Source organism: Coturnix japonica, chromosome 25, assembly GCF_054131305.1.
Source record: "Coturnix japonica strain WE chromosome 25, WE-NBRP24, whole genome shotgun sequence".
Lineage (NCBI taxonomy): Eukaryota > Metazoa > Chordata > Aves > Galliformes > Phasianidae > Coturnix > Coturnix japonica.
The window spans coordinates 6,323,243-6,393,222 of record NC_140687.1 but is presented as its reverse complement, the minus strand read 5'-3'; the positions used below and the strand labels follow the sequence as shown (position 1 = coordinate 6,393,222).

The 69,980-nt window shown below is 47.4% G+C and overlaps 2 protein-coding genes and 2 long non-coding RNA genes across 14 annotated transcripts in view; 1 reads left to right on the top strand and 3 right to left on the bottom strand.

The window, feature by feature from the left end:
- Positions 1-776, bottom strand: part of LOC146756845 (uncharacterized) — a 5,359-nt gene extending 4,583 nt beyond the window's left edge. Inside the window, exon 1 of the long non-coding RNA XR_014937161.1 lies at positions 142-776. This is a non-coding gene — a long non-coding RNA (uncharacterized LOC146756845). The remainder of the gene's footprint in view (positions 1-141) is intronic.
- Positions 777-19,082: 18,306 nt separating this feature from the next.
- Positions 19,083-29,255, top strand: LOC146756844 (man(5)GlcNAc(2)-PP-dolichol translocation protein RFT1-like). Of its 11 annotated transcripts, none has more exons than XM_085523938.1 (13): positions 19,083-19,181; positions 19,300-19,385; positions 19,495-19,611; positions 19,999-20,188; positions 20,814-20,915; positions 21,360-21,494; positions 22,188-22,266; positions 22,537-22,587; positions 23,325-23,455; positions 24,578-24,722; positions 25,335-25,440; positions 26,516-26,765; positions 28,464-29,255. In XM_085523938.1, exons 1-13 carry the CDS (start codon positions 19,119-19,121, stop codon positions 28,494-28,496), a joined length of 1,488 nt encoding a protein of 495 aa, XP_085380064.1. In that variant the 5' UTR covers positions 19,083-19,118; the 3' UTR covers positions 28,497-29,255. The 11 variants fall into 11 exon arrangements, with proteins under 11 accessions (XP_085380064.1, XP_085380062.1, XP_085380061.1 ...); XM_085523936.1 differs by lacking the exon at positions 28,464-29,255 and adding an exon at positions 27,217-28,462; XM_085523935.1 differs by having other exon boundaries at positions 22,188-22,587.
- Positions 29,256-29,539: 284 nt separating this feature from the next.
- Positions 29,540-35,910, bottom strand: LOC146756843 (maestro heat-like repeat-containing protein family member 7). Its single transcript, XM_085523822.1, has 20 exons — positions 35,246-35,910; positions 35,021-35,143; positions 34,720-34,799; positions 34,476-34,593; positions 34,274-34,360; positions 33,586-34,144; positions 33,403-33,509; positions 33,033-33,182; positions 32,733-32,887; positions 32,483-32,630; positions 32,085-32,263; positions 31,864-32,001; positions 31,588-31,702; positions 31,307-31,444; positions 30,916-31,092; positions 30,455-30,610; positions 30,173-30,274; positions 29,976-30,084; positions 29,824-29,883; positions 29,540-29,709 (listed from the first exon to the last, which is right to left on the bottom strand). Exons 1-20 carry the CDS (start codon positions 35,462-35,464, stop codon positions 29,540-29,542), a joined length of 3,090 nt encoding a protein of 1,029 aa, XP_085379948.1. The 5' UTR covers positions 35,465-35,910.
- Positions 35,911-57,110: 21,200 nt separating this feature from the next.
- Positions 57,111-60,774, bottom strand: LOC146756842 (uncharacterized). The gene is made up of 3 exons (XR_014937218.1): positions 60,676-60,774; positions 59,183-59,270; positions 57,111-57,519 (listed from the first exon to the last, which is right to left on the bottom strand). It is a non-coding gene; the product is annotated as an uncharacterized LOC146756842 (long non-coding RNA).
- Between the last annotated feature and the right edge of the window lie 9,206 nt (positions 60,775-69,980).

The following is a 69,980-nucleotide window of genomic DNA, read 5'->3' as shown; positions in this document are numbered from 1 at the left end:
GGATTCTGAAATAACCCTTTAGCATACCCATACACTAATAACTTAGGGAGTTCCTTTCCCAAGTCTATCCCCTTAAACTGTCTCCGCTTAAGAAAAGCGGAAAATAAATTATATGCTGCTTGCCTGTCCATTTTTACTCACGTCGGTACCGTTGCAGCCCTCCAGGCTTCGGCAGCACGTGTCGGTCGAGCCCACCTGTGTGGTCACTCGAGACGCGGAGCTCCAATTTTAGCTCTTTCGTCGTCCGTCGGGCTGTGAAATCCGGACCCGAACCCAACGCAGTTCTTCACCCGTGGCACCCTTTTTTCCTTATCACGTCGAGGGTCACCATTTGTTGGAAGTAACCGCGGGAGACAAGTCTCATGCTATCATGGTCAACAAGCCTCGTTTATTAGGTGTTACAGCATCTCATTTATACAATCAGTAATAAGTTCATGCATATTGCAAAAGTTAAGCTCAGGATTGGTGAATTAGGCATTACTTCATCTGACCTTTGTGGTTAGTCTTATGGATACTTTTTCTTTGCAGCTTTGTCTACACCTTGCTACACATCTTGCTTTTCCCTTAGGCCGTCCTTGCTTCTAGATACATATTTCATCTTTAGCTACATACCCTGTCTTTTCACATACTGATTTCTTCTCAGCTGCCTAGCCCGTGATCGTCCCTAGGATAGACCGTCTTTGTCTTTAATCACGTTCATTCTTTTACAATTTAACTAGTGGAATCTCTTCATGTCCTTTCTCATGAAGCCATTCTGCATAAACACTCTCCACAATAAGGGGGAAAGAAGAAGTAGAATGTATGACTGAATAATGTAGGCAGTGGCACAGAGTAGGTGGCTTATTACTGTAATTTCTTAAATGTTGGTTGTGAGCTTATTTTGGGAGAGGCTTACGTAAATCAAAAGGGAAGGATGGTCTTTGATCAATCAACAGGTGAGCAACTGTGGGTGAGGGATGCTGGTGAGGAGTCAAGCTGATTGAAGAGATTGATGAGGGTGTAGGAGGTATTTAGCATAAAGAAATCTTTGGACTAGGACAGAAAGTCCAGCCCAAGTTAGAATGATCGCAGTCTGTAAGTTCCTTCCTTAGTGGATTTTGCTGGCTAGAGATTTCAGATGTTTTCTTCCTGGCAATAAAATAGTTTCCTTCTAGGGGAAAAAAAAAACCAAAACATAACTGTAAACCCCACATGATTATGATATCACAGATGTGAGAACTACTGACAGAGACTGCTGGATCTCCTTCATGGAATGGCTTTTAAACAGAACCAGGTGCAACCTTTTGTTTCTTTACGCTGCCCGTGGTTTGTCCTTTTACTCTGGGCTCCTTAGTACTGAATGTGCAGCTCCAGGGTTCTTCAGGAATGAATCAAGTGAAATGATGGATAATTCTCATGTTCTCTTTAAACGGCGAATAACAGAATTTTCATTTCTCCTAAATATTTCTGAGACAAAATAGTTAAGGACAGTGGAAGTGGTATTTCAAGTTACTGTCACAGTTTGAACGAAAAATCCACCTGCGTCCGTGACAGGGGCCGTGGGCCCCGGAGGGGCCCTAGGCCGAAAGGAAAAAGTTAATTAGGAAAAGAAAACAGCGGCAACGATCTAAGGAGGCACACTTATTTACTAAACACTATATCGAAATACAGTATAACACAATATAATACAATATAATTGAAAATTGAGCTAACGAATCAAGCAAAATAGGAGAGAGAATGAGTCCCGTAACTGAGAGGCCTACTGTAAATCTAGGCGAACGGCTGAAGGCTCCCACACACTGCCCTGAACGCCAGAACTCAAAAGACGTCAGTCTGTTCTGCGACAGAGTTAATATAGAGTCCAGGTCCCGTGACCTATCGTGTTGTTCCCTGGGAGATGTAGTCTTCTTCTGTAAGTTGCAGATTCAGTAAAATTATTCATGCTTAATATGATGTTATGATGTGGAATACTGATAGCAAAAATTACAAAATTATTAAACCATGACATTCCACCCCTTATTCTACATCATTACATTATGTTTATACATACATACACACTCATATGTATAATTGTGAATAATCAGCAACCTTATTTTCCTCCACAATTTATATTTATTCCATACAAATCCCTAAGTTGAGAACAAAACTCACAAAGGGTTTCCTGTCCCCTTTGCCATATACTAATGCAAGTGCACTGGCATGCTTTTCTGGAGCTGCTTTTGTAAAGTCACGCCACATTTGTCGTGGAACGCAGACTGCTTCAGGATCATGTAATTGGTCTGGATCATTACGATTGAACTCGCGGCTGTATAGCATTTCCACCAGAGCATTTTCTCTCAAAAATTGGATACCTTTCTCAATATCAGTCCATTTCTTTCTCTCAGGCTCCAAGTCCCGTTTAAAGGGGAATCTATCTCTTACCGCTATCAACATCCGCTTCCAAAGGGTGTAGGACCGATTTTGGCATGTGCCAATACCTCTGTCCACACGTGGGTCCCTGGAAATGCTACCCAGTTGGCGAGCTTCACTGCCATCGAGCCACGCACTGTTGGCGCCATTGTCCCAGCAGCGAAGTAACCAAGTGACCATATTTTCTTTTGGCTGACGTGTGTAATCCTTTCTTAGATCTCGAATTTCACTCAGTTTAAAAGATCGATCAATAATGGTCGTAATACTTTGCTCACCTTTTGCTCTATCAAGAGTCCCAGGTGTTGATGGTGGCAACTGTGTTGATGAGGCTGCCCCATCTACAAGTTTGGACTTGAGAAATTCTCGTAAAGAAAAAGTAGCTTTTGGCTCCTCTTCTGACTCTGACCCTGACGCCTGTGTAATTTCCTCCAGGTAACCCTCCTTCTTTTTCCTCTCTCCTAACTTCCTCTGCTCCTCTAACTTCTTCTGCTCCTCTAACATCTTCTGCTCCTCTATCATCTTCTTATACCCCTCTAACATCCTCTGCTCCTCCAACTTCTTCTGGTCTTCTGACTCCCCCTGCTCTCCTGAGTCCCCTGAGTCTCCTGAGTCCTGCTCTCCTAACTCCCTCCGCCCTTCTAACTCCTTCTGCATTTTCTCTAACTGAGTTGAAACTTGTTTTGTCTTTCGCCCTCTTACAGGGGCAACCAACATTGTATCTGGTGTCCCGGATGGTTGGTCCAATTGGACTACATGTGCCCCCGGTGGCTGGTCAAATTGGACTACATGTGCCCCTGGTAGTTGGTTAAATACATTCAACTCACCCTGGAGGGCACATAGCTGGTCTCGGAGAGCGTTCCGCTCAAACTGGACGGCACCAAGCTCAGTCTGGAGGCTGTTGTAGTTGGACTGGAGAGTGTTGTACCCGAACCGGAGGACGTTATGCTCGGCCTGGAGGGCAGTGTGCTCAGTCTGGAGAGTGTTGAGCTTGGTCTGGAGGGCATTGTGCTCGGTCTGAAGAGCGTTATGCTCGGACTGGAGGGCATTATGCTCGGACTGAAGAGTGTTGTGCTCGGTCTGGAGGGTGTCACAATTGGGTTGAAGGGCATCGTGCTTAGGCTGGAGGGTGCCGCACTCAGACTGGAGGGCGTCATACTTGGACTGGAGAGTATTGTACCCGGACCGGAGAGCGTTGTGCTCAGTCTGGAGAGTATTGTGCTCCGTCCGGAGGGCATTGTATTCAGTTTGAAGAGCGTTATGCTCGGACCGGAGGGCGTTATGCGCAGACTGAAGAGTGTTGTGCTCGGACTGGAGGGTGTCGCAGTTGGGTTGGAAGGCATCGTGCTTGGCCTGGAGGATGCCGCACTCAGACTGGACGGCGTCATACTTGGACTGGAGAGTGTTGTGCTCGGTCTGGAGGGCATTGTGCTCGGTCCGGAGGGCATCGCGCTCAGTCTGGAGAGTGTTGTACTCGGACCGGAGGACGCTGTGCTCGGACTGGAGAGTGTCGTGCTCGGACCGGAGGGCGCTGTGCTCGGACTGGAGAGTGTCGTTCTCGGACCGGAGGGCGCTGTGCTCAGACTGGAGAGTGTCGTGCTCGGACCGGAGGGCACTGTGCTCGGACTGGAGAGTGTTGAGTTGGGATTGCAGGGAGCTTTTCTCATCCCAAAGTTTTTCTGCGTCAGCTCTAAGATTCTCTTTCTCGTACCAGATTGAGTCTTGTTGGTACAGGAGATCTTTTCTCTCAGCTTCAAAAGCTTTTTCTCTCTCTACCTTCTCAGTCCAAAGTTTTTCTGCCTCAGCTCTAAGACTCTCCTTCTCGGCCCTGAGACTCTCTCTCTCAGCTTCAAAAACTTCCCTCTCAGGAATGGTATTGACTAAGGCCCGATAAGCATTAGCTAGGCCCAAAATCATTTGTGCCTCCTGAGATCTGCCTGAGCCACAACATTCCTGCCTCAAATATGCAATCAAACTCTCAGGATTCTTCAAGTGTTCAGGAGTGAAGCTCCATAACACTGAAGATGTCTGTCCTTTGAGAATCTCTTCAAAGCCTCTCCACACTCCCTGCCACTCAGTATTCTCTGGTTCTAGGGAAGACTTCCTCCGGATGTTATAAATCCAGATACTGAGTGAGATTATTACAATAATCAACAATAAGATCAGGGAGATTAAGAGTGTGGCCCACTGATCATTCAAAAACTGCATAAAGGATTCATAGAAAGAAAGAGGAGCACGCTTAAAAATCACCATTTCTGTATAATTAGTTGCATTAGTTGCTCCCTCTGGAGCTGTATACAGATACGAAGTGAGCATTGCTAACCATGCTTTCAATCCATTATACAATTGTATAGCTCCATAAGAAGTGGCCAGCTTAAACATGACCCAATATGTTCGGAGTGTCTCAAAAAAGGAACCAATGGCACACAGTCCCTGGTAAAACAAATTTAGTAGAGAAAACATTTTTATTTATCTATTTATTTATTTATTTATTTATTTATTTATTTATTTTAATTTATTTTTTATTTTATTTTATTTTATTTTATTTTTTTTTTTTTTTTTTTTTTTTTTTCCTCCAATAGAGAGAAAAAAGTAAAAGAAAACAAAGCTCAGCAGTGTTTATAAAATATACCGGAGTATTGGCAGTCCGCCTGGACTTTCAAGGTCAAGTTCGCAGGTGCAGAACCGCAAACACGAGATAGCTCCTTAACAGGGAAAAAAACTCGTAGCTCTGTTAAAAGCTAAAAGAGCAACAGAAGAAAACACAGAAAAACAGCAACTCAATATGCCCGCATTCTCCACCAAAATCTGTCACGGTTTGAACGAAAAATCCACCTGCGTCCGTGACAGGGGCCGTGGGCCCCGGAGGGGCCCTAGGCCGTAAGGAAAAAGTTAATTAGGAAAAGAAAACAGCGGCAACGATCTAAGGAGGCACACTTATTTACTAAATACTATATCGAAATACAGGATAACACAATATAATACAATATAATTGAAAATTGGGCTAACGAATCAAGCAAAATAGGAGAGAGAATGAGTCCCGTAACCGAGAGGCCTACTGTAAATCTAGGCGAACGGCTGAAGGCTCCCACACACTCCCCTGAACGCCAGAACTCGAAAGACGTCAGTCTGTTCTGCGACAGAGTTAATATAGAGTCCAGGTCCCGTGACCTATCGTGTTGTTCCCTGGGAGATGTAGTCTTCTTCTGTAAGTTGCAGATTCAGTAAAATTATTCATGCTTAATATGATGTTATGATGTGGAATACTGATAGCAAAAATTACAAAATTATTAAACCATGACAGTTACACTGCCAAAACATATCTCAGTACAGTGCTACTGGCCTGGTTTTTCCATTCTGGTCACCATTCCAATCACCAACATGCTGATCCTGTCTCCAGTGTCAGTCTTTGTGCAGTGCTGTTTTGCGCACTAAACAGGCAGTGTGCTGCCCTCCACACCACCCACGAAGGAGCTATGTGTGTGCATCAATGTGCTTCTGACACATTCTGTGATGGAAGTCACTATGCCTTAGGCCATTAAATAGATATGGTCTGAATTTGATTTTTTGTACTGATAAAGTTAGTGTTTCTGTCACTCTATGCCAGTAGTCTGGTGACTGGACTTAGAAAGCATGTCAGTTTGCTCCTGTAATTGCACCTAACTTTGAAGAATAATTGATTTTCAATACCATTGTTCCATAGTGCTCCTCAAATATTTCACAGATTAAATTCCATTTGAAATGCTTCAGGCAATCTGAAAGAGGAAACTCCCCTTAAAAATACCTGTTATGCAGAGTTTTCTAACTTCCTTGTTTGTCTGGCAGTGATTCAGCCTGGTTGATGCTGACTCAGTTATAACTCTTGTATGTGACTCTTTATGTTCCTGTTTTCATGCTTTTGTTTTATTGAGGGACTGGTTCTTCTGGTCATGGGTTTACATACTGTGACTCAGGTGCAATGCAGACAACACGGCAGTTACAGGAGAAAGCCTGTTAATATCAGGTATGTTAGTACTTACGTTTTCCTTGTGCCTTTAGCTGAGAAATTCATACAGTCATAGAATGCTTTGGGTTGAAAGGGGCCTTAAATTTCCAACTCCCTCCAACAGCTGGTTGTCTCCCACAAGGACAGGCTGCCCTCATCCAGCCTGGCCTTGGCCATCTCTAGGGTTGGGCACCCACAGCTTCTCCAGACAACAGTGCCAGGGCCTCACTGCCCTCTGAATAAAAAGACACACGAGGGTTGAGCAGGTGATCCAAGACAGCTGGCACAGCTTCACCAAGGGTAGATTGTGCCTGACCAACCTGGTGACCTGGTGACCTATGATGGAGTGTTGGCATCACTGCACAAAGGGACAGCAACTAATGGCATCTACCTGGGATCCTGCAAAGCCTTTGGCACGGCCCCTTATGCTCTGCTCTTGTATGGCCCCAGCTGGGGTAGTGCGTCCAGGTTTGGGGTCTTTAACGCAGGAAAACTGTGAACTTCTAGCGATGGTCCAGAGGAAGCCATGAGGATGCTCGAGGGCTGGAGTGCTGCTGCTATGATGACAGGCTGAGGGAGCTGGGCTTTTCAGTCCGGCTTCAAGGAGACCTCGCTATGGCTTTACAATACTTAAACATAAGTAGGAGGGGAATAACATTTTTACACAAGTGATAGGACAAGGAGGAACTTCCTTTGTATGCCCAGCAGAGGCAACACTTCGCCCGCCCGGTGCCAGCCCTTGGTGCTCCTTGTGCCCCACTCCGCTCGCTCAGAGCTGCGTGCCGCTGCCGACTTGGAGCGGTGTCAGACGCGCCGCGGATGCTTTGTAATTTTAATGCTAAAACGGAGCTGTGCCCGAGGGCTTGCACGCACGTGCCAGGAGGTGGAAAAACAGCAAGCAAACAAACGCGGCCTTTCCAGCGGTGTCGGGGCTCCCTCAACTCTGCCGCAGGCAGGAGCCGCCTTCTTTGTTTTACTCCGTGTTTGGCTTTTCAGATGTTGGAGCGCTCTGCCTTTCATTAGTCTTGGATATGGTGAGGACAGGCCGTATCTGTTGGCTCCCAAGGGCTAAAAACCAAATGTTTAGCTGCTCTGGATAAACCTGGCATTGAAAGTATGTTTGTACAGCTGTCACCTTTGTCCCTATGGCTATTTATTGTCTCCTGTGGTCAGTGGGTGTTTCTCGTGCATCTTTCGGAGGACAGCCCGGGAAGGGACACACCTTGTGGGAAAGGTTCTTGAAGTCTGTGCCCTTTTGACACTGTCCCGAGTGGAGCAATGTCCTGAAAACCTGCATTTTCCTCAGCCAGCATCTAAAGTTCAAAAGTACAGTTGAAAGTTAAGGACAGAGAAGTCGGGTTTTTTGAATTCCTTCTTATAAATGCATCAGTGTAGGTGTGTGCTGGAAGGGATTCAGAACGAATGCTGTCTTTCTCAGAGCTCTGTGCACAGCACAGATTCAGTGCAGCCGCCTCAGGTACCTTCCAGCATTCTGTCAGTCCTGCTTTCTTTCTGAACAGCAGCTGTTTAACACTGACCTGTTTGCCTTGGGGATTTCTGCAGAGGTGCTTTTCACATCCAGTGAGTTCACTTTTGCTTTGAAGACTGCAAAGCCATGTTTTGCTGTTGACGCTGGGTGAGTGTACAGTAAGAATGAAGTGACACAAAAGGCTCAGCTGACCTCACCTCTGCCTTATAAGAACGTGTTCTGCTCGTTGGGGGTGCCAGGAAAGCAGTTCTGTCAAGTGCATTTGTCAGCAAGAGTTACCAGCCTTCGTTTAGAATCAAGGGTTGCGCAGATTAATTGCGTAGTAGTTTAGCTGTGCTCAGTGCAAGGAGTGCAGGAGTTGAATATCACTGAGTAACCGCAGGGGAACCCCGAGTTAATCAGTGTTCCTGCTGATGGTGAGCAGTACTGCATCACTCAGCAGAGCTGCTGCAGGAGTCCTTTGCAGCCTCCTATTTTTAGACCTTGGAGGAGGGCTGTGTCCATCGTCACACACAGTGACTAACCCTCCTGGAGTGTTCTGTGGGTCTATAAATACTGGGTGTGCTATTTCAGTCTCAGTACCTGTGAGGCAGATCGGTGCGTGAGGGCAGCTCTGTGCTGCTGAGGGCAATGTTCCGTCCCACACCTGCCCTCAGGTTACAGCTGGGCTGTGCTGCTGGGCTGTGCTCACACACAGAACCAACCCAGGCGGCTCTCGTTTCTGAGCCCTTGTAAGACAAATCTTGGCCAGTGAGAGTTTCTAAGGGAGATCTGCCCAGTCTGGAGGCGGAATGCTTCCAGCTGTTCATTGCAAACAGCAGACCTGCACTGAAGGATGTTACTGTTCTTAGCACTGTATATTGTGTGCGGTCTCATTGCTGTAAAATAACATATATGTACATATGTTTTAAGATATTGGAGTATCCCTACTGTTGTGGAAGTGTGTACTTAGGCAAGCATTATAAGTGCGAATGCAGCTATTTAACATGCACATGTAGCACTTCATCACTATTGTGATCCTATAATACAGCTGGCTGGTCTTTTTAATTCAGCTGGAGTACTTATCAGGAAAAGAGCTGAACTGGACTTGTATCTCACTTGCTGCTGTCTTGTAATATTGGCCCTTCTGCTTAAATTTAGCCCATCTGTATTCATATTCTCAACCAGTGACCAGCCTCTTCCTTTTGCTGTGTATGCGGCAGTGCCCAGCTACAGGCAAGGTAAGTGAACTTATAGGGCTGCTCTGTCTTTCTGTTCTTCTTAAAGTACAAGCTGGATGAAGATTTCAGGGCTGTTTTGTGAGCTCTGACAACTTAAATGTGCTTAATGTTGCCAGGGAGAGCAAAGGAAAACTGTTCTTTTTATGTAGGTGTTGAGATGAAGATTTGCTGTGATGCTCTCAGCTTTGCGGAGGAACTTCTAAAAGTTCCTAATGTAGATTGCACCAGGTGAGCAACCTGGAAATTAAAAAGCCTTTGTTCCCATCTGCAGCTTTGGACAGATCACGTGCACTGCAGCAACTTACAGATCCTGAAACAGGCAAAGAAATAGAAAAAAAAAAAAAGTTCAGTCTTTTGCTGTAGTCACTGAGCTGCATTGGATTCCTTCTGGCAATGCTGTATAGCAGCTGCTCTGTCAACTGCAAGACAGCAAAGTTGTGTCTTTTTAAAGATGGGGCTGTGTCTGTATGTCGGGTCTGCACGACGAGGGTTTGATGGCAGCTGCAGCAGTGACCTCTGGTGGTCTCCAGCAGCTGCCCCAGCTCAGCTCAGAGCCAGATCCACCCAGGACTAGAAGGGTGGTGCTGGTGGCCTGAGCTGAGCCTGAGCAGTGCTGTCTATGCTCTGGGGATGTGGGGAAGGTGTTTGCATTTGCTTTAGCTCTCACTGCTCTGATTTGTTACCAGCCGGTAATAAATTACAGCAATCAGTCTATGCTGAGTGTTTTGACGGTGACAGTAACTGGTGATTGACCTCCCTGTCCTTACCTCAACCTGTGAGATTCCTTTTCCTCCATCCTATTTCCCCCCTGTTCTGTTGAGGAGTGGAGCATGGTGCGGTGGAGCTGAGCTACCTGTTGCTGGATCACAACAGTGTGTGTGTGCTGCTGGGAACCTGTGTGAGGATTCCACCATCATTTTAAAAGAAATCTGAGCAGTGGGAGGACGTTTAAGGAGGGAGCTGAGGGGCTGCTGGGAGCGGCATTCTGACCAGCACAGCTGCAAAAACATGAAACTTTTTCCCTGAAGATTTGGAGGAAAATGTTGGTGTTTCCTGTTGCAGCAAGTCCTGGGAATGTGTAAATGGAGCAGAGAAAGAGAAGGGAGCCTTCATCCTGCCCAGCCGTATTTCTGAAGGTGGTTTGCAAAGCCTCTGAGTCATACAGTATTATCACAGAGTCCCCCCTCCTCCTTTTTTTCCCCTCCATTCTGACAGCTTAGATTTGGGTGGGAGAATTTTGCCCTCTTGCTCTCACCCTTCTTAATATTCTGCAGTAACTGGAATAAAAACATATAAAACTCATCATGCTCTTCTAATACAGAACAATGTGGCCTACAGCCTGCTGGAAGGAAAACTTGCATCGGCTTAGAGTATAAATGAAGAAGCTTGAGGCAGAAATTAAGAAGTAACACAAATCATCGGCATTTCTGATGGTACAGAAATGTGAATAGAAGGGCCGTGTTTCACTTGGAGATCATAAGCTCAGTCAGTGTGTCAGCGGGGTGACACGTTAGTGTGCAAGGTGTGCTCAGGACAAACGGGGGCTTCCATGTGCTTTCTTTTGTTGCATCTTTTGAGCGAGCTTTCTGCTTCAGGAGCTCTGTGAGGGGGCTTAATGGCTTTCTGCTGGTTCTCTGTTATATAGTCATGTAGCTCTTCCCTTTCTATCTTTTCCCTTGGCATTTGGGAGCAGCTTCTTGCTGTTTGCAGAGGTAATAACCAGCGGGTTACTTAGCACAGCACTTTCTATATAGTGAGAACATTCCACAGTGGGTAGGTGTTCTGCTTCACCAGGCAGAGTGCATCACAGAGCATCTGTTTAACGTGCGATTAAGAACCTATGAAGCTTGATAGATCAACTGCCCGGGGAAATAAAGTTCACTTTGTTTGGAAGCAAAGACAGAAGTGGAGCACTGTGTTCACAGTAAGGTTTGTACTTCTTTCCCCTTTTTAAGAAGAATAAGAAAAACAACTGAGCACCTGCCTGGCAGAATAGTTGTTCTCAGTCATATGAATGGTAGTAACTACTTTTGGGATGTTGTCTTAGATCTTCAGCACTTCAGTAGTGTTTAGCATCTGATTTAGGCCTTAAAAGGTATGCAAATCAGTATTGGTACTCCCCAGAACCTCTTCTCTAGGCTGAACAAGCCCAGCATCCTCAGCCTGTCTTTACCCGGGAGGTGCTCCAGCCCCCTGAGCATCCCAATGGCCCTGCTCTGGGCCGGCCCCATCAGCTCAGGGTGCAGAAAATGAAATCCTTCTGGGCAAACGTAAGCCGTGGTATTACTGCACTGATTTCATTTGCCCTACATGTTTGCTTTGGATTTTATGCGGGGTCTCATACGGGTTTTATGCTAATCATGCTAATGGTTTTGCAGAAGAAAACGTCTTAGAAGCACAATTTCCTTGTAGTATCTAAATCTCCGTCATGTACAACAGTCCCAGGTTGTACATTACCTACAGACAAGGCCGCATTTAAATGCAGAATAACTGGGGGAAGAACCTGTCTTTACAGTGGGGTTGGGAGCACGTGATTAATGAGCTGGAAGACTTGCTGGAGCTGAGCCCTGACAGTGACCGTTCTTATTCCTGCTCCAGATAACATTATGCTTGCTCCATTTTATTGGCACACATGAAACACCTAAGCATGGTGCCGTTGCATCCCTCCTACTATACTAGGATAGTTGCCACCACAAATTACTGGGTCATGACTGACCGAGAAGGGCAGGGCTTGGTCTCTTGTACCTTTTTATGGTATTGCAAATAGCTATGCAGTCATCCTGGAGGAACAGTGCAAGAAAACAAATTACAGGCTAAGCCAGTCTGCCGGTGTCTCGGTGCAAGAGTTTGTTTATGTTAGTTTCACTCTGCCAGTTCTTCCAGGAAAAGGAAATACAGGGAATGCTGCCGTATCAACAAGATCTTCAGCAGGTGTAAGGTTACCAGTGAAATAAGCCACCTGGGAGTGCGCCCTGGGTGCTGCACTGGGGTAGAACAGTTAAAGACACTCGATGGTTCCTTCCTTGGATAGGAACGGGGAAGTGGACTAAATGAATGTGAAGTTCAGTTGGGACAAACACGCTTCTCCAGAAAATCATAGAATGACCCAGGTTGGAAAAGACCTTGAAGACCATCAAGTCCAACCGCAGCCTAACCAGTACCCTAACTCTAAAAACCCTCCGCTAAATCATATCCCTGAGCACCACATCCAGACGGCTCTTAAACACATCCAGGTGCAAACAAAGAATCCTCTATAGAAACGCAGTCCAGCAGAGAGAGATTTGAGAGATGCAGTGACTTATAGCCTTACTAAAACAGAACCATGTGAGCTGTGATCCTCAGGAGCAGCACAAGTGCTGTCCTGGCCTGCAGCGTCACTGTCCTTTATGTCTCATGGTACCCGTTTTCTCTGTAAAATGTGTGTATTGTCAGCAGTTCTTAGTCTGTTCTTGTTACAGTTAATAAAAGATAGGATAGAATATTTTAGCTAACCATTGCCATTGGGTGTGGTTTATTTTAGCTCTCTGCTGAGTTATTTCTGAGAATGGCCATCCTTCTTTCAAACATGTTTTACGTTTTGTTCCTATTCTCAGATACCGGCTTCTGCTGAAGTCTTTGCAGGGCTATGCAAATGCTAGTTTTAGCTCTAAATAGCTTCTCTATTTATTCAGAACTAAAGATTTGTGGCAAGACAAGCTTTTTTAAGAGCAAGTCTGTATCTTAGAACCAGTGATTTGGCTGCTGTGCAAGAGTTGAACTGACCCTAACCGATGCAGGTGAGGATTGGCCTCTGCACGTCCCACATCTATGCCTCATCTCTGGAGGCGAATGGTGCCTTCAAGGCCAGGTTGGATAGGCAGCCTGAACTAAGGGGTGGAGACCAACCCAGCCCATGGCAGGAGGTTTGGAGCGAGATGATCTTTAAGGTCCTTTCCAATCCAAGCCTTTCTATGTGTCTGGGACAAATAGGCACAAATAAGCAGTTAGATGAATGATTACAGTCAAAACCGTGGTCATTCCTGAACAGGCTGTTTGCTCTGGGAAAAAAAGGGGTGATGAAAAATATATGGTATGAAGTTCCATGACTGCTGACGTTCTCAAGCCCCATAAATAGTCCGTGACTGCAAACACAAATTCAGATTTGTTAATCAGCCCAATCCCTGGAGAGAAATGGGAGAAAACTGTATCGCAGATACTGCATCCATCATTGGTGTCATTACTGTCGCTTCCTATTTGCTCTAATAAAGAGACAGAGACCTAGAAAAGGAGTCTAAGGCTGTGATTGGCAGCACAGGGAGGAACCTTTGCAAAATGGAGCCAGCTTGTTTCCAAGTCACTTCAAAACTAACAAGCTTTCTGCTACTTTTAGACTGCAAAATATGTAATGTCTCCTGTGCTCACCCTGATACACGGGGTGCTTTTATCATCATTCTCATCACAGTCATGCTTTAAGAAACCTCAGAAATATTGTCTTATCTGTCATAAAATCTAACCTTTTATAATAGCTACCAAAACTCTTAATTCGTGGCTGCTCTGCTTCATAGCAGGATTATGGTTTCCATTTAAGAGGAAAGAAAAAAAAAGCAGTTTGCCCAAGATTAGTGACAAGAGGCAGCAGTTTCAGTAGCAGCTATAGCCATTAAGAGTGCTTTCTTGCTAAGCCCTGTCACCTTTCTTTTAAGACAAGTGTTTCTGCATCTTTTTGATCCTGTAGTCTATAAAACAGTACCATATTTATTTGGCACACTTGTGTTTTTCTTGTTAGTCAGATTTTTCTCCTTTCTAACTTGAAGGCTGTAAACTGTTTCCAGTCAGTCTGATGCTTAAGGGCCAGGAGCCTAATGAGAACAAACGAGAGGCTAAATTTTGCTTTTGCTTACAGTGGGTTTGTGCCAGAAAAACTCAGCTGAAGTTACTGGAGTAGAGTTACCCTTGTGCAAAGCCAGAGTAATAGAGTGACCTGGATTAATTCCACTCCATTAATTACAACTTTCCCTCTAGTCTGATTTTCTCATTTCAGCAGTAATAAAGGCTGGTAGTGAGAGGGACTATCAGAATGAAGACTATGGTTTTTCATTTCCACCTTACAAACGATGCTGACTTTCTGTGTGCTTTAGTGACCCGTTACCTTTCCTGTTCACAGCTGACTGTAACGTTCAGTCACCTTCAAATCACAAAACAGACACTGGACACTCAGCAGTGGAAAGGAATCAGAACAGATGGACATTTACATAGGTTAATAGCTGCTAAAAACAATTCACTGCAGCAGTTCTGGAATTAACTTTCCAGTAATTGTAGAGCTGCTTGAGAACCTGCATAATTTCAGAGTGCCACGTTTGGACCAGCAGCTGAGTGTCCATGTAGTAGAGCTATAGAACAGGGACTTCTCATTGTCAAGATTTAGTTGGACTGTGGATGGATTTGGAAGTCGAAAGCTGCTTGATTTCGGTCATCCTAGCACAGAAAACAGGCAGCTTTCCCAAAGACATCCAACCCAAGAACGTCAGTAAGGAAGAGTACAGAGCACTTTCTGCAGGCGGTGCTGCACAGACTTGGAGTAGTTGCTGGCACTCACTTGGCAGTTCTCTTCTGCAGGGATGAACCTGTCCACTGCCACGGACTGAGCCTGTTTATTAATACTGGGTGTGGGCACAGATTTTAACCATATTCAACCCAAACAACAAAAGCTAACTGTCATTAACCTTCTTGGCCTGTATCCCTAAAACAGTTCTATCTAAAGCTGGAATACTCACGCCAGTAGGCAAGAGCAGCAAGGCAGGAGCAAGACTGTGGGTGGTGAGAACAGATGCAGCACGCAGAAATATTTTAATGCTGCAGTTTTACTTTAGCATGGAGGCGGGCTGTGTGTGTTTGGGCAATGCTGTGAGCCAGGAGAAGAGCCCCAGGCTGCCACCCACATTTGTCAGTATTCTCACAAGGGGAAAAAAGAGAATATTTTCTGTGGGGGGTGGGCTGAGGCCAAACACCCCATGGTGAGGCTGGGAGGAGTCTTTATAAAGTCTCAAATAGGTTGTGGATTTTTGGAGGGTTTCCTCCCCTGCCCCAAGTTTTTATGTGCATGTTTGTTTCACGGTTTGTGGTGGGTTGGCTTTTGTCAGATCTGCAGCATGGCTATTTCTGTACAAGTTATTAAACAGTAAAAAGGGAGAGAAAAGGAAGGCTGTTTGCAGTCTTGGAGGACTTTGTTACAAAAGCAAACATTAGAGTTTAATAGATTTTCACGGATGTGAAAACAGCTCCAGCAGGGGAGCTGAAGAGAGGATGGTGGATAAGATTCTGAAAGAGTTTTTGACTGCTCAGCCTCTGATCAAACCTGGCTGCTAACAGCATCAGTGGGGCCAAGCAATCACAGGTGTGTGTCTGTACACCACTTCCTTGTCTTCGAAGTACACAGTGCTTTGTGGGTATGTAAAAGGACCAGGAATCTCTGAATGCTGCGTGCATCCTGGATGACTTCAATGAACGTTGGGTACTTTCCACTGTGCAGGTGTACGTGTGAGCTCTGATGCTCATCGTTTTATAATGCAACAGGAAAGATCTCAAGAACCCCTCTGTGAGTGAAGATCAGTCAGTCAAGACTGCTGTGATCTTTGTGACCTGACTGTCCTGGCTGCTTTCAAAAAGCACCGTAAGGATACTGGCTGTTAAACCCCTGTGCTGTATGACATGTGTGTGCTCCCTGCTTCTATACACAAGTCACTAAGCAGCGCATCCCTCATTCCAGTGAGTGGCCATGTGAATTACTAGCAAAACTGCTCGTAGTTGTGGACAGCTCATCCTTGCTGTTTAGCTGAGAAGTTAAAGCAGTAAACTGAAAACATCATTTGTCCTTTCAGCCTCAGCTTTTTCAGTCTGTTTCCCAGAGAGGTGAAAGTAGCTGTGTTGGCTGCCTCAGTACATGTCTTCCCATGCATCTCCTGGGAGCACTGTGCAGAGTTCTACTTGTGCTTACTCTTTGCTTGGAGGGGGGAGCAGCCTTAATGAGTCCTGTGAGAGTCATTCTTAGGTTTTTGCCTTGGAAAACAAGAGGATCAGAGGCATGCTATGAAGGAGCTGGCGTGCTCCTTCAGTGACAGAAAGGGAGACAGATGGTGAGCTTTGGTTCTTGAAACCTCCATCCATTTCTGCAAGGAGAGGACATTCATTCTTTTAGGCTTTCTGCATTATTTCAGTCTCTAAATGCAGTTAACAGTTTCACTTAGTGAAGTGTGCTTTAATTCCTGTCCTGTGCCTTCCAGCTGTAATGCTTGAGCAGTGGAAATGCTGTGTTTTCCCCAGGGGGGGAAGACGGTCTTGTGAAGGACAAAGTGTTTGGGAACCATTGGGATGAAAAGGAAGTTCAGGAACCGCATGGCATAAGTTTCAAAGAAAATCCCCAGGATGGTTTTTTAATCTTATAAAGGAATGATCTGCTCCACTTCTCCCTTATTTGTGACTTGTGTTTAGTTATGTCGGTGTGTGCTGTAAGGTGTGCTGCTTCAGTTGACGTTACCCAGGCTGAAAACACCAGAGGAGAGCAACAAGGATGAGACAGTATCGTGGAATACAGTGCAGTTTATAGCATGCATGTGCTGTACAAGCATTCTGACTATCAATATGCTTTCCTTGTTGTCCATAAAATTCCTCTCATTCACTTCCAGGAGAAGACTGGGAAGTCCTTCTTTTCCACGTGTTGTCTGTTCACCTTACAGACTGCATTGGAATAGTTAGACTGACATTTCCTATTTATGCACAGCTGGGTACAGGATGGGCAGTAACACACGAAGCTGTCTCGGATTTGCCCACCTGGCTCTGGTGATGTCAGCACATTTCGGTCCCTGTAGCAGTTCAGTGCTGCTGGTTTTTGCACTCTGCTGGTCAAACACTTCAGAAATAGTTGCAGAGGAGAGTTCTGTGTTTTTTTGTTTTGAATCCACCTCGGTGTGTGTGGGGGAGGCAGCTCTCGGCCCTACACTGACTGCTTTGGCAGACCCATCCAGTTTCCTCTGTAGTGTTCTCCACATGTGGTTGTGAAATCCAGTGGCTGACCTCTTTTCTAAATACTGAGTCACCATTCTTTTAAAATAAGTGATGCCAGAATTCTCCCTTGTTTTCAGGACCTTTCTTTCTTCTTCTGCAAGTATTGAGCATTTCTCCCTTGTCCATTCTGCACAATCACTTTTCAAGTAACTTTATTATTCTTTTTGCTTTACTGTGTTCTGGTGTAAGTAACTGTTTGGTTTGTCTTCCAAGCAAAAGATCTGCTAACAAAGACTGCTTTCCTTCAGCAATGCAGGAGCAGTCACCGAGGAGTGTGCTGTGCCCCACAGTTAGCACAGAGCGTGTTCTTCACGTGGGCACACCTTCTGTGTGTAGAACACGGACAGTAACGATGGTGTTAGCAAAGATGAAGTGTTCTGTTTTCTCAGTTCAGTTCTGAGCAAATAGCTGATATGTCTTCACTGCACTACCCAGCTGGAACCACCTGATGTCCTGCATTATTAACATGGTTAAATGGTATTGCGTGTAAGTAAATGTCTTAGCTTGGCCTCTTGCTAACGATGCTAGACTTTGGCTCAGAGGTAAAAAGGGACCAAATGTAAGCCTGGGCTGCAAAACAGCCAGCAGACTGAATGAGTTCACTTTTTATTGGTGAGTCGTCATGTGCTTCAAGAAAATGACACGCAAAGCTCATAGCAGCCTCACATGGATTTGGTTGAAAAACCCAGTGTTGCACAGTGAAAAGGGCTGCTCACCCTTTTATCTGTATGGTTTAACAAGGCAAGTCTGATTTTGGGCCTCCCCTGTTGCAAATTACACATTCCACTCTCTGTACCGCTGATCTGATCTCATTGTTAAGCACCACAGTTCTCTCTTTTGTTTTAATAATCACACAAAGGTCTGGAAAACTGCCATAATTCAATAAAAAAGCAAGGCTGACTTCATGGTTTCCTGGCTAGCTCTCTCCTAGGCTGCAGTGAACCTGCATATACCCTTCGGAAACGTTACTGACAACATTACGGGGTTTCGTTCTGTACAATGTAATGTTTGTGAGAGGATGAAGTGATTCAAGTCACAGGCTCGGGGTATGGTGTCACTGCAGTAGTCAGAAGTGGCATTTGTGCCTTGCTGCTCCCATAGGGATGCTGTGGGGCTCTGTTTCTGTTGGAAAGATTTCAGGTTCGCCACAGACAGAGAACAGGTTTTTGCTTTCTGTATTGTGCTTTCAGCATAATTGATCGCATCAGGTTTTGTGTGCGGATGGACAGGAGTTTGCTCCACATCAGACATGGAATGTTAGGAGTATGGTGTGCACGGAGGATGTCAGTGCTGGTTTAGCCTCAGACGTGGGGTCAGAGCCTCTTCTTTGAACCTCTCCACATTCCTCAGGATGCGATGGGAGTGTTCTACCGCTTAGAACAGCCTGAGGTGACTCCTGAAGTGTCTCTTACGATGAACCTTCGGTACTATTGGATTCTCAGAAAAGAGTCTTACATTTTAGGTAGGATGATAAGGCACAGATAAAATGAGGTGGTGAAGTTGTATTGTACGGGCTGCTCCAAAAGTAATGCCTGCGGTTTATTTCCATGGGAACTGCACCGGGTGCAAAGAGCACAACAGCACAGTTGTGTGGAGCAGTGTCAGCTACAAAGCGCCGTGTCTCAGCACTGTCACTACCAGCAGCTCCGTGTTTTGGCCAGCAAAGAACAAGAGCCGAATGCGGCGCTGCTAAAAGCTGCATGGCCAGATCTGGGGCTTTTCTTTCCTGTCCGTGCCCCCAGTGCTGCAATGCACCACATCACTGCGCTCACACGCGCTGCTTGTGCTCCATCCACATTCACAAGTGGAGCTGCACGCCTCTGGCTGCCATTTCCCCGCACACTGAGGCCGTACATTGTATCGCTGCACACCCCGCTGTGTCACCCCGCCGCCACCTGCTGACAGGCACCACACGGGTCGGGTTCAACTCTGCTGCCGTCCGCCCCCTCGTGACGTCATCGCGGCGCGACGCCGTCCTTCCGGCCGGTCGCTCGGTGTCATGGCGGCCGTCGGTGCTCTCCGTCAGACCGCCCGCCTGGCCTCGTCCAGCGCCCTGCTGCAGGTGCGGGCCGACCTGGGACCCCCGGCCCTGCCTCCTCCCGCTCCTCGCCCTCCTGGGCGGTGCCCGCGGGAGCCAGCCCGGCCCCCCGGCAGCGCTTTCCTCCCCCGTTCCCCCGCAGGTGCTGTTCCGGGCGGTCACCTTCGGGCTGAACGCGCTGACGCTGCGCTACCTGTCCAGGGAGCTCCTCGGCGTCGTCAGCGTGAGGTGACGCCGCGCTGCCCCGGCAATGGGAGCCGCCGGGAACCGCCTCTGGTGGCCGGGTTTCCTTGGCACGGAGCGGGGCCGACCCCGTGTCCCGTCGTGTCTCCCGCAGGCTGACGCTGCTCTATTCCACCGCGGTGTTCCTGGCCAGGGAGGCGTTCCGCAGGGCCTGCTTGAGCGGCGGCGCGGAGCGGAGCTGGGCCGCGACCATCAACCTGCTGTGGCTGACGTGAGAGCGGCTCCGCTTTGCTTTAGAGCTCACTCCTGGTTCCGGCTGGAGGAGGCGGCGGGTCCTGCAGTGGGACCTGCACGAGGCGGCCCGTGTCTGCAGCCCGTGTCTGCACTGCATGCCGTGCATGTTTTCTTCTGCTGACTCCACTGCCGTTGCCTGGAAGGCTCACTGTAACAGTTACATTGGGGCTATCAGACTCATAGCTGCAAGTAGTAGCTCGCACTGACAGGTTTTACACCAAAACTTGTAGCTACAATAGCAATGAGTTTGTCTGATCTCTTTCGACATACGTAAAGTACAGCAGCGTGGGAAATTTGAATCAGATTTTCTCTTGTTCTTTTTTCTGCTGAAGGAAACCTGACTGTTTTTACATTAACTTTTTAGAGTCCCTCTTGGTGTCTTCTGGTCTGTTTTCCTGGGCTTCGTCTGGCTGCACGTACTTGAAGTTCCGGATCCATCCGTGGTTCCTCACTATCAGGCTGGCGTGGTGGCGTTTGGCCTCTCTGCAGTTGTTGAGCTTCTAGGGGAGCCATTCTGGGTTTTAGCCCAGGCTCACCTGTTTGTAAGGCTTAAGGTTAGTAGGGAAGCTGTGAGCATAGGGCTGTGTGGGACGGAGAAACTTCGTGCTGAAAAAGTGACGTAATGGAAATGAAGACCAGATTCCTGAACTGGATCTGTGCATGTTCAGGGGTGCTTAAAAAACAAATGAAGCTGTGGGTTGCTTCGTGCTGTACGATGTAGTCATAATGTATTTGTAACGTTAATTTGCTCCTGTTTAAAAAAGGAAGTTAATTTGTTTAGAAGTTACCTCCCTAATGCTCATTAAATGTATAATCACAAGTGTTGCTCAGAGGGAGGCACAGACGCCTTCCACACTTCTGCTTTTCACTGTCGGTGTGAGGCTGTGAAATGCAGCAGCTGGGGTCACGATTGTGCCAAGCAGGATTTACTCCCATGTGGGTCCCACACAAGGGAGCGGGGCAGTGTGATGGGGGAAAAGTGCCCTATAAGACTTGAGAATGTGCAGAGATGCTGCAGCGTGAGGTGGTCAATGCAGCAGCAGAACTGTGGTAGCCACACTGACTGTGAATGCCTTACAGGTCCTTTGTGGGTTGTGTGTGTGAAACTGGAGTGCTTTGCCTTCCTGTAGGTGGTTAAGCTGGCAAAAATGAGCGTTGTCTATTTTCTCTTTCTTGAAGGTAATTGCTGAAAGCCTTTCGATAGTGTCAAAATGCACTTTGACAGTTATCTTAGTCATCCTTTATCCGCAATGGGGCCTTCACATTTTTTCCTTGGCTCAGGTAAGTTTCCTGTATTCTGTATATAAATTCTTGCTCTGAAATGTTCTTTGCTGCTGTCTGTGACATTTAACCTGCTAGATAACACTGAGGAGGTGAGAGAATGTTCCTCCGAGGTGAGGGTTTAAATGTGAAGGATTTTGGTGATAGACGTTACTTGGCGCGTTGAGCCCAGTCAGTTTAATGGGCACCTTTGTTGTGTGCCTAAAGGTACATTTTGTGAATAAGGTTGTTACGTTGTGTGTGCTTTAGCTGTTCTTGAGGGCAGAGGGCTGTGATGCTGATCTGCTGATTAAAATGAATTTAAATCAACAGTACTCTGTGTGTGGGGAGGGGAGTTACAGTAACGCCTTCAGCTAGGTTCAGAGTTGACAGGAGGAAGAACTGCCTTCACTTCTCACTGAGTTCTCACTCATTCTTTGTTTTTTTCCTTCCTTGTCTTTCCAGCTTTTGTACACCAGTGTTCTGGTGCTGTGCTATGTGGTTTGTTTTGCAAAGTTCTTGGGGTCTCCTGAAGCAACAAAGAAGTCATTTCCGATTACAAGAATGAAAGGCCTGTTACCTAACTGGATGGCGGATAAGGTGGGTCACACAGTTCATTCTTAAGTCTTTGACGAGAGCGCTTTGAAAACTGGAGTTGATGGAGTGACTGAGAGATTATTTCTGCTCCTGGACACCATGGCTGGTTAGGAAGCATGGTTGCATAAAATTCCATTCACAGTTGTTGCATTCAAATCCTTGTCAGAAAACCACAGTGAACCTGGAGCTCTTTGTTTCTGGGCCTCGTTGGCTGCCTCATCTGTTGATTGGAGATGGAACATTTACAGTGTTAAAGGGAGTGAGCTGGTATCAGGTAGAAGAGAATCCAGGGTTGTCTTACAGAGCTGGTACTTCAACTTCTCCTCAGACAGAACGTGGTGGTGCACAGCGTCCTGCAGATACTCAGATCTTTGATGTCCTCCAAAAAGGAAATGGGGCAAAGAAAGAAATGAAAAGGCAAAGATGAGGAAGAGACTGAGAGATTGAGGACATGAAGGCAGTTCTGTCTTGTGAGGCTTGCAGGAGTGCTTTGAAGAGCACTGAAAGATGTACAGTACTGTGAGGGGCAGAGTTATATTGGTCTGCTAAACAACTTTTCCCCCTCTCTGGTTACTGTTGAGTGATTTACTCTGTAGAAAGCTTATGCAGTTCCTTTGTGTATCTGCAAAGATGGTGATTTTCCACAAGGGAGAAAGTCAGTCAGACCAGGGTGACGCTGCTTCTTTGATTTTGCAGGCTTTCCTTAACTGGAAGGAAGCATGGCTGACTTGGAGCTTCTTCAAACAGTCCTTCCTGAAGCAGATTTTGACAGAGGGTGAGGCTCGATGTGTGGGAATGCTGGGGGAAGGAAAGTGGATACAGGTCACAAAATGGACAAGGAGCCTGGGAAGGCTGGGAGGGGATGGTGGTCAGAGCGGCACCAGCAGGTGTTGGCAACCCAGGTGCAGTTACGGAAGGTTTGTGGAGGATCAGAACTGTACCGTCCTGCTGGACATGTCTCTGGAATGCGTCCTGTTAGCAGGGCCTGGACACACACGGGGAGAGATGTGGGGGTTTGTCCTTACTTCTGTGTTTTCAACTTCAGGTGAGCGATACGTGATGACTTTTCTGAATGTGATAAACTTTGGCGATCAGGGTGAGTGTGGCGATGCTGTGCAACAATGACATCATTTTCTAGTTGCTCCTTTTTGTCTGCTTCTGAAAATACTGAAAATATTAGAAACCATTTGAAAATAACATGAAAATGTTGGAGGATTTCAGTGGCGCTGGGACGTTGAGGTGCATTTCAGAGAATGATGGGTAAATGGTTATTAAATATAACACACACCAAAAAACAAGAAACAAAACCAGAGCAACTTGTTTGAGGGTCGTGGATTTAAGGAATGCTTCTCCCTTGGATCAAAACTTGGCAGTTGTGCCTCTTCTGCTGTGCGTCTTGTTTCTGTTTTAAAAACTTGGAAGGAGGCAGCATAGTATCTGATACATTGCAGTTCCTTCTCTTCATTTTCTTGGCCCTGTTGTCTTCCTTTGCAGTCTGTTAGCTGTTACAGCAGGAACACTGTTGTTTGTAGCATCACATCTCCAACTGAATGTGCTCCATAAAAGCAGTGTCCTTACAGAGTAATGAATGGCAGCAGCAGTTCAGGTGACAGCACTGGCTGCGCCACAGGCTGATTCTCTTGCATCTGGATCTTTTATCTTCCTCTGTAGTAAGAACTGAAGGGGCTGCCTGGGGGTGTCTGGGGCTATTGCTAGATTTGCTCTAATGCTGCATTAAGTTCCACTGGTTCTCTCTTTGTTTATCAGAAATGTGGAATAGGAATTTGTGCCAGAAAAAAAGTGACAGCTTGTTGGTGTGTTTTGTTTGTGAAGGTGTGTATGATATCGTGAATAATCTCGGGTCGCTGGTGGCCAGGTTCATCTTTTTGCCTATTGAAGAGAGTTTTTATGTCTTTTTCGCTCAAGTATTGGAAAGAGGGAAGAATGTAAAGGATCAGAAGCAGGTACGTTTGTTAGTATTGGTTCCACATGAAATGCTTACCTTCTGTTGGAGATCAATTGTATCAGGAGTGTGACTGACGTGTGTTTAAATTACTGAGTGTAAAGATATTTGGAAAGAAACTTGAAGTGGAGACCATGCCGAAGGAGTCTGGACAAAAAGCAAATGGATAAAAAGGTAGCGAAGTAGGAGTTACGAGGTGCAATGACATAATGCTGCATTGTCTGGTAATTGAAGTTAAAATCCTCTACTCCAACAGCATGGTGCTTGTGCACCATGTCTGTGCAGCTGTGCTGAGGCAATTACTGTAGGTTCAATCTCTTTCCAGCAAATAAGTGGCACTTGACAATATTTGACTGACTTGAAAATACAACAGGCTGGTAAGCATTGAGCGCTTCAGAGGGTGCCCTTTCCAGAGGAAGACAGCTGTGTTTTGGCTGAGCTTTGGGATTGTTTGCGCAGTAACGATGGTTACATGAAGGAGAGGTTTCTGTATGCTCTAGAAGAAATTCTTGGTCAGATAGGAAGGTCCCAGTCAGCCAAGTGTCATGTCTCACGTTAATGGTAGGCTGACAGAGGTGTACCTGTGTGTGTGTTTGACGTGGAGTGTTCATGGTGTGTTTGTGTGTGGGCTTATCCCGTGCACCTGGCAGGAGGTTTGACTCCTCATGAGGGGTGTGGGCAGCTGCATCTTACCATGTACAGAACTCACAAGTGGCTCCTTATGCTGTGGCGAAACTTGTAGTCCAGTGTAACAATGAAGACGTGGCCCTTTTGGTGATTCAGGCTGTGGCCCTGGGCAAATGCTGTGCTTTTCTTTGCTATTTACTGGCTGCTGTTTGCCCCTTTCCTTAAGCCCTGAAACAGAGCTGTCAATGGCTGATCTTTGTTGAGAGTTCTGCATATAATACGGAAGAGAATAAGAATACCTGAGCACAGCTGGAAGCCAGGACCAAGTGTGTAGGTGTGTCAATACCAAAAAATAGTCTTGGCTGTGCCTTGCATTGTGCCAGTGGACTTTTTCCCCCTGGAACAGTTTCTCTTGGTGACAGCAGCAGTTGTGCTGGTTCTAGTTCGTGTAATTGACTGCTGGGTTTTGCTGTTTTGTTTCTGTTTTTTTCTCCAGGATGATGTTGCTATGGCTTCGAATGTGTTAGAACTGCTGTTGAAGCTGGTGCTTCTGATTGGCCTTACCATTGCTGTTTTTGGATGTGCCTTTTCTCAGCTGGCTCTGGATATTTATGGAGGTTCAATGCTCAGTTCTGGAACAGGTAAAAAGCTTTAGCTGTGTTTTTTGTTTCTCAGCTCTGTTCTGAGCTCTTGGCTCGGTCAGCTTTCTGTCTGAAAAAAATCAGCTCAGGTTAAAAGGAGCTTCAAGTAGCCTCATTCTGGTAGAATTATTTGATTGCTTTGCCCTCCTGTAGATGCATGCATTTAGAATATTCCAACTGTAGCACCACAGCTCCCAAAGTTACCTGCAGGGATGCTTGCAGAGGCTGGAATGTAGCCCAGCAGTAGTTTTAACAATATTAGGAGGTTTACAAGGAAGGAAGGATAAAGCATTGGCTTTTCCTGACTTGTGTCACGTGTACCAGCTTATGGCCCAATAAATACAACCACCACTTTTGTGGAGGAGATCTTGTCTGTTACATTAATAGCTGCTGCCGCCTTGTACTTTGTGTTTGGGTTCCCCTTGCTTTGTTTATTCTGTTTGTCATCTTGTCAAGATGTCCAGACCAGAAGCTTCTCAAAGGGACACAGAAGTTGCTGTTATCATCGGTGATAATGTTACAGCTTCTGTTGTGGAGTATGAAACTGTGGCTTTATAAAAGAAATAATGATCTCTTTATCCTTGTAATGCTGTTGTCTCTATTTTGTTGTAGGTCCCGATCTTCTCCGGTGCTACTCGTTGTATGTCCTATTTCTTGCTGTCAATGGAGTAACAGAATGTTTCACGTTTGCTTCGATGTGCAAAGAAGAAGTGGACAGGTGAGGAGTACCCCCAGTGCATCTGTGTGTGATTTGCATGGAGTTAAGCATGCAAATGGGGAACAATTGTTCTGCTTGGATATTCGCTTGGAAATGCTTTTCTGTTACTGAGAAGGCAGTTTCTTTTTGCAGTCGTTTTAAGGACTGTGTGCAGACCTCGATGTAAAAGCTTTAGTTTAAACCTTTGGGTAAAAAGGATCCGAACTGACAAGGTTATTAGCTTTTAATACACAGCAAACTGGGAAAGTAATTTAATGTGAAGTCTTATTTTCTGTACATGTACGTGAATAGAAGCTTCAGTTTTTAAGGTGGACTGTTATGTTAAACTCCTTAAAGTCTTGCAGCTATTAAAACTTCTCAGTCACAGTTTCTATAGATCACATTTGGGATGACATGAGTTCAGTGGTTTATCGGCCTTGAGGAGAGCTCTGGACAAGATGACTTCCTGTGATGTTTTGCAGCCTGGATGTTTTCTTGGTTCTCTGTTGTGGTGTGTTGGCACTGCAACCTGATGGCTGCCATCGGACTTGTTTCACTTCTGTGGCTGTTGTCTATTACAGCTCTGTTCCAAATTAATTAGGCCTTTATTTTTTTTAGGTCATTAATTAAAAGAGATCCTCTTTTAGCAGTTTAGCAATTGAGCAATTCTTTTTAGATGTGCAAGGACTGCTTTTGTCCCCCTTTCCAAGTGTGATCTTCTCTTTAAAGCCACTGTTTGGAGCAGGACTAAGTGTCACCCTATTGAGCGTTATTGTTCTTCAGTACCGAATAGAGAAGGAAAAAGTCCTCAGTGTTTGATACTGCTAATTATTGTTAGTAGGTTTTCTGAAGTGAATGCACAGGTGAATAGTAGGATAGAATTTCCTTCACTTAAAGTAGTTGTTGGTTTAGTTTACTCAACGTATTTTTCATTCTTGTGCTGCATTTCTTTTCTCAGCCTTGCCGGCTGTTAGCAGATGACAGGAGTTGTTGCTCCCATGTTTTAGAAAGCGAATGGATTTTTATCTTCTGAAAATGAGTTTAGTAATTAAATAGTGCAACTGCATATGTTGTTTATATTGTTTCTTCTTCCTAGGTACAATTTTGTTATGCTGGCCTTGTCCTTCGTGTTCCTGTGCATCTCTTATTTCTTGACCCGCTGGCACGGAAGTGTTGGCTTCATCCTTGCCAACTGCTTTAATATGGGTATTCGCATTGCTCACAGCATCCAGTACATCTATGAGTACTTCAAGGAAAGCTCCTACAGACCTTTGACAGGCTTGCTTCCCTCACCGTTTTTAATACTCGCTTATGTCATAAGTGGAGGAATTACTGTTTATTCAGAGGTAAGTATCTGCCTCGGGATGTTCCTTTCACTGCGGAGGTTTGTCAGATGGCTTCATTACCAGAAGGAAAGAAATATTATCAACAGGAAAGGCTTACAACCATAGCCTTGGAGATTTCCATTACATCTTTCAAGGCTGCGTATAGATCTATTAAAAATGAAACAAAGACATGCAATTATATTGATCTTCAGATGTGTGCCTGCTTGCCTTCTCCAGGTGGCAGAGAACTGTGTACCTAATGAGTCAGACAGTTCTGCTGGCCATCTGTATATCCACATTCTTAGTTCTTGGTAATTGATGGTGATAGTGCAAAGAAATGGTCACTAAAGATTCGGTTAAAAAAATAAAAAAGCAGTGCAGGGGGAATAAAACAACAACATCTATCATGTATGTAGCTGGCCTACCTTGTGCCAACTGGTTTTCCTTCAGTTGCTGGTTTCCTTTGTTTTAGGCATTCTTCTGCTGCGATAAGGGTTGGATGTCAAGGCTGATTCACATCAGCATTGGGGCGCTGTGCTTTGCAGCTACCACCATTACCATGTTCTGCACAGAGACCAAGCTGGTCCACTTTGTCAGAAGCCAGTTCCTCTCCCAGTATATGAAGAAAGGAACATGAAATGCTCGTGGGCAGAATAATTCTTGTTCGTGGCTGCAATTATGGAGGGTTGTATTCTTTGCACGGGCCTGCCTGGATAAAGGTTTCCACATGAGTTTGTTGGAAGTATTGATAGTGACAGTATAAGTGGTTGCTGACTAAACTACTCTGTACAGTGAAAGAGAGCCGAGTAATTTTCTCTTCATGCATCATTCGTTCTTAGCTTTTCTTCCAACAGCCTCGTTGGTGATGAAGGTCTGTAGTGCACCTGCCTGACATGAACTGATGGCCAGAATTAATGTGGGGAGCTCCCATTCTTACTGGTAGGGAGACATATATGAAGGCATTGTATGGCTTACGTCTTAATTAACATGTAATTAAGAATACCCTTATTGAGGATGGTGGGCTGTTGAAAAAGTTAGCAAAGAAATGGTTTGATGTTGAAAAACAAAAACCAGAACCAAAACCTGAAGCAAACACTGGAGCGAGGACCAAGCACGAAACCAGTACCAAAGTGGAACGTAATGCAGCGCAGAAAAACCTGAGTTATCGGTGCCCTGAAGTGAGAAGCATTAAACAGACAGTTCTGGTACTTGCAGGGAAGCTACTGAAATATGCAGCGTGTCCAAGTCCAAGCTGGCTGTGTGAGTTTACTTCTGTCAGCATCATTCATGTAAGGAGAGAATCGATTAGCTTGTCAGAAATGCTCTGAAGCTTTTCTCTAGACAGAAGTGTGGTGGGTTTTTGAGCAGTGCCGAACAACAGCTGTGAATTACAGTCACGTCCAAGTTCCAGAAGGTAGAGTTAAATATCATTGACTTCACTGCTGTTCTGTTCCTACCTGAGGTGATCAGTGCAGTTATGAGCAGATTTGTCTCGCCTTTCTGCAAAGTGGAACGTTGTGTATGTTGAATGAGATTTCCTTCTGGGTTTGTGCGTGTTGGATCTCTTGCTTTTGGATTAAAAAAATGCTGCTTTTTCTTACAACGAGGTTTTTCATCTGGTTGCTCCTTTTTGTGTTTGTTATAAACCTTTGTGTTGATTTAATTTATTGAAAATGTCAATGCTCAGAAGCAATAAAGCATTGAATTTTGTTTCCTAAGGGCGCCATGTCGTATTGCTGGTCTAAGATGTGACTTCAGAGCATACGAGCAGCACGTTGTAACAACCAGCATTCCCTTCACATGGTTTGAGTGGAGCAGGAAATGCCGAGTGTGCTGAGACGTACAGCATGAAGACTTCACTGTCATCACATAGCAAACTCCACAGGTCCTGAGACAGCTCTAGAAGCATCTTCACTTCCAATGGCAGTGAGGAGTTGGTACCAATGGACAGAGCTGACGGGGTGAAATGCTTTCTGGTATCACTGTGGTACCGTTAGAAATGTTTGGTTCTGTTAGAAATGTTTTCTTAACTGTCGCCTCCAAATCCGGCGACAAGTCAAGGCTGCGTGTGAAAGTACCGTGCCTCCGCACATGGGGAACAGATGAGACTCACACACAGTGCGTAATGCCAAAAGAACGAATTTAATGCCTTGCAACAAATAGTATATACCGGTACATGTGACCGCCCCCATCAGGTACTTGTGACCTCCCTGACTCCAGCCCAGGTGCACCCAACAGCTTTGTCTCAAGTGATGCACGGTCATAGTTTACAAATCCTGATGAGCGGGCTGAAAGGAAGTGATCACACTATGATACAGGAACATCCCCTTCACCCGAGATTTCTGTCCAGGTTTTGTCTTCTCCAATTTAGAAAAGGCTCATTGGTAGGCTAACAGCATTGTAACCAGCATTACTAACACATCAAATGCCTATTCCCATAGATTCCAGCATTGGTAACATTAGATCCTATTTGATTCACATCCAATTTATTAATAAAATAGAAGCACACTGGATAATAACCTGGATAATGCCTAATAATTGCAGTTCCTGAGACTGCATTGGAAATGCTAGAAATTCTCCCATTATGTCGCTCCGCTGTTATCTGCAGTATAACAGGTTACAAAGCAGCACACGGGCCCAGTCACTATGAAAACTGGATACTAGGGCCAGTCCTAACGACTCCCATTTACTTTCCAAAAGCACAATTTGTGCGGGCGATGGGGCAAAGGGAAGTGATGTGCCCGAGGAGTGGGGCTGAGCAGCAGGTAGGAGATGCTGGGAGCTTTGCAGGGTGCTCAGCTGTCTGCCCGGGAGGAGCGCCACCTCCTCCATGTGCCACGGAGCCTGGTGGAGAGCTGCCCAATGGCTCCTTGTGGATGTGGCCTCGTTTCCTTCAGGATCTTCAGCGTCTGAAGGGCCAAGGAAGCGACAGCTGGACTGGGGTCATGCTTCATTCCCTGAAGGCCTGCGATAAGAGGAACAGAGAGGCATGATGACCCAGCTCTCCCCTCTGGCAGGAGGGAGCGAGGGACAGGCATGTCACCTGCTGGCTGCCCCAACATCCCACTCCCTGGCTTACTTTGGTAGATGTGCTCTCTGTCAGCCCGCTGCTCATCCCTCATGTGCCGCCCTAAGAGCCCTGCGAACACAAAGCCCCGTCAGCGACCCCCGCTGTTCCGTGGGTGCAGCATGGAGGGCCGGGGCTAGGGAAAGCTCAGCCTCGTGGCTCACCGATGAACCTCACGGCCTCCAGTCGCAGGGTTTCCTGCAGGCTCTGCAGGTAGAGCAGGCAGTCGCCCAGGTAGTCCTGCGCTGCACTCTGTCTCCTCCTCTTGGTCAGCTGAAGAGGGAAGAATGTGAGGTCAGTGCAGGCTGGTCCCGACCCTGTCCTGGGGTGTGGGAATGGGCATACTGTTGCGCATACACACCATGCAGTCGCTGATCTGCCAGAACTGCTCTGTCTGCACCAGGTGCTCCAGCTTCCTCCAGCGCAGGAACCGTGCAGCACCAAGGAGGGCTTTCTGGGAGGCCTGCCAAAGAGCTGAGATAGCACCGCAGCCCGAGCAGCCGCAGAGCCCGTGTCCCCAGAGCCCCTCTGCAGGGAGGATGCAGCAGCAGGGGCTGATGCTGCTGTGGGCTGCAGTACTCTTGATGTATGGGGGGCACCACGGGAGCAGCATCACCCTCCCCCAGATGAACCTGATTCCCACCTTGGACACGTTCTCTTCCTCATCGTGCAGGTGTAGATACAGCAGGACCAGGTTCCTGCACACCGTCTTCTGCATCTTCCTCTTTTCTTGGCCCTCCACAAAGCTCAGCGTTTTGAGGAAGAAGTCGATGGAGAGCTGACGCACCGTGCCGGACTCCTGTGGAGGAGGAAGGAAGGACATCTGTGTCAGCAGCTCCAAGTCCATGGCAAGCAGGGACAGCACCACCAGTGAAGTGGGGGCAAAATCTCCGAGCTGAGAGGATGCAGATCTTGAGGATGCCCTCAGAACTGCTCCAAAGTGTGCAAGCTCTGCCCAGCGGAAAGTCTGCCCAGGACCACGCAGTGCCTGAACCTGGTGAGCGGCCAGGAAAGTCCCCTGGTGCGCTGTCACAAGGCAGCAGGCATGGGCACGCTGGGCTGGCAGCCACATCCCTCGTGTGCTGGACTCCCTATCATCCTTACATCGTTAAGCAGAGCTGGGAGCTTGCCGGCCAGCTCCAGAGCCATGACACTGAGCTTAACCTCCTTCAGGAGGTGCAGCAGGTTGCTGAATATTGGTAGGGCCGTGGCACGGATGTCACTATCTGCATCCTGCAGCTGCTCCATGATGCACGGCAGGAAGATGATCATTGTCCTTGCCTGTGGGGAAAAACACCCCATCCTTTAGGTACGGCAGCAAGCGTAATGAGGGCAAGGCTACTCCAGTACCAGCCCTGAATAGCAGGCAGTGATGGGGTGGGCAGAGCGCACCAGCTCCTCACTGCCTGAAGAGTTGCCGAGTTGTACATGGCCCCGCTACAGCCCCATGGCAGGCCCAGCCCAACCTGTGGCATTCCTGGCCACCCCTGCTCACCGTGTCCTGCCTCTTGCTGAGCTGCAGGATGCCCCTGAGCACCAGCTGCTGCATGCCCACCCTCTTGCTCTGCAGATAGTGGGCAAAGATTCCTATGATGCGGTGCAGCTCTTTGCTGAGGTCCATGCATTCCAGCATCTGCAACAACACACATGGCTCTTAGTGCTGGATCTAACAGTCAGCTTGGGGAAAGACAGCAGGCCCCGAGGGAGGCAGCAGGGCTCGTGCTGCCAGTGGCCTTGCAGCCTCCAGTGTTCTCTGCTTCTGCAGCTGTTGCTCACCTCAACGAGGAAGACCATGGCCACCATATCCCAGGAGTAGAAGTTGGTGCTGAGCAGCTCAACCAGCTGCTGGAAGATGGGGTCACGCAGAGCAGCAGGCAGTTCCCTCATCACCCTGCAGGGATAAGAAGGCACCGTGAGCCCTGAACCAGGCAGACGCAGCTCTGGCTGTGCAGCCCTCTTGCCACTGCTGCAGGGGCCACAGGCTCTGGTGCTGTGGCTGCAGTTTGGCTGAGAACTGGGGACCCCCGTGACACCACAAGGAAGGGCTCCCACCTGGCCACCACCTGCACACCCTGGAGGTGGGTCACAGTGCTGAGAAGCGCGTCCCAGCCCCCCTGCTCCTGGATGGCCTCCATCTGCTTCTGGAGGCCCACGCTGCAGAGCAGCACCTTCAAGGACTGCACCGCGGACCTGCAGGTGGAGAAGGGTGCGAGTCACATCAGGAGCCCCAGCACCGGGTCCCTGGGTGCAGCAGGGGGACGGGGATGTGGCACCTGATGGGAGTGAGCTGGTGCTGCTGTTGCCCCTCCCAGAAGATTTCCACCTCCTGCAGCGTCAGCTCCGTGGTGAAGGACACTTGCAGGAGAAGGGCTGGGAAGAGCTGGGGGAAGATGGCTTCAGCCTCCTTGAGGACCAGAGGCAGCTGGAGTATCTCTGGTAGGATCCTTGCTGCCTGCAGAAAGCACCCGGATATGATTCTTGCCCTGTCCCCTGGGTTTCCACCCCGTCTCTAGAAGTGTAGGGATGGAGAAAGGGAGGGGGGGGGAGGGAGACCCCCAGAGCCCCAGGCAGGTCTATGGATGCATCCCAGGGCAGGAAGAAGGCTCGGGGGTGGACAGGGAAGGGGAGTGGGGACTCAGCTGGGGTTCAGCTGGGTGAATGAGGAACTCACGGCCAGGGCAAGGACACGTGGCCTCTCCTTGATGAATGGGGAGGTGTGCTGCAGAGTGTGGTTTATGAGCACTTGGAACACCTCCTGCAGCACCGTCTTCACGGTTGAAGACTCCGAGAGCATTTCCCTCCACATGGTGACAGCAACTCTGCAGGTCCCCAGGGCTGTCAGCGTGGCTGCTCCTGCCTGGCTGACGGCCATGGGGTGAGGAGGGGGGGGGAGAGGAGCCCTGAGGGCTGTGGTCCCATACCTGGAGCAGGTGAGAGAGCAGACCAGCAGGCTGCTGACCATCTCCTTTGGGAATTTGCTGGCCAGCACAAGCAAGGCCCTGCTCAGGCTTTCAAGAGCTGGCTTGGCTTTGATGGAAGGCAGGCTGCTGTGGATCGCCTTCACAGTCTTTTGCACCTGGAGGGGGGGAGCATGGGTGAGAATGGGATGGCACCAGAGCAGGGCCCTGCTGCCATCCCCACTGCTGCCTGCTGGCCAAGCGCAGTGCCAGGGATGGAGCAGAGCCCCCAGGGCTGGAGCGGAGGCAGCAGCAGGTTCCCACCTGCTGTGGAGGGAAGCGAGCCTCTCCTGCGAGCACATCCACCATGTGGGCAGCCAGCTGGGTGCTGTGGAGGCTCGGTGCTTTCATGCTCTCAATGGCTGTGAGTAAAATGTTGACCTTTTCAGGGTACAGGAGGTATTTCAGAAGGACCTGTGGGAGGGAGGAGAGGAGGGATGACTTATCCTCTGCTTGGCTGCTCAGCTGTGCAGGTGTCCCAGGAGAACTGGGAGCAGAGGCTGTGCTGGGTGATGCCAGGGATATGAAGCGTGAGGGCCCCAAAGGCACAAGGGCTGCTCGGGGACAGTGCGTGCACTCTTCCTGACACTGCAGGCCTGGGTTCTCCTGTGGGCTCAGGGTTTGCTCTTTGTACCTCGAAGATATTTCTGGCTCTGTCCTCACGGGAAACCTCCTGGTGGAGCGAAGTTTGGCTGTCCCAGAGCTGTGGTACTGTGCGCTCCTCCGGTTGCCATGGCAGTCCTGGACAGGAGCACACACGGTGTCAGTGAGGGGTCTGGGCATCTGGAGGGACCTAGCCCAACACAACTCCTCTCACTTGGGGCAGCGATGAAGATGAAAAGCTGATGAACAGCATTAATCGCCTCATCTCTGGTCCTGTCATCCGTGGAAGTGCAGGACAGGATGAGGTGTCCGACCAGCTTTCCCAGCACGGGGAAGCGTTGGTTCTCCTGGCACTTGTGCTGGAACACCGCGGTTCCAACGAAGCAGGTGCACAGCTGGGGAGAGAGGCAGCACGGCTGAGTGGGCAGCAGGGCCCAGCCCAGGCTCTGTGCAAGCCTGGACACAGGTGGGCTCTGGCTGGGGAGCCAGGATGTGGTCCCAGAGCTGAGCGCGCCGGGACTCCCTACCTCAGGCAAGACGCAGGTGTTGCTGAAGGCGAGCAGCCTGGCAATGCACACCACAGCCCTCTCCTCCACGGCCGCCAGCTGGCACGTGGTGAAGGGCAGCAGGAGCTGTGGAGAGAAAAGTTGCTGTTGTGCCCACAGCACGGGGCACTCGTCCTTCCCCTTGCTCCCCAGCTGCAGCGGGGTGGGTGGTTGCGTCCCTGTCCTGCTGCAGCCCTGCCATCTTCCCGCTGCTCCCCACCCATCCCTCTAACACCACACGGGCTAGTTTTGGGCCAGCACCCCCTGCCCGCAGCAGGCCCTGGGGGGACCTCGTGTGGATCCCTCCTTTGTGGCCTTGAACCATCCCCGCAAACCCCAGTGTTGCCACATCCAAACCTCCATGATGTTCTGCAGCTCCACGAGGACAAAGCGGCCAGCGCTGCTCACCAGCACCTGCAGCAGGTGGTGCAGGGCTTCCATGGTCTGCAAAGGAGGACAGGGGTCAGGGCGGCCTGCCCTGCTGCATCCTGCTGGCAGCAGAGGGGCATCCCGGGTGCTGGTGCCCAGGAAGCGTCCCCAGGGCTCAGCTGATGCGCACCTCCACGTAGAGTGCCGCATCCAGGTCCGCGTCGTCCTCGTAGCAAGGGAGGTGGAGGACGCTGCCGAGGCAGGCACGCAGGAGACCGTTCTTCTCCTCTGGAAGCAGCCATGCTCCACTGCGAGGGGAGAGAGGGCAGAGGTGTGATGCTCCGCTCAGCACCCTGTGCCCTGCAGCCTGTCCCGCTCAGGGCCCCGGCTGGGACCGATGCCTCCACGCTGGCAAAGCCGTGCTGGGGCGGTACCTCATGGCGGCGATGGTGCTCATGGCCTGCTGCCAGAGCTCCGTGTCCAGGTGCTCGGCGGGCTCCTCCTGCAGCAGCGCCTGTGGGCACAGCGGGATGGGATGGGATGGGATGGGATGGGATGGGATGGGATGGGATGGGATGGGATGGGATGGGATGGGATGGTGCAGTGTGCCCTGCTTGGTGTGCAGAGCCCAAGCACCCCATCCAGGCCCCCAGTCCTGGCCCTCGTTCAGGGCTCCCCAGTGATCCTGCAGTGGAAGGGCTGTGCCCTCAGCCCAGCCCTGCAGTGCTCCATTACCTCAATGCACAGCACCACCTTCAGCACGTAGTCACACAGCTGGCTGTGGACCACGCTGTCCGTGATGGCAGCTGTGCAGGCAGTGCGGACGCAGGCCAGAAAGCGCAGCTTCTGTTCCTGTGTCTGAGACAGGAGGGGAGTTACAGGGGTTGGCATCGGGGGACCCCGGCACCCTCTGGGCACAGCCGGGCAGGGGCAGCCATGGAAGCACAGAGTGCACACTACCTGCGGTCTGCATGCACAGCAGGCGTCGATGTAGCTCAGGGGATCCTCGTCCTGAGGTGACACGACGGAGGCAAAAGGATCCTCAGCTGAGCCCACGGGCCCCTGCTGGGGCTGCACCCCATGCACCTCGCCGGGCCCCTGCGGGGCCGTGGGGGTGCGGGATGCTCCGCGCCTCTCTGGCCAAGCCTCTCGAACTCGGAGTGGGGGTCTCTGCTCCATCTCGCAGCGAGGAACAGCGGCGAATGAGCCTCGTGTTCCAGCTCTGCCTCCTGGTGGTCAAAGCCCATTGTAACGGGGCTGTGATCTCACCCCGTTCCATCCGGCTCCACATAGAACCCCTCCTCTTGCCCTGGGCTCGCCCCAGAGCCCCACAGCCGTCCCTGTCCTTGGGCAGGTTCGGTCTGGAAGGAGCCCTTGTATTCACTGTGTGTGTTTGCCACAGCTGCAGTGTTGGGATCCGGGAGTCCTTCTTCAGTCCATCCCCGCATCCCCCCCTGTCAAATTAAACCATGTTCTGGTCTCCATTGGGACGGAGTTGATTTTCCCTTCTTGGCATCTGGTGCTCTGTTTCGGCTTTAGGAGAAAAACAGTGTTGGTAACGCAGCAGTGTTTCTAGCTGTTGCTGAGCTAGATGGGATGGGATGGGATGGGATGGGATGGGATGGGATGGGATGGGATGGGATGGGATGGGATGGGATGGGATGGGATGGGATGAGATGGGATGGGATGGGATGGGATGGGATGGGATGGGATGGGATGGGATGGGATGGGATGGGATGGGATGGGATGGGATGGGATGGGATGGGATGGGATGGGATGGTGCAGTGTGCCCTGCTTGGTGTGCAGAGCCCAAGCACCCCATCCAGGCCCCCAGTCCTAGCCCTCGTTCAGGGCTCCCCAGTGACCCTGCAGTGGAAGGGCTGTGCCCTCAGCCCAGCCCTGCAGTGCTCCATCCCTGCAGGCATTCAAAGGCAGGCTGGATGTGGCTCTGGGCAGCCTGGTCTGGTGGTTGGCGACCCTGCACATAGCAGGGGGTTGGAACTGGATGATCTTTGAGATGCTTTTCAACCCAGGCCATTCTATGACTGTACAGTTCCATACTGGAACAAAGATAAAATGCTAACTATGTAAAACATGGAGTCAAACCTGTGTGATTTGTCCACACCAGGAGGTGATTAGAAAACAATTTGTAAGCTACAAAGCTGCTTGCATGAAAGGAAAAGAAAATGTATAAAAATGTATGAGGGAAAATTGTATCGCATTGAGATTTCCAGTTTTTACTCTTTGCAGATCTAACTCGCTGCTGGAAGAATCCTGTACGCCATGTTCACACCATTTTCAATGAGCTGGATGAGTCTGTTGTTGGCATTTTAATACCACTGACCAGGCAGGCAATATGTATGGAGTATTTGGCTCTCTCTACAGTCATGAATGTTTGAGTATCTTCAACATGTGGCTCATTGCTTCCATTTCAGGCTGCCCAGAGAAGCTGTGGATGCCTGTCCTTGGTGTTGAAGGCGAGGTTGGATGGGTGATGGGCAGCCTGAGCTGGTTAGTGGGCAGCAAGCCCATGGCAGGGTGTTTAGAACTGGATGATCTTGAAGGTTTCTTCCAACCCAAGCCCTCCCGTGATCCTATGATTCTGTGATTTCATTCAGGTTTATTAAGATGAGATGAGTTCTCCTAAATGCGCTGTTCTCCATATGATTATAATTGGAGTCTAGATGGATGACTTAAAGCAGACACCAAACTTTCTGATGGCCAAAATGAAATGAACTCAATCCTTTACTGTGTCAGTAGTCTGTAACTAGAGCCCATCAGGTAATTCCCAGCCTCCTGCCTGTATCATTAGCTGCACACAGTGAAAAAGTCTGATGGGATTTTAACCTCTAAAATGTTCAGAATCAGCCAGAGGGTGAATATACTCACTATGCAAATACCTGCAGGAATAAGTTTGTCATGTATGTCCTCAGGTACCACAGTAGTTAATGGTGGGACTCAGTAGGTCATGCTGAAAGTTGAGTCTGCTGATCTTGAAGGCCTTTTCCAGCCTAAATGACCTTATGCTAATATTTCTGTATTTATTTCTGTTCAGCTCCCAGAAAACCTCCCACCCAGCCCCCAGCTGACCCCGTGGTGAAAAATAAAACAGAAACCTCAGTGACGCTGGCATGGTCCCCTCCGAAGATGCAACGCCCCATTCCAATCGATGGCTACATTGTGGAACGCAAGAAACTAACTGGCTTCACGTGGGTGAGGTGCCACGAGTCTCATGTCCCCGTCCCAGAGTTCACGGTGAGCAATCTGTCTGAAGAGGCTGATGATCAGTTCCGAGTGTCTGCAGTCAATGCGCATGGACAGAGCCCGTCTCTGGAATTCCCAGGGAGCGTGCACCTTGGTAAGCACAAAAACACCAATGGAAATGGGTCAGTGTGTGCTGAGCAGCTGTGTTGGTTCCCTAAAGATGCTTCCTTTGACTTTAAGGACAGTAGTGCATTAACACACCAAAGGATTTCCTTTATTCCCAGTTCTCCTATCTCCTATCAACCTCCAGATACCACTAAAGTGATACGAGTTATGTTTCTGTGACAGAGAGATGAATATCCTTATCTTTTGATATGTCACATGTGCAAGAGGCAGAACTTTCTGTAGCAGATCTTAAGCATAGAAGTGCTTCTTCTAGCACTCATGCAAAGGGAGAAGTAGAAATGTACCTATGATTTAATCTTCCATCTCTAAATGAGATACCAGACTTGCATCTAAAGAGCATTAAGACAAACGTTGTTCTTCCTCAGACCCAGTCCTGGCTGTGAAATCCCCCCTAACAACTGGTGAAGCTGTAGCTGGAGGGGATGCCATGTTTACTATTGACCTTACAACAACGTGTTGCGGCACTTGATGCCTCAATGGTAAAGTCTTACAGGAAAGCGAGACCTGCATCATCAAGAGAACCCAAACTACTCACAGCCTAATGATAAAGAACGTCACCAAGAATGATGATGGAGCAGAAGTGAAATTTGTTGCCAAAAATGTTGATGTCAGCACCAAGATGAGAGTGAGAGGTATTTGCTTTGATCCTTCTCCTTTCCTCTTACAGTCAAGGCATAGTTGCTGTGATCTGCTGATTAGAACTGGGGCTGCAGGCATTCACTGACTGTACCAAATACCTGAAATTGCATCCCATGGACTGACGTGAGTCCTGGTAATGACCTAAACATGATAGCACTGAGTGTAGGGTAAGCCAGTCTACCCAGCTGCTTGGTATCTGAACCAGATTGCTTCATGCCAGCTGATGAATGTCTGCAGTTCACAGGTATTGGCCAGTGCATTCAGTCAGCAGGTTTACCACTGCATCACCATAGAGCAGTACTTTCAGCTCCAGGTTCAGACAGCCTTTCTGATTGCACTGGAATAGTTTAGAAGTAGGGGAGCAATCATTCCAATAATATCTGTATCAATCAGCTTTGCATGACCAAATAGAACAAATAAAGATTCATTATGGGAGGAGCTGTTTGTCATTGGGTGGAAACCTCTGCAGAAGCATGTTTAGAGCATTCTTAATCAGTAGAAGGAGATGTTTGGTTGATTTTTACTTAGTAAATCCGGCAAGAAGACCAAATGAAATATCTTGAATTGCTCAGCACTGACACAATGATGAGTGCAGGAACAGAAGGTGATACTTTTTCAGAGATGTTGCAGCAAACATTGACCACATTAGCCTGATCTAAATTGAAATAACGAGGTCTTTGCTCCTGACAGGTGCTGCAGTGAGATTTACCAATAAGAGCAAAGATGTAGAAAAGATCTCCGCTCGGCTGCGTGAGGAAGCCAAATTGCAGGCTGAGCTTTCAGACACAGGCGCTACTGTGGAGTGGATGAAGGATGGGAAGGAGCTCAAGGCCAGTGAAAATTATGAACTGCAAATTGTGGGGAAGAAACACACCCTGAAAATTCACAGCGTCTCAATGGATGATGCTGGAAGATGTCAGTGCATCTGTGAGGGGGATAAAATGCTCTATCAGCTTTCAGTGAAAGGTATGTGACAGTCTGGGCTGTCCTCTTCCTGCCCAGGGCCAGCAGACTGCATTCACCTGACTCCCCAACAGTCCAGCTGTTGTCAGACAGCATCTGGGGTGTTTTCAGTGTCTGTTTTGACTTGAACTGGCCAATCTGCTTTGTAGAGCCATTTGATTTCTGTGTTCTGTCCTGTGATTCGTCCCTAAGATATAGAGGAAATCAAGGGAAAGATAGGAAAAAGAGCATCTCAGCCTTCCTGCTCTTCTCTCAGGTTGGCCACGAGAGATGATGTCAACATCTCTTTTTGTAGCAGTGATCCCAAGTGTAGAAGAGACCTGTGAAGAGTCACAGGGATGTTTCCTTAGCTGTCATTCCATGGTGGGCTTTTTCTGACACAGATGTAGAGAGAAACTGAACTTTCCCACGCAGGTCTCTGTTTTGCTGCAGGGTGTAGGTCTGATCTCTGAGATCCACACGCTGGGCCTTGATTGCAATAAATGAGAACCCTTTGTTTGCTCCAGTGGAAGACTTTCCATTTCTGCAGTACCCTCTGCAGATGACACAAATGCAAATGCACCTTCTTCCCAGCAACAATTGCCTTTTTTTTTTTTTTTACACTGAGTATGCATGAGGCTCTTCATCATATTCTGCTGGCTTGTCACCCTTGTTGATCCATGGAGAGACGAGAAAGCCTTAGAGTAGTGTATGCACTTTGGCATTGGAGAGCTTACTTAATTGCTTCTTCTCAAAGAACAAACTCCAGAGAGGCATGGAGACAGCTCCAAAGAGAACTGAATAATGGGTATAAATTTAAGGAGAGCAGAACACCCTGCCAAGGCTTGTCAGCTAGTCTTAATTTTGCTTTTCTTCTCTTTCTTTTTCACGATAGCATAATATTTCATACTGGCAGTTCTGCCCACAGAATTAACTGGCACAGGCTGCCCGGGGAGGTGGTGGGATCCCTGGAGGTGTTCAGGACCAGTTCTTGGGACCAGTGCTTTTTTACATGCTTATCAGTGACACCAATGATGCAATGGAGTGCACCCTCTGCTGTTTGCTGAGTGGTGCGGCTGATGCAGTGGAAGGAAGGGATGCCATTCAGAGGGAGCTCAACTGAGAGGTTGGCCTAGGTGAATCTAATGAGGTGGAACACAGCAAAGTGCAAGTTTTGCACTTGGGCTGGAGGAATCCCAGGCATCTGTACAGCCTGGGAGGAGCAGTCCTTAAGAGAAGCCCCGCAGAGAAGGACCTGGGGGTCCTGGTGGATGAAAAACAGAACGTGAGCCATCAGCGTGCTCTTGCAGCTCAGAGAGCAAATGGTCCCCTGGGCTCCATCAGAAGAGGGGATGGCCAGCAGGGACAGGGAGGTGATTGATCTTCATGATCCTTGAGGTCCCTTCCAACCCGGGCCATTCTATGATTCTGTGATTACACTCACTGTCAGAAATAACGGCAGCTGTACAGAAGCTGGATATATTGTGGGACAGTTCTTGTAACCAGCTGATTTTAAGACCCTGCCAGAGTTGAGAGTCTAAATTGCATGTCAGAAGAAAACTGGGAAAGTGGTTATTGCTCATTCTTTTTCATTTGCTGATTCTTTCTTTAGGGATCCTTTTCCAAAGGAGATTCTGGTGCTGGAAGCAGTTGAAGAAAGAACCAAAGCAGCTCTTGCCAAGAGTGCTTGAAGTCCCTGTGGAGAGAAGCAAAGAACTTGGGCTTCCTCTGGGATGCTCCCCACCATGTCTCAGGAAGGAGACAACTGCTGTTCCACTTTCTGCTCTGTGTGTGGAAAGGTACGTCTGGGTTTCTTCTGCTTGTTTTTTCTTTCTTTTTCTGGCTTTGAAGGAGAAGGGGTGGAGCAAAGGGAGACCCACTGGTCATTTGTTACCTCAAGAACAGGATGGATTCTGCATTGACTGTGAAAAACCTGGGCTAGTAGCATGGGCATGTTTCAGGCTGGACTCTTCTTTGGCTGCTTGGTTTCCTTTTGGCTACAGGGAGACAGCTGTCTAAAGGTGTGTTTTCAAACCCACTCTCCAAAACCATGTTTCACTGTTGCAGGTGGTTCAGTGTGCTCTTGCAGTGCAGATGCTGTAGTTTGCTGTAGAATCTGAATGGTTTCTGTTCCTAGGGAGGGAATGGGAGGAGGTAGTGAGAAGAGAATTCAATGCCTAAGGGGAGGGGAGATCGGGGATTGGTGGGAGAGGGAGCCAATAGGAGGGAGAGAGAAGTTGGGCGCAGGGTGATGGTAACATCCCTTTGTGACGTCATAATGCTCCTTTGTGACATCATAATGCTCCTTTGTGACATCATAATGCCCCTTTGTGACATCATAATGCCCCTTTGTGACATCATAACGCCCCTTTGTGGCTTCACAATGCCCCTTTGTGACATCACAATGCCCCTTTGTGACATCATAATGCTTCTTTGTGACATCACAATGCTTCTTTTTGATGTCATAATGCTCCTTTGTGATATCACAATGCCCCTTTGTGATGACATAATGTCTCCCCTTTGTGACGTCACAATGCCCCTTTGTGAAATCATAATGCTTCTTTGTGATGTCATAATGCCCTTTGTGATGTCATAATGCTCCTTTGTGATATCACAATGCCCCTTTATGACGTCACAATACCCCTTTGTGATGTCATAATGCCTCTTTGTGACATCATAACGATCCTTTGTGACATCATAATACCCCTTTGTGACGTCATAATGCTTATTTGTGATGTCATAATGCCCCTTTTTGACATCATAATGCCCCTTTGTGACATCATATCACCCCTTTGTGATGTCATACTACCCCATATGAAGTCAAGGCAGAGTCAAAACTTATGGACCTGCACGAGGATCACTTTCAAGACAGTGGCTCTGTTGCTTCAAGCTTATTTGCTTCGTCCTGCCGCCACTCTATTACCAAGTATCAACAACCTCTTGCATGATTCAACTTGCAAACGTTTGACACTAACCCTTGTGTTTCTGTGCCTTCCTAGATAATTCGAGCCCTTGTCAACCCCAAAGATCCAAACCAAGTAGTGATGTGCAGTGTGTTTCCATCAATGGAGAGTTCTTATTAAGCACAAATCGCTGCAATTCGGATGACAGCCTTCCACATGGTAACAGTGATGGACACAAGGGGCTCATCCACGTTCATGCTCTCATATCTCCTGGCTCTGCTGAAGCTCCTGACCTGAGCCTGCCAGACACCACAGTCACCTGCCTGGATTGTGACCCAGCGCCTTTGCAGTGCTGCCCATCCCAAGCACAGCCCGAGTGCCCCAACAGCAGCACCACCATGCAGGAGCAGGGCAGCATCAGTGAGGTGAAGCTGAGCATCTTAGATGGGGACTTAGAGTCAGGCTGCCAGTCCCAGGCACCAGGCAGCAGCACCAGCTCTGAGCCACTCTCATCTTGACAAGAGGAGTCCTATCTTCACCCTTGACCTCTCAAGCCCTCCTGTCTTTTATTGAATAAAGTCACTCTCATGCTCAATCATCGCCTCGGCTGCATTCCGAGTCTTCATTCACAGGGATTGGGATGAATGCAACAAACAGCAAGGCAGCTCAGCTTGCAATGCTATGGCTGTGGGGTTCGTGCAGGCAGAGCTCTGGGTTCCCATTTTGCATGGCTTTGGGATGTCAGCAGCAAGATCTCTACCATTTTGTATGGCAGCAAATAATCTCTAGCATCCAGGTTGCTGCTCATGATAATCCCAGTCTTCCTGGCTGTCGCTTTGTGATACCTTTTAAAGCCTTTTGATACTCTTTGATGCCTTGGCTGCTCCCTAACACCTCTGTCCTCCTGCCATGTTGACTCACGTCTCCCACTTTTAAGCTGGCTTTGCAGATCATCTCCAGCCCTGTCATCATCACGCTGCAGCAGGAGGTGCTCACCTGGCCCAGTGTCTGGCAGTGCTGCTTGTTCTGCAGATGAGCAGCTGCCTCCTCATCTCTTCAGCTACAGTAGTTTTTCTCAGGGCAGTTAGATGCAGTCACGCTCCTCTGGATTTGGTGTGTTAAATCCATGCTGCATGGCAGCAGTCAGTGCAATACAAAGGTGTTCTGTGTGCCACAGCATTTCTCCAGGGGCTGCCAAAGGTAGAAGCACAACACAGCACCATCCTTCTGACAGTAATGTCTGTGAGTGTTAGACATGTGAGCACTGCATCATCCCCAGCGTGTCAGTGCTTTTCCACACCAACCTGACTCTCACACTCTGCACTGAATGTAACTCTGCTCTTGTGGAGACAAATGCTTTCTGTCACATCCTCCATCCCTGCAACCATTTGCCGGTAGGCAGCTCTTGCAGAAGAATCAAGCAGCAGAACCTTGTGCTCACCCTACAGCATGCAAATGCTATGAAAGCAGAAATAACCTGGCATGCTCTGGATCCTCAAGGCTGCACAGATGGGAGAGGTAGATTGTGTTTTTGCAGTGGAAGTTTCCAGTATTTTCAGTACATAGTGTAGGCCCTAACTGAATGTATAACCCTCTTGTAAAACAGCTGTATAAGTAGTTTTTCCACCAAGAAAGTTGCTGAACAGAGTTAAGTTCAGACTGGGGGCATTCTGACATGGGTAGAATTGAGACAAGCACAAGATAAATACGCAGGGTGGGTAGAGCCCAGAACAGCACAGAATGAATGTACTGACTGTTGGAAACATTGCCCTTCTCTGTCCGCAGAAAAGTACAAGGCAGACCTAAAAACAAGAGGTTGGTAATTGACCTTCTATGGAAATGAATCCTAGCAACAGTCTGGAGGAGTGTGTGAGCCTGAGATGCTCAACCAATGAGAGCCATGAGAGCATCACCTGCATTGGTTTAGGGCATAGAACAGAATTAATGTCACTGACTGGTGTGCAATTTCTCCCTTGCCAACAGGGGATGTGCACGCAGTATTGCAATAATGAATAAGCACTGCTGCTATCGCTGCCATCTTTGCCTAACTAGAAATCTTTGACTTTGAGAGTTTCTCACACAAGGGGAGAGGGTAAGAAAGTAAAGAGGCACAGAAAACTAAGGGAAACTGCTCTTCTTTATCTTACCTATAAAAATTGATACAATTGATGCTGTCGTGCATTTTTTTTTAATTATTTTTATTTTTTTTTTTGCCAATGTCAGTTAGATTGTTTTAAAATATCCACACACCAAAATCTGACTACCAAGCAAATGTAATGAAAATGAAATGAAGGTGAGTTAGCGGAAAGCACAAGGCCATATTATATCAGGCTCTAGCAAATTTACAGGCAGTCACTGCACGAAGAGTTAGATTTGAGTTGCACATTATATGATTCCCACAAAGATTAATGAAATCTGAAGCTTTCAATATATTTCCCCTATAATCAAAAGAGAACGGATCCCCAGGGTCTGTCCCGCAGACATCCTTTCCGTGGTCTCTGCTTCCATCTGCTGGCCAATACTCGGAACTGCCACTGTTGGGCGTTTGGTGCCGCAGGAAGCACAACGCAGATCTGAGTTCTGACCGGTCTACGCAGCAAATCCGCCAATCTTTATTGCGATAAGCCCTCCACATGGCATTGCACACGCACTCGAACACGCAACAGGCATAGATTTCTCCTAACTCCTCGAGGAGCAGGCAAGCAGAACAACTGAGCGCAGCACTGCTTGTGATTGGGCCACCCCCATTATAGAGATGTGTGTTAGATCTTTTACCCACCCCTGGCATTTTTGGCTACAAGGGCACACTGCTGGCTCATGGTCAATCTGTCGTCCACCAGGACGCCCAGGTCCCTCTCAGCAGAGCTCCTCTCCAGCAGCTCTTCTTTCTGCTTACACAATGAAGATAGTCTTGTCAATGCAGAGAAATGAATCACAGAATCACAGAATGACCCGGGTTGGAAGGGACCCCAAGGATCATGAAGCTCCATCCCCCCTGCCTGGAAGGGCCACCAAACTTCCATGTTTACTAATGAAATAAATGAAATAAATGACAAAATTTCCTTTCAGAGAGTTGCATTCACACCTTGACTTAGGTTTGTACAGCTTGGGCATTTGGTCAGGCGTGTACTGAAGTCAGGTTTTTCTTTGATTGAGAAAGCATTGAACTAGTTCCTCATTGATGTACAGTTCCTTAGAAATGGAGTAGTCCCCACTTCAGACCAGCTCCTACTGGATCCCATTTCCTGAGAGTCCCCCAAGAAATTCTGGAGGAATCAGTTTGCTTTCTAATCTACCAACTGTCTGATACTTTCAACACCTTGAATAAATTGCCAGTTGCTGACTTGTTTCTTTTTGTAAATCTGTTGATGCACGCACAAAAAATGGATCAGAGCACGGGGTCTTATCTGGAGATGGGAAAACAATTGGATAAACAGAAAATTGTTATTTGCAAGTTTTGCAGATCTATAAGTGGCTTTTCAAGAGATTGTACCACTTCTGCACATTGATTGTCTGACAGTTTCCCTATGATTTTACTTAAAAATGAAGAAGCAATGAAAAGCTCTGTGCTCTGTGGGTGTGCATGGCTGGCTCTGCCCTTCTCATAGAGGAGAAAATCAACATTTTCACCCCTGGTTCCTACACTTAGATAAAATCCCCTCCACTTACCTGCAATTTTCCTATGTGTGGAAACAGCCTGACCTCAGATGGGGTGAAGCAGCTTCTATTTGTCCTTTCTCATTATTGAGGAAATAATCTGTATTCTTGGTATCACATCATTCACATGAATACTGTGTCTGAACTCCACTTGTACCTGCCAAAGATCCTGCTACCTTCTCAGCTCAGTGAAGATTTGGCCTGCTATCTGCCCTGAATTGTAATGCCAAGTATTGGCTTTTATTTAGTTTTTCCAGCAACGTTTTGTTACATTGAAACCTGCTTTTCTATTTTAACTATCACCACCACTTTGCTGTGATCAGTGGAGATGAAAGTTTATCCTGTGGATATATTATGCCTTGAGGAAACAAATGACTCCCTGACACTCAACCATCTCTCATTTTCAATATCCTTAAACAATTCTCTCACTGACTTCCTGCTGTTCATCTTCATGGCATCTCGCTCAAGCTGAAACCCATCAGAAATTCAAAAAGGTGCCACTTATCCTAAAGACCGGGAGGTGGGAGCTGATTTTACAGTTCAGTGTGAAAGAACATGAATGAGAGGAAGCAAGTCTTGAGAAACAACTTCACCAGCTGGAGTCAAACAGGCACATCTGGAAAGGACTGTCAGATGCAGCTTTTTCACTTATCAATTCAGATCCAAGCATGACATTCAGAAGACAAACGCAAAGTGATGCTGAGGGAAATAGAGAACTGTGGTAGAGGTCATGAAATACTGAGACAAACACAGGGTTTAAAAAGAGATTTTCAATAAAAGAACTACATAATTTCAAGTTGTATATTTTTCTCAGGTTGTATTACATGTCTAATGTCTGGACTGTGGCAGCAAAGAGGCTGCAGTGTTGTTCTCTGTAGGAAGAGGCCAGTAGTTGCCCCATGTCAGACAGAACCATTTCAAGTGCTGGCCAAAGCTGAGTCAAGGAGTGATGCTGCTGGCACTTCTGTGATAACTTTGTTAAGGAAGGTTCAAACCACTGCATAGCATATGTGAGAGCTATGAGCAAGAATGATGTGAGACAAACAGCCCTGCAGTCACCAAGGTCAGTGAAGAAGGAGGAGAGGAGGCTTAGTGGACATGGTGGTGATGGACTGATGATTGGGCTGGATGATCTAAGTGGTCTTTTCCAGCTCTCATGATTCTATCATTCTGTGACAGGTGATGTTAGTTTTGTTGACAGGTTCAGCAAGGTGAACTGGGACCAGAGGTACATCCCAAAACCTTTGAGTTGCTGGACTGGAGATAATCTTCCCAAAATAACTAATGAAAATAGTAGAACCATAAAAGGAATTTCTTTATCACTACAAGAAAAAGGGAGGGATCCTTTGGCTAATGAAGGCCTGATTTGGCAAAGCCAGAGACAGTTTGCTTTGCACCACATTTATTTGACTTTCCAGAATGGTGTACTTACTTTCCAGGTATTTCTAAACAGTGATTTTTTATTTACAAACATGGCTAACAGCAGGTTAAAAATTCTTTCTTTTCTTTGTTTCCTTTCTGCTAAGAATGAATGAATTTAATGTAGTCTTTTTCTTGCTTCCTTCTTTACAAAGGAGACAGCTGCTGCATCATGGCAAACAAACATTCAGATGGTTTGGAGAACAAGTCCTTACACAGACTACAGTGTACAGCAATAAAGGGCACACACAGCAACATGCAAGTGTGTAGTCCAACCACTGACTCATCCCCACCACACCCACTAAATCATGTCCCTCAGTGCTATATCAGGGACTGCACCACTTCCCTGGGCAGCCTGTTCCAAAGCATTGCAACCCCATCTGGGAATCATTTTTTCCTAATACTGAACCTCTCCTGGCACAACTTAAGGACATTACCTCTGGTTCTACGACTATCAAAAAGAGAATTCAGTAGATATAAACAGAAACTTATCCACCTGATATCTGATAACAGACACTGGGGTCCTGTTTCCTTTCTGTTAACCTAATCCATGGCAATGAAAATTGGCACTAAAAATCTTCAGCTACAGGACAAGAGGTAATGGCCTCAAGTTGCACTAGGGGAGTTTCAGGTTGGATAGTAGAATAAATTTCTTCTCATCAAGAGTAGCAGTGCACTGGAACAGGTTGCCCAGTGTGATAAAGTGTTTGCTCATTAAGACCAGGATGTGGTCTTAGGAAAATTGATGATCATTATGGTCCTTTTCAACCCAGGCCATTCTGTGATTCTATGATATGCCTTGAATAGCTGAGACAATGCATCCTTTCTTGTTTCCCTCTCTGTGTTACACAGAGACAAGACTGATGGTGAACTGCCAGCACTGCTGAGCAGAGATGCAGCTTTAGTCTTCATTTGTGTGCATGCTTTTCTACAGGCCCACGCACTGCTAACATCACAGAAGATGAAAGTGGTTTTAATCAGAGCAGAAAACGTGGAGAAAAATATCACACTGTAGCCAATAAAGAAAAACTTTCAGTGATACTCAGTTCAGAAGGCATTCATTCTGGCCTCCTTTGTAGTTTGTTTCGTTTAGGCTCTTTTTGTTGTTATTACTGTTGTTCAGTTTTCTGCTAGAAAGAGACTAAATGAATGGAAATTGATTGGTGCATCTAAAGTTATGTACAGGGATAATAATAATAATAATTCTATAATCAGTGATTCCCATCTCACAGTAACCTTGAAGATAGAAATGTCAACATGGATGCATGGATACACCACTGTATAAACGAGCATTGCAGTCATTTCAACTTTTACCTGTTGAAATTCTTTTGTGGAGTAAAATTCAGAAGGCAAAATCAGCCCAGTCAAAGACATGTCCCTGTAAGGTAGTCTCGTAGAGAGAAGCATGCCGTACTTGTTATGAGAGAAGAGTTGACGTCTACACTTGAAATACCTGCCAATTTAAGCAGGCAAATCGATACTCATGGTATTGTCTTGCTGCTCAGCTTTTTCTGACTCCCTATGTAGACCAGCCCTAGGCAGAGAGGTAGGGTACATTCTTATGTGCATCCCATAGTTTTAGATATAGTCTCAGTACAGCTTTTTGACAGAGCAAAGTAACTCCTCAAACAACTACCTCCCATTCTTTCAGTAGACTGCTGAAATCCCATTGAGCACATTGTCTTTCGCTGGCCCTGCACAAGGGATTCTCTGAGAAATTTCAGGCAAAAATGTTAATTCCCAACAATCTCTAGCTAAATTTAATATAAGGGTAAGACTTGTACGGCATATCTACAGAATCACAGAAGCGTTAAGGTTGGAAAAGAGCACTAAGATCATCTAATCCAACCATCCAACCATCACCACCATGCCTGCTAAATCTTGTCTGTTAGTGTCACAGGGAGCATGAGTTGAGATGGAGAAGACAGAAAGGGAGTAGACGTGTTCAGGGTATTCCTGCCACCCTTTCTAATGACACAGCTGTGCCATTGGCAGTCCCAACTTCATATATGCAAACCAAACAACTTAGCCAGTGTTTTCCTAGCCATACTGAAAAGAAGTCTTCAGTATTCACAGAATTAAAGAATCATTAAGGTTGGAAAAGACCTCAAAAGATCAAGTCCAACCATCAATCATATTGCCAAGGAATACTGTGTTAGTAAGACAGTTCAATACCTACCATCTGTCTGTGGATTGCATCACAGGTGTCTGGATACAAAACCTACTGTGCCCTTACCCCATACCTTTCTGTTCCATTGCCTCCAGCAGTGGGTTCCTAAAATTTGCATTAGATATAATGTGAAAGCAGTATGATACTCAGCAAGTTGAACTTTGTAAAGCACCACAAGCTTTCAAAGGCATTCAGTAACCAGTAACTGCTGCTCCTGAGCATGGGCTCAGGTCCATTTGGATACTTAGGCTGGCTTTCGCAAAGGCTGAGGAAATTCTTTCCTTTACAAACAATTAGAGAAATCATGTGTGTATCCATGCACAGCCTGTTCTCCACCAAGGCAAAACGTAAGTCAATTGCTAGTACCACAAATCTTAGAAATGGCAGGCTTCCTCATCCTACAGTTTAATTCTTGGCAGTTTTGATAGATTTCTAAGGCAGAGGTAAATAATCTTGAAGAGTCTTTTAAGGTGATTGTGCCAGCATCAAACCACCCTCATTTAAATATACAAAGAAATCTAAGGTAGTATCACAGACCATGTCTGAAAGTACTTTAAAAGGAGGTGAATAAATTAGAAATGTTTTATTTTTACACTCTTTCAACACTCAGAATAATTTCTTCCCATAGATTTAAAATAGGATGAATAGGCCCAGTGCTTTCCAGCTAGGGATCTCTGAGGACCATTTTCAAAACGGTTACTACAGCTACAGAAATTTAATCTCATCCAAATTTCTTACTGCTGATGCTCTAAGAACTGCATAGATTCGATATGAAAAATATACCATTTGTTGCCTCCACTTTGTATTGGTTTCCAACCTGGATTATCCCCATCTGAACTTTGCTGTTTTTTATTCTAGTTGGCTACAGTACTGAATGGGAAAGAAAGGAATTCAGCAATGACATTCAGCACAAGTTTGGAACTCATTCAGTCATGACCCCAGTGGAAGAGTTCAGACTAAATATCTCAATGAATTTCACTGTTTCTTGTTTAAGTAGTGATTACATGAGGGCAATAGGATTCTATGTCCCAACTGCTGGCTGAGTGATGCACTTGACTATTAATCTAGAGTTACAATGCAGGTTAATGCTGTTATCTTTACAGCTCCTGCGAGAGTTGGGGTCTGGGTCAGGTGTTTAAAAAATGAAATGAAAAAAGAATTAAAAAAATATATTGAAAGCTTCAGATTTCCTTAATCTTTGTGGGAATCATATAATGTGCAACTCAAATCTACCTCTTTGTGCAGTGACTGCCTGTAAATTTCCTAGAGCCTAATATAATATGGCCTTGTGCTTTCCGCTAACTCACCTTCATTTCATTTTCATTACATTTGCTTGGTAGTCAGATTTTGGTGTGTGGATATTTTAAAACAATCTAACTGACACTGGCAAAAAATTAAGAATACAAAAAAAAAAAAAAAAAAAAAAGGAACGACAGCATCAATTGTATCAATTTTTATAGATAAGATAAAGAAGAGCAGTTTCCCTTAGTTTTCTGTGCCTCTTTACTTTCTTACCCTCTCCCCTTGTGTGAGAAACTCTCAAAGTCAAAGATTTCTAGTTAGGCAAAGATGGCAGCGATAGCAGCAGTGCTTATTCATTATTGCAATACTGCGTGCACATCCCCTGTTGGCAAGGGAGAAATTGCACACCAGTCAGTGACATTAATTCTGTTCTATGCCCTAAAACCAATGCAGGTGATGCTCTCATGGCTCTCATTGGTTGAGCATCTCAGGCTCACACACTCCTCCAGACTGTTGCTAGGATTCATTTCCCCTGGAGAAATGCTGTGGCACACAGAACACCTTTGTATTGCACTGACTGCTGCCATGCAGCATGGATTTAACACACCAAATCCAGAGGAGCGTGACTGCATCTAACTGCCCTGAGAAAAACTACTGTAGCTGAAGAGATGAGGAGGCAGCTGCTCATCTGCAGAACAAGCAGTACTGCCAGACATTGGGCCAGGTGAGCACCTCCTGCTGCAGCGTGATGATGACAGGGCTGGAGATGATCTGCAAAGCCAGCTTAAAAGTGGGAGACATGAGTCAACATGGCAGGAGGACAGAGGTGTTAGGGAGCAGCCAAGGCATCAAAGAGTATCAAAAGGCTTTGAAAGGTATCACAAAGCGACAGCCAGGAAGACTGGGATTATCATGAGCAGCAACCTGGATGCTAGAGATTATTTGCTCCCATACAAAATGCTGCAGACATCCTAAAGCCAGGCAAAATGGGAACCCAGAGCTCTGCCTGCACGAACCCCACAGCCATAGCATTGCAAGCTGAGCTGCCTTGCTGTTTGTTGCATTCATCCCAATCCCTGTGAATGAAGACTCGGAATGCAGCCGAGGCGATGATTGAGCATGAGAGTGACTTTATTCAATAAAAGACAGGAGGGCTTGAGAGGTCAAGGGTGAAGATAGGACTCCTCTTGTCAAGATGAGAGTGGCTCAGAGCTGGTGCTGCTGCCTGGTGCCTGGGACTGGCAGCCTGACTCTAAGTCCCCATCTAAGATGCTCAGCTTCACCTCACTGATGCTGCCCTGCTCCTGCATGGTGGTGCTTCTGCTGGGACACTCGGGCTGTGCTTGGGATGGGCAGCACTGCAAAGGCGCTGGGTCACAATCCAGGCAGGTGACTGTGGTGTCTGGCAGGCTCAGGTCAGGAGCTTCAGCAGAGCCAGGAGATATGAGAGCATGAACGTGGATGAGCCCCTTGTGTCCATCACTGTTACCATGTGGAAGGCTGTCATCCGAATTGCAGCGATTTGTGCTTAATAAGAACTCTCCATTGATGGAAACACACTGCACATCACTACTTGGTTTGGATCTTTGGGGTTGACAAGGGCTCGAATTATCTAGGAAGGCACAGAAACACAAGGGTTAGTGTCAAACGTTTGCAAGTTGAATCATGCAAGAGGTTGTTGATAGTTGGTAATAGAGTGGCGGCAGGACGAAGCAAATAAGCTTGAAGCAACAGAGCCACTGTCTTGAAAGTGATCCTCGTGCAGGTCCATAAGTTTTGACTCTGCCTGGACTTCATATGGGGCAGTATGACATCACAAAGGGGTGATATGATGTCACAAATGGGCATTATGACGTCACAAATAAGCATTATGATGTCACAAAGGGGCACTATGACTTTAAAAAGGGGCATTATGACATCACAAAGGGCCATTATGATATCAGAAAAGGACATTATGACGTCACAAAGGGGCATTATGATGTAACAAAGAAGCATTATGACATCACAAAGGGGCATTATAACATCACAAAAGAACATTATGATGTCACAAAGGGGCATTATGACATCACAAAGGAGCTTTATGACGTCACAAAGAGCATTATGACGTCACAAATGGCATTATGACATCACAAAGGGGCATTATGATATCAGAAAAGGACATTATGATGTCACAAAGGAGCTTTATGATGTCACAAAGGCATTATGATGTCACAAAGGTGCATTATGATGTCACAAAGGAGCTTTATGACATCACAAAAGAGCTTTATGACGTCACAAAGGGGCTTTACGACGTCACAAAGGAGCTTTATGACGTCACAAAGGAGCACTGTGACGTCACAAAGGGGTATTATGACATCACAAAGGGGCATTATGACATCCGAAACTGACATTATGACGTCACAAAGGGGCATTATGATGTCACAAAGGAGCTTCATGATGTCACAAAGGGCATCATGACGTCAAAAGGCGCATTATGACGTCACAGAGGGCATTATGACGTCACAAAGGGACATTATGACGTCACGAAGAAGCATTATGACATCACAAAGGAGCTTCATGACGTCACAAAAGGACATTATGATGTCACAAAGGGGCATTATGACGTCACAAAGGAGCTTTATGACATCACAAAGGAGCTATATGATGTCACAAAGGGGCATTACGATGTCACAAAGGAGCTTTATGACGTCACAAAGGAGCATTATGACATCACAAAGTGGCATTATGACATCAGAAAAGGACATTATGACGTCACAAAGGGGCATTATGACGTCACAAAGGGACATTATGACATCACAAAGGGGGCATTATGATGTCACAAAGGGGCATTATGATGTAACAAAGAAGCATTATGACATCACAAAGGGGCATTATGACGTCACAAAGGGGTGTTAACATCACCCTGTGCCCAACTCCTCTCTACCTCCTATTGGCTCCCTCTCCCACCAATCCCCACTCTCCCCTCCCCTTAGCCCCGCCCCCCGCCCCCGTTAGGCCCCGCCCTGCCCCTCACACCCCACTCCCTGCCGCCATCTTGCCCCGCTCCGCTCACCCACCTGCCCGGTGTCGCCCGGCCCGAACCGGGAACGGCTGAAGGGACGGGGAGGGCAGCAGAGATGGGGACGGGGTCTAGGGCGGCCATTCTGAGAGACAGCCCTTCTGAGGGCTGAGCTGCAGGGCAGTGGAGAAACCCACCCGTGACCAGGGTCACATCAAAGCTGCATGAGGCTGTGTTACTAAACACGGTGCCACACGGCCTGCAAAACCATGCGGGGGGGACAAAACATGGCACGTACCTGGCAGTGAGATCACCTCAAGCTATCTGCAGCAGTTCCTTGTCGCTTTGCTCGGATGAAATGAGAGCAAAAGCTGCACCGAGGCAGTGGGTGGAGGGCGAGGAGAGGAGAGAGAAAGAGCAGGTCAGTGAGCAGGGCTAAGACAGTCATGGAATAACACACACAGCACAACCGTCCCATCCACTTGCTGCAAGTCATGCTGAGTCTCAGGCTACGTGATGCCTGTCCGCCCAGCAACTTTACGATGCTTCCACAACTGAGCAAAGAAGAGCTGCACCAAGCCCTTGGATGATGGATTCCCTGCTCCTGCTGGCTTCAGCCTTCTGCATTCCAATTCCAATCTAAACCATTCCTGCGGTGGTAGTACTTGAATCCTCCTTTGGGGCTGGAGCTCAACAGGTCAACACATCAGAAATAACACAACGTGCATCTGGAAGACGTGTCTCAAAGCCCAGAAAATCCAACTCTCTGACCTTGGCACAATTCACCAACCAAGAGCCAGGCCTTGACAACTTGGCTGATCTGGGCATGCGGGAGGGGGGCAGACAGTGGACCACAAGTGTCCATTTCCACTGCAGCTCCCTGTAGAGAACAGCACCAATCAGCAGGCGTGAATCAATTCATTCACAAGCTGCACAATGACTCTGTTCTTTACATGATAAAAAAACACACAGAGATTCCTGACCAAAAAGTTGGGAGTTAATAACGACCAAAGAGGTTCCTGTTCCTACGCCTCATCCTCTCACCCCAACTCCTGGGTGATGCCCACAGGCTTCAAGTCAGCTCTCAAATCCACTGAACTCCCGTCACGGAACTCCATCAAAAAGGATGTCACACATGTGACACTTACATACATGAGAATGTATGTATCAGAAACACTGATGCCAGCAGGAGCAGAGAGGCGATTGTCCCCCTGTACTCAGCACTGGTGATGCCACAACTCGAATTCTGTTTCCAGTTTGTGGCCCCTCACTGCAAAAAAGACACTGAGGCATTGGAACGTGTTCAAAGAAGGGCAACAAAGCTGGTGAGGGGTCTGGAGCACAATGGAGCCATATGAGAAGAGGCTGCGGGAGCTGGGAATGTCCAGCCTGGAGAAGAGGTGGCTCAGGGGAGACCTCATTGCTCTCTAAAACTTCCTGAAGGGAGGTTGCAGTGAGCTGGGGGTCGGCCTCTTCTCTCATGTCATTACTGATAGAACTAGAGGGAATGGTTTCAAGCTGTGGCAGGAGAGGTTCAGGCTGGACATTAGGAAATATTACTTCTCAGAAAGGGTGGCCAGGCACTGGAATGGACTGCCCAGGGAGGTGGTGGAGCCATCCCACCTGGGGGTGTTCAAGGAATGACTGGATGTTGTGTTGAAGGACGTGGTTTATTGGGAGCTATTGGTAATAAGAGAACGGTTGGACTGTTCTTTTAGGTCTTTCCCAACCCTGGTGATTCTATGATTCTGTGATTCATACACTAAGAAGCAAGGAGAGGCTCTTTTGTTAAATCTTTCAATAGAGAGAAGAGTTGATATCTGCTTCTCCCAACAACAGAAACACGGAAACAACTTTCCAAGCCCACCTGCCATACAGTAGGCAGAAAACGCACATTGTAAAGGAGCACGCACATCCCCTCTGGCATAAGTTGAGCCCAAAACCCACCTTCAGATCTCTGTGCATTTCCCTTGTTTTACACCAATGCAGCCTCGCTGCAGCTCCGTGGGTGTCACACAAGGCCTGCATGTCCTCTTTCTCCGCAAACCCCACCCTCAGGCCTTGCTCTGTGAGGATTGACACCTGAGCAAAAACAAGCACTAAGAACGAGAGTAAAGCACACTGGATTCGCCCTGGCCTGGCCCAAGCCACAGTCCTACCAGACAGACCCTGGAATGAAAACTGCTCCACAAACCACAGATGGACACCAGCACACAAGAAGTTGATCGGATACAATCCCATGCAAGCACCAAGCCTCCTAAGGAAGCTCTTTGCCATCAGCTCCTTCATCGCCTTTCCTTCTCACCTCAATCTTAAAGTGTCTTCAACATCTGCCAGCACGTCTTACCACGCACCTGCTCATCACACAGTGCTTCAACAGCAACAAATTTGCTTCCGGGGCCCTCCTTCAACTCACTGTGCTAACACTCATGATTCAAATTACACAGAAATCCTAGCAGAAGTTCTCAGTGAGAACTGCACCTAACATTCCTCCTTCTACAAGCAACAGCCACAACAAGTGGTCATGAAAATGCTTTCATCAAAAAGAAGCAGAGACGGCACGGCAGGACAGATGTACTCTGTGTGCACGTCTGAAGCCTTTTGAGAACCTAGTCGTTCTTCCTGCAGGACCCCTGTCTTCTGTTAAAAGCTGAACGGTCCCCAGAGCACCTGTTTCCATCAGCTGCCACCATCCAAAGCAGCCAGCCTTCTTACAGTCACCTGGCCCAAACATCCCTTTTGCTCTACACTTGATTCACAGAATCACAGAATTGTAGGGCTTGGAAGTGATGGGAGCTCGGCATGCACACCATCCTTCCAACAGCACATCCCAGCAGCAAGGGATCACAGCGCTGGCACAGCTGAAACAAAAAGGGTGTGTGAGTTTCCTGTTAGCACTCAGTGTAAACAAATCTACCACTGAGCAACACCGTGAGCCCCCACTCACCTCAGCACAGGTCAACCTGTAACCCCAGCCTTCCCCTATCCATGTGCACATGCACACCCGTGTGCCACCCTGCCTGCTTTGCACACCTCCATGCACACACCGCATCGTGTGCCCTCCTTTGTATTCACAGACGTGTGCAAACCACCCCTGGGAACACGTATGTGCCTACACCTTCCATAAAAACCCCTTTGTGTGCACCTGTGTGCAACCCAACTCCTCAGCATACACACACGTTTGTGCCACCCTGTCCACGCACTCACCACGTGCCCTCCAGCATCACTGCTGCCTCCTCTGGTACCAGACCCGCAGATGCTCCAGAGCTCATTAGCATGGACTTCCTTCCTCCCCTCAGCAGCTGCTCCTGCACTCACCTTCATTCCTACTCAGATACCGGCTGCTTCCAGCACCAGCAGACCTGCAAGACACAGAAAGGAAAGGTGGGAGTCATGCAAATCCCCAAGAAGCCCAAGGCTGCATCACCACCACGTATGGCAGCCTCAGGAAGTCAGTTGCAACTACAGACTTTGTCAGAATGGAAACAGGAATCGTCAGTTAATTGTGACCTCTGAACTCATTGCCACCATCAGAAACAGGCACTGAAATCGCTCACTTCACTGCAGCTGGTTACCTCCTGATTTTGGGAAAATGCAGACACGGAATTGAAGGACACCAGCAAAGTGACATCTACTTCATTGTAGGTGGTTAAGCTTGGAAGCAGGACTTGAGCAAGAAAAGCTTCTCAGCTCCTTGTAAGGCACTAAGTGATGGGATGATTTCCCATCCCTGCAGAAATCCTGACCTCTGCCACAGGTGGCTGAGTGACACAAAAGCTGTGTCCTTGGTTCCCAGCCTTACCTTCTCATGTCGTTCATCTTGCTCTGCAGCTCCTGCTCTGAATAGTCTTCTTATATTCCCACATGATGTACCCTGAAATACATCATTTAGTGAGTCTGAACAAAACATAAGACATTAATTGGAACTATGAAGAAATGTCTTTTGCACTTTACTTGGAGAATGTTCCATCCTATAACTTCTGCTCTCAATTGTAACACATGATTTTTTATAAAAAGAAAGATAACAAGTCAGCTCTTCAGTGTGCACATTGATGAAACTTGGTGAAATACAACTTTAAGAAAAGGTAATTTGAAAACTTCAATATTCTTATCAGAATCTCTGCTATTAGTTACCGTTCCAATGTTCTGATCTGATGATGTGTCTCTCAGAGCTGTTTTGTCACTCCCCCCCTCAAATGCACTTCAAGTGCTTTAGGAGCATCACTGGAATTTTGAATAAACTCGATATATCTTAGCAAAGCTGCTACAGCTGCACAACTGAAGTACTTTGGAAAAAAAAGAAATCTTTAATGAACGCTGAACAGTGTTATTTAATTATAATCCAGGTAATTAAATTAATTAAACCAAGGAAATCACCTTCCAGTCACTCAGCTCTCACCAGGGAAATCGCTTCCCTGCCAAGCAGATGCAACCAACACAAGCTGCTACATCACTCTAGGGCCCCACTGAGTCTTCCCAAGGGGTCTCCAAAGGCTTCCCTGTTGACTTCTGGGAACCTGGGAACACTCACATGGAAGCCAGTGCCCCCTAATGTGCCCCAGACGTTTCTCAGGGCCCCACAATTAGCTCTACAGACATCCAGACATGCCCCAGAGCAATTATGTGTGCTGTAGGGAGCCCAAGAGACATTCCAGAGCACCCTAGTACTCCTCAGTGCACTCATGGATGCTTCACCTGTCTCTAAATATGCCCTACTGGACTTTGTTTTCTCTTCTGGAGCTTTCCTTAGTTCTCAGCTTTGCTTTCTCATGCCATTTATCTCGCTCCACAGCTTTTGCTCGCAATATTCTCTCTTGCATTCCCACCTTCCAACAGAATCACAGAATTGTAGGGGTTGGAAGGGACCTCTAGTGATCATTGAGTCCAACCCCCCTGCCATGGCAGGTTCCCTACACCACGTCGCACAGGTAGGTGTTCAGGCGGGTCTTGAATATCTCCAGAGAAGGAGACTCCACCACCTCCCTGGGCAGCCTGTTCCAGTGCTCCGTCAGCCTCACCGTAAAGAGGTTCTTGCACACATTTGTGCGGAACTTCCTATGCAGAAGTTTCAGCCCATTACCCCTAGTCCTGTCCCCACGCACTACTGAAAAGAGACCAGCCGTGCCACTATGGCCCCCACACCTCAGGTATTTATAAACCTGGATCAAATCCCCTCTCAGCACTGCCAACGACAACCCTCTGCACTCTGCCAGTCAGACAGTTCACGACCCACTTCACTGTCCACTCATCTATCCCATACTTCCTCAGCTTTGTTATAAGGATGTCGTGGGGGACAGTATCAAAAACCTTTCTGAAATCAAGGTAGACTACATCTACCACTCTAGCCCCGTCCACCCAGCCAGTGACATCTTCATAAAAGGCCACCAGGTTGGTCAAGCACGACCTCCCCTTGGTGAACCCATGCTGAGTACTCCTGATAACCTCCTTATCACCCAGTTCTCTGGAGATGGCATCCAGCACAAGCTGTTCCATCACCTTCCCTGGGACAGAGGTGAGGCTGACTGGCCTATAATTACCTGGCTCTTCCTTCTTGCCCTTTTTGAAGACTGCAGTGACATTGGTCATCCTCCAGTCTTCAGGCACCTCCCCAGTTCTCCAAGACCTCTGAAAGATTACAGAGAGGGGCTCAGCAATGACCTCCACCAGTTCTCTCAGCACCCGTGGATGCACCCCATGCACCCATCCCATGTATTTATGGACATTAATGTTTCCTAGGCAATCACAGACCACCTCTTCCCTGACTAAAGAGAAATCTCCTATTGTCCAGACTCTCTCATTAACCTCCAGGGTCTGGGATTTCTGAGGGAGAGCCTTTTCACTAAAGACAGAAGCAAAGAAGGCATTCAGTGTTTCTGCCTTCTCAGCATCCTCTGTTATCAGAACGCCTTCCTCCCCCCCTTGTTTTTTGTTTATTAGCAAACTATTAATATACTACAAAATAATAGCACTAATTACTAAGTAACATCACCATGCCAGCATCCCGACCACCTGCTTTAGAGATTTGTCCTTCATTTTGTGCAACACTTCAAAAACTGCAAAGGAAAAAAGCAAGTACAGAACCAGGACACCACTTCCCTCAGGATTTTACAGTCTCATTCATGTCTCACAGATGGAGGCCCTGACAACAAGAGCTGTGTCTGTCCATAACAAGGACTCACCTCTGCAGGTGCAGGGGCAGCTCTCAGAGAAGCCTTCTTCATTTCTGCTTTCTTCTCTTTTTGTCTTTTGACTGGGAGGTGGTGTTGATCTGCCTGAGGGAAGGGAGGCCCCTTCAGAGGGATCTAGATAAGCTGGATCAACCTCACTGGGCTGAGGTGAATGGGATGTGGTACACCCAGGCCAAGTGCCAGGTCCTGCACTTTGGCCACAATAACCCCATGCAGCGCTATAGGCCTGGGGCTGAGTGGCTGCAGGACTGTGCAGAGGAAATGGACCTGGGGCTGTTGGTCAGTGCTCAGCTGAACATGAGCCAACAGTGTGCCCAGGTGGCCAAGAAGGCCCACGGCATCCTGGCCTGTATAAGAAATAGTGTGGCCAGCAGGAGCAGAGAGGTAATCATCCCCTTGGACTCAACACTGGGGAGGCTGCGCCTCAAGTCTTATGTTCAGTTTGGGGTTCCTCGCTACAAGAAAGTCATTGAGGCACTGGAACTTGTACATGGAAGTCTGTCCCTCGAGCAGCTCCCATTCATCATCAGCTCCCATTGTGAACCCCACTGTGCAAAACAGCAAAACTTCTACTGCAAATGGCTGCAGTCACCAAAGCTCAGCCCACTATCCAGGTATCAGCCTTCTTCCTTCTGTTTTCCATCTTAGCCCATAGTTTTGCTTCCAGAAATGGAACTCCTCTTTAACAGCCAAAACACAAACTAATACATCACTTTCACTGCTCCTTCCCGCACCCCCATAGGAATGGTTACCTGACATCCCCTACAGCACAGCACCTGCTCACAAGTATCATTCAAACTCTATTCTTTCATACTTCTTGAGAGAGGACGGTAAAAACTCACTTATGCATGGCGGTAAGGACAGTCTGTCCCCATCACATCCCTCTGTGTGCTGAAAGCTGCCATTGGATCTCTTGCAGCCTGCTGGCTGCTGCTCACAAACACAGGGAACTGCACCACACTGATTCTAAAGAGAGAAAGGAAGAAACACTGGTGGGAATGAGCACCCAAGGTTTGCAGAGATGCTCCAGATTGTGACAGAGATGGAATATCACAGTGCTGGGACATGATTGATCACTAAGGAAAACACTTGGAAGCACATTCAATCTGCAGAAGCTGTAATTACTGGGCACAGTCAGCTTTCCTATGGCTCATCTGGAGGAGGCGGGTGGTCTCACACATCTGCTCAGGGGCTTCAGCTGAGACACTTGCACAATGCTGGGATCATTCTGATGGAAACTATGTCTTCAGATACCATGGTTAAATCCATCCAAAATGATCAAGCCGAGCCTTAGCTCTTGAGCAGCACTTCTTCCCCACCCTTCACTACTCCAAGCAGCTCCAACAAACTTCTCAGAAGAAATCCAGGCCAGCACAGACCTGGAAGACCAGAACCAAGTGCCGCTTGTGGGACGGCAGTGCCCACTCCTTGCTTCCACCCTGCTCCAGCAGGTTAAGGAGTCTGAGCCTCACTGGCCTTTGACAGCTCAAGAATTTCAGCACCTCATGCCAACATTTCTCACTAAGATACACCTCAGGCATTGAATTCTCTTCTCACTACCTCCTCCCAGGCCTCTCCTAGGAACAGAAACCATTCAGATTCTACAGCAAACTACAGCATCTGCACTGCAAGAGCACACTGAACCACCTGCAACAATGAAACATGGTTTTGGAGAGTGGGTATGAAAACACACCTTTAGACAGCTGTCTCCCTGTAGCCAAAAGGAAACCAAGCAGCAAAAGAAGAGTCCAGCCTGAAACATGCCCATGCTACTAGCCCAGGTTTTTCACAATGAATGTAAAATCCATCCTGTTCTTGAGGTAACAAATGACCAGTGGGTCTCCCTTTGCTCCACCCCTTCTCCTTCAAAGCCAGAAAAAGAAAGAAAAAACAAGCAGAAGAAACCCAGACGTACCTTTCCACACACAGAGCAGAAAGTGGAACAGCAGTTGGTCTCCTTCCTGAGACATGGTGGGGAGCATCCCAGAGGAAGCCCAAGTTCTTTGCTTCTCTCCACAGGGACTTCAAGCACTCTTGGCAAGAGCTGCTTAGGTTCTTTCTTCAACTGCTTCCAGCACCAGAATCTCCTTTGGAAAAGGATCCCTAAAGAAAGAATCAGCAAATGAAAAAGAATGAGCAATAACCACTTTCCCAGCTTTCTTCTGACATGCAATTAAGACTCACGACTTGGGCAAGGTCTTAAAATCAGCTGGTTACAAGAACTGTCCCAAAATATATCCAGCTACTGTACAGCTGCCGTTATTTCTGTCAGTGAGTGTAATCACAGAATCATAGAATGGCCCGGGCTGGAAGGGACCTCAAGGATCATGAAGATCAATCGCCTCCCTGTCCCTGCTGGCCATCCCCTCTTCTGATGGAGCCCAGGGGACCATTTGCTCTCTGAGCTGCAAGAGCACGCTGATGGCTCACGTTCTGTTTTTCATCCACCAGGACCCCCAGGTCCTTCTCTGCGGGGCTTCTCTTAAGGACTGCTCCTCCCAGGCTGTAGAAATGCCTGGGATTCCTCCAGCCCAAGTGCAAAACCTTGCACTTTGCTGTCTTGAACCTCATTAGATTCACCTAGGCCAACCTCTCGGTTGAGCTCCCTCTGAATGGCATCCCTTCCTTCCACTGCATCAGCCGCACCACTCAGCAAACAGCAGAGGGTGCACTCCATTGCATCATTGGTGTCACTGATAACCATGTTAAAAAGCACTGGTCCCAAGACAGACTCCTGGATGACACCACTTGTTATCAGCCTTCACCTGGACATCGAACCATGAATCACCACCCTCTGTCTGTGGCCTTTCAACCAATCCCTTATCCACCAGGTGGTCCACCTGTCAAATCCACATCCCTCCAGTTTAGAGATAAGGATGTGGTGGAGGACCATGTCAAAGATCTCGCTCAAGTCCAGGTCAATGACATCAGTTTCCTTCCTTTTGTCCACAAATGCCGTCACTCCATCATAGAAGAGCTCCAGATTGGTTAGGCATGGCCCTCCCCTGCTAAAGCCACGCTGGCTGTCTTGGATCACATGCTCATTCCTTATATGATCAAGCATGTCTTTGAGGCAGATCTGTTCTTCAGCATTTTCATCACAGTTCTACATTTGAATCAAATAATTGGTGTTGCTGCCACCAAGAAAACCTCTTTGTCTTCTACTCCTGCTGCAGCTTTCACCAGAAGCAAAGGGAGAGGCCACCTCCTAGATCCAAATTTTAAGAAACCAACACCCAATAGGTGTCATCTGAAGAAAAATAGGAGAGAAATCAAGATGACTCTTCTGCATCCAGCTTGGATCACTCCCTCACTCAGGCACACCACCATCAGATCAAGGAGATGCTGCCTTCAGCTTAGAGATTGTATGGGAAATCACACCTTGAACCTCTGATTAATCAGCTGAGGCAAGTGTTGGGTCAGCTGCGGGAGCACAGGTGAGAGTAATGGAGCTGTGCTCACAGAAGGGGTGGACCTCGACTCCACCTCCTCTGAGACCTCATTTAAAGGCTGACCACCACTGAGGCAGCATCTCTTGGAGATTGCTCCCCAGTTCAGACTGCCTCAGCTTTCTGGTCAAAACATCGACATTGGTGAGTTTTCCTTTGCTAACAACCTTTGACTATTTACCACCATCTTGGTTAACATCTTTTTATTAGCCACCCTTACGGAGACCATAAGGGTTTGGGCTTCCAAACTCTCAGCAAGCATTTGGATCAGCCAGCTTCCTGCTGGGGAGCCCCCTGCATCACTGCTGCCTCCTTTGGTACCGTACCTGCAGATGCTTCAGAGCTCATTAGCATGGACTTCCTTCCTCCCCTCAGCAGCTGCTCCTGCACTCACCTTCATTCCTGCTCAGATACCGGCCGCTTCCAGCACCAGCTGACCTGCAAGACACAGAAAGGAAAGGTGGGAGTCATGCAAATCCCCAAGAAGCCCAAGGCTGCATCACCACCACGTATGGCAGCCTCAGGAAGTCAGCTGCAACTACAGCCTTTGTCAGAATGGAAACAGGAATCGTCAATTAAGTATGACCTCTGAACTCATTGCCACCATCAGAAACAGGCACTGAAATCGCTCACTTCACTGCAGCTGGTTACCTCCAAATTCTTTTACTTTTAGGAAAATGCAGACACGGAATTGAAGGACACTAGAAAAGTGACATCTACTTCCCCATAGGTGGTTAAACTTGGAAGCAGGACTTGAGCAAGAAAAGCTTCTCAGCTCAGAATCACAGAATTATCAAGGTTGGAAAAGACCTAGAAGATCATCTGGTCCAACCATTGCCAATACTTCCCGGATAAATCATATTCCATACATCACATCCAAACGTTTCTTGAACACTCCCATGGTCGGTGACTCCACCACCTCTCTGGGCAGTTCATTCCAGTGCCTGACTACCCTTTCTGAGAAGTAATATTTCCTAATGTCCAGCCTGAATCTTCCCTGGCGCAGCTTAAAACCATTCCCTCTAGTTCTATCACTGATTACTCGAGAGAAGAGGCCAACCCCCAGCTCACTACAACCTACCTTCAGGAAGTTATAGAGAGTTATAAGGTCTCCCCTGAGCCTCCTCTTCTACAGGCTGAACAATCCCAACACTGTCAGCTGCTCCTTGTAAGGCCTGTGCTCCAAATCCCTCACTACCTTCGTAGGTGAAGACATTCCAGAACCGCAAGGTTTTCCTGCATGGAGAGGCTCAAAACTGAATAGGTCAGACCTCCTCCTCTCCATCATTGCTGTCACGTGAAAGGCTGTCCTTGGAACTGCAGTGACTCATGCATCCTAACTGCACTCCATTGATGGAAGCACACCGTGCATCATTGCTACTTGCCGGGGTGTTCCTGCACTGGCAAGGGATGGATTCACCTGGAAAGATTAGATACACAGCAGTTAGTGTAAACTTTCACTATCCAAGGAGGCAAAGGCTTGGTGCTGCCTGTCAAGCAGGTTTCAAGCAGCTTGCGAGACTCATTTGGGAAAGACAAGTGTCAACCAAAGATGTCAGGCACGGCTCGAACGCAGGAATACAGAAAGAGGTACAAGCCCACTGAAAGCATGAATTCTACCTGTGTTGCTGACAAGCAGTGTTTTGAAAGCTGGATTTGCACCCTTACCTGCCAGGACCAAGACTTCTGCTTCAGAGGGCTCCCTGGCACTGCTCTGCAGTTGGTTCTCGGCCACAGGGGATGGTTTGCCCAGGCAGAAGCAGGAACGCCAACTGCCAGCTGGTGACTCTGCCCTCTTACTGGGAGAACTTGGTCTGGAGAGAGAAAACAGAGCATGCTGTCAGTCGTGGTGCAGGGTGAGGGAAGAGCTGCACTGAGCCCTTGCCAATAGTTGCCTGTTCCCAGCACTACCTGGTTTCTGCTGAAACATAGCTTAGAAAAGCCCTCTGTTTCAAACAGCAGAGGACGCTTCCATTCCTGCAGCTCAGCCCTCAAGTCCTGCTGGCTACATTTGCTTTTCTCTGGGGCTGGATTCTATATGAATTTGGTCTTGTCCCACATAACACAGCCAAACAACTTCTCAGCCTGACATTTTATTGAGTCTGGCCCTCCAGAATAATTGGTGCACTAACAAGCTCACAACATGCTTGATTAAAGCACGGAATTAAAAAGAAAGTCAGCCAAACAGAGGGTCACATAGAACAAGAAATGACAAATAAACACTCCTGAAAGGCTACGTACTGCAAACAGAGGGAACGGTGCGGAACAGGCTGGGTAGGGTTTATTCCACATCGAGCACAACAAAATCTGCACTAAAATGGGATGGGGGAATTCCATTCCACCACCAAATACAGGTGTCTCCAAGAGGCAAAAAAAAAAAAAAAGAAAAAGAAAAAAAACAACCCAGAAGTTTGAACTTCAGAAGTTCAGTTCCTTTTCCCATTTCTGTTACTGTGAAGAAAATAATGCCATTTGTGTCCAAACTAAGGGCAAAAGAAATAAGTAACTCACATGACAAATGCACAGGTGTTGAATCTTCAGCATCCATTAAATCCAAGTTCCTTGTTTTTGTGGGTTTTTGTGTGTGTGTTCTGCTTTGTGTTGTGGCATTTATTTATTTATTTTTTTTGTTATTTTTTAGTCAGAAGTTATTAGCAAAGGAAAACTCACCAATGTCGATGCCTTGACCAGAAAGCTGAGGTAGTCTCAACTGGGAAGCAGTCCCCACATCCCCCTCTGCCCCCCCCCACAATGGCCACTCCCGCGCACTGCAGCTCAGCCAATCGGAGCCGGCGGAGCTGCCGCTGCCCAATGGGAGGCCGGGGGAGGCCAGCGCTGGGACGGGGAGAGGAGAGAAGAGACAGAGGCAGCACTGAGGTGGGATGGGCTGATGGGGAGTGCGGGGAGGACAGGGGGGTGTGGGGCTGTGGGGGGCAGAGGGGGATGTGGGGCTGCAATGTGTCAGCGTCAGGAGCACAGGTGAAGGCAGCTGAGCTGTGTGAGCAGTTGTGTTTGAGTCTGGCTGCAGCTCTCTTAGACCCCACTGAAGGGCTGAGTGCCACTGGGAAAGGATCTCTGTGTGGAGATTGCTTCTACTAGAGGTAGTTCTATCAGACTGTTCTATAGAGCTGTGCAGGGGCTGTAAAGGGAGCTGAGGGGGACTGTAGGGGGGATATGGGGCTGTGGTGGGCCATAGGAGGACTAGGGGCTCTAGGGGGCTCTGAGGGTGTGTAGGGGTTGTGGGGAGCTATTGGAGGATATGGGCAGGTATGGGGCTTTAAGGGGTGGTGTATGGAGAGATAGAGGGTTGTGGGGGCCTTAGGGTGATATGGGGCTACTGGGGGCTGTCGGGGGCAAATATGGGGAGGAATATGGAGTTGTAACAGATTGTGGGGGTGTAGGTGTGGTATATATATATCTATATATATAGATCTGTCATTGTCTTCATTCGAAGAAATCTGAAAATAAAGAGTCCCAGCTGATAGTAAAGACTACCCAGAGGGATGGGATGACCATATGGACTGTGCTGAGGATGATTTATAATGTGTGATAAACACTGTGAAGCAGTGTTGCTCCAGGAAATGGCCCAATACGACACAGAAGCAACTTTAAATATCTTCCAGTCACAAGCTGTTCATATCTAATGTCTATTTTACCCAATGTTTTCCAGTTCCAGAAGCAGAGGATGCCTTTATCAACAAGCAGAAGGTGCAGAAGGAGGTGAAGGCTGCACCAACAGAAAATGCCACGCTGAGCTGCGAGGTGGCCCAGGAGAAGACGGAGGTGAAGTGGTACAAGGAGGGGAAACTGATCACCTGGTGCAAGAAGTTCAGGGTGGAGTCAGAGGGCAAACAGCGTCGGCTGGTGCTGAGCCAGGTGGAGAAGAAAGATGCAGGGGAGTACAGCTGCGAGGCTGCTGGCCAGAAACTCACCTTCAAGATTCATGTCACAGGTAAGACAGGTGTTGTCTGAAATACAGCAGAGAACAGTAAAGTAAAATCTAGTTTCTATTATACAGTGATCCAGTTGCAGTAGTCTGTGCTGAGGATTTTTCCCTAGACTTGATTGCCTGGGTTTGTAGAAAGTATTTGGTTTTAGTATGGCACAAAGACCTGTTTCAGTCTGTCTGTAGAATAATAATTACTGATATATGTACAGTGGAAGCAATATTCAAGATATTATTCAAATCTCTCCTGTGCCTGAGATCCCAAACTGTAATTCCTGTTCACAGAAACATTTGACTAAGATAAGTATGTGCAGTGAGGCTGGAGTGCATGTTCTACGTGCAGCCTTTCATGGCAGGAGAAGCAGGAACTTCTCCTAGTAGTACACTGACTTTTTACTATGCCTTTATGTTGGAGGCTGCATCTGGATAGGTGAGTCTGCTCCTCACAGTAAGAGACCTGGTAGAGCTGACTATTCCCAGAGCTCGAAGCAAAATAGATAGCTGCAAATCACACACAAAGAAGAAAGGACTGCGTTGGTGAGCATATTTCCTTTGTGCCTTTGACAGTCACAGTTGTGGCAATGGTAGAGGCCATGAGGAGTCTGTTCAGGAAGCCAGGAGTACTGTTCTGGGTCATGAAAAGGCAGCCAGTGATTTGACTATCACACGTTTATGTGTTTTGATGTTTCACAGTGGGTCTTAAGTAAAAGGAACTCAGGTTTTGGTTGCCTGCAGGACAGATGTTCTTTTGGGTTCAATATGTTTGCATAGTGACTTGCAACCATGGGACTGGTGTTCAAGGACCCTCTTGGTTCCTTCAGTTCCTCGGTTCTTTCTTGCCTAGATTTGACACTTAGTTTTAACAGAAGAGCTGATATTCTCTAGTGAAGGCTATTAGTTTGGGCACAAGTGGTAACCTAAACCTGTTCCAACCTGTACATACAAACCTGCAAGATGGTCTCATTTCAGTCCCTCAGCCAATACTTTTTCTTTTCTTCCCTCAGAGCCAAAACCTGTGTTTATAAACCAGGAGAAGGTGCAGAAAGAGGTGAGTGCTGCCCTGACAGCAAGTGCCTCCCTGAGCTGTGAAGTAGCACAGGATCCAACCGAAGTAAAATGGTACAAGGATGGAAGACTGCTTGCCTCCTCCAGAAAGTTCAGAATGGAATCTGTGGGCAAAACACGGCGTCTGGTTGTGGAGCAGCTGGAGAAGAAAGATGCTGGAGAATACATCTGCGAGGCTGCTGGCCAGAAGATGACCTTCAAGTTGGAAACAACTGGTGAGCATTCGCTTTGGGAGCACTAAGCAGCTTTGGTGGGATGTGGATGTGAGGGAATGGGTGGTTTCATTGACATGAGAGAACAGGCAGTGATGCTGTGAAACCAGTTGGATGATGCTCAGCCTGGCCATGTGCCTCAGAGCTCTTTGCTCAAGGAAGCCAAGTGTAGTTGTGGGTTTGCTCTCAAGAGCACAGTTTGGTAGGGATGAGTTGGCGGTTGGACTAGATGACCTTAGTGGTCTTTTCCAGCCTTATTGACTCTGTGGTTCTCTGCTTCAGGAAAGACCTACTCGCTGACTTACACACGCGTCCAAGTCAAGGATGCCGCAGAAATAAAATCTATAGCAGAAAAGGCAGAATCTCGTGCCCATCTTAAAGTTAAAGGTAATTATGCTTCTGATGATCATTTTGCTTAAATTATCTTATGTTATAAACCAGCTAACATCCTTTGCTTGAATGTCAAGGAAGTTAAACACCACCAGGACCTTTCACAGAAATAAATACTCCTACCTACCTACCTTTCTGCCCTCAAAATATCCAGCTTGTCTTTTGGGATTTACTTTTGCTAAGTAAAACAGATTATTTTCTTAGGAGGTTGATTTTCTACCGCTAGACTTCAGATTTATGTTTGAACGTTGAGGGATAAAAAACATAGCTTGTCTTTTTCTTCACTTTCTCATGCTGTTTGAAAAGAGCACAGGGTTTGTTTGTTTTTTTTACTATATACAATGTTAGGGTATATATATGATGTTAAGTGTGATAAAGAAAAGGGAGACATTTGAGTTAGCACACTACTCAAGAGTTCAGTCCCCAGCTTCGTAATGCGAGGAGTTTGATATCGGGGTGGGAAGGTCATGTTTTGATTTGGATGTTGGACTGGGAATCAGAAGATCTGGGCTCTCTTCAGGTTGTCAGTCATATTGTCTGACTTCTTAACAACATTCCTTTCTTTCTAGTATTTTTTAATGATGTTTTAAGGCATTTTGAGCTGATAGGTGTAGTGTTCATGTGCAGTAATGCTGACGTGAGTAAGTAGGGTGATAGTGTATGGGTTTTTTATATTCCTTCTAAATCTCTGCTTTCTCTTGTTCCATCCTTTTTAAAGAGCAATCCATTAATCTAGTAAAGGAGCTGTGTGATGAGGATGTGACTGAGCCTGAAGAAGCCAAATTTGAATGCGAGATATCCATTCCTTCTGTGAAACCTCCCAAGTAGTATCTACGTGGGGAAGTCTTACAGGCTGGCAGAAACTTGATTATGCAGCAAGAAGGCACCATCCACCGGCTGACCATACTGAAAACCACCACTGATATGACAGGCACCATTCAGTTCTCAATTGGCAAATCAAAATCCACAGCCAATCTGCTCGTCAGAGGTAACATATCCTGGCTTGGTTTACATCATGAAGATGGAGAATTAATTAATGTACAGTCTTCCTTCACTGGGGTCTTTGAAATATTGTGTGTGTGTCT

Bases quoted from the DNA above. Each gene is read 5' to 3' on its own strand.
- LOC146756843 (XM_085523822.1), bottom strand. From the start codon at position 35,464: ATGGAGCAGAGACCCCCACTCCGAGTTCGAGAGGCTTGGCCAGAGAGG. The intron at 33,510-33,585 runs GTGAGAGGAGTT...GCTCCTGTCCAG, and splicing joins CATCTTCATCGCTGCCCCAA to GACTGCCATGGCAACCGGAG. The intron at 33,183-33,402 runs GTACAAAGAGCA...TCCCTCCCACAG, and splicing joins GAGCCAGAAATATCTTCGAG to GTCCTTCTGAAATACCTCCT.
- LOC146756844 (XM_085523932.1), top strand. From the start codon at position 19,119: ATGGCGGCCGTCGGTGCTCTCCGTCAGACCGCCCGCCTGGCCTCGTCC. The intron at 19,386-19,494 runs GTGACGCCGCGC...TGTCTCCCGCAG, and splicing joins CTCGGCGTCGTCAGCGTGAG to GCTGACGCTGCTCTATTCCA. The intron at 25,441-26,515 runs GTGAGGAGTACC...TCTTCTTCCTAG, and splicing joins TGCAAAGAAGAAGTGGACAG to GTACAATTTTGTTATGCTGG.